The sequence below is a fragment of the Cricetulus griseus genome, chromosome 2, assembly GCF_003668045.3.
Source record: "Cricetulus griseus strain 17A/GY chromosome 2, alternate assembly CriGri-PICRH-1.0, whole genome shotgun sequence".
NCBI lineage: Eukaryota > Metazoa > Chordata > Mammalia > Rodentia > Cricetidae > Cricetulus > Cricetulus griseus.
The window spans coordinates 243,453,449-243,524,036 of NC_048595.1; the positions used below are offsets into that span (position 1 = coordinate 243,453,449).

Consider the following 70,588-nt stretch of genomic DNA (forward strand, 5'->3'; position numbering starts at 1 on the left):
TGAGAGAAAGCCTGCTAAGTGCCAGCTAGGATTAGGTTTCCCTAAGATGTAGCTTCCAGCTACAGTCTGATGCTGAAGAGAACCTCTCTCCACACATATGCTTTCAGACAGATAATCCAAGAGATGGATAGAGGGAGGTTTAACCACTAGAAAACTTCATATTATGTTTTAAATGACAGTTTTCTTTATTTCTATGGATAGTATGCATGGAGCTGGTGCAGTATCATGGCAGGATGGCATCTCGAGGCTTTCCGTGAACTTCAGTATATTTAATCATGTATAATTGTGTGCTCATCTTTAAATCTGGAAACAAAAAAAAATAAGAACATTTGTCTTTCAAAGCAGTATTTGGAGGGATTCAACAGCAAAGTCAAACATGAACTTGTTAAGATTCTGAGGCCAGCTCATCCCCCATCCTCCCCCCAAACTGTGCATTGCTTTGCCCTTTTTTGAAGCACTTTCTGCCTCTGGACCTGCCCACCACAGTGCTGAGGTAAGCTGCTCAAACTGAGTGTGATTTACTTCTAACCAGCCTCCTTGCCAGCCTCCCCTGCCTTAGTAAGTGGCAGCTTTTGCTAGCTCCAGTTTAAAATTAGGAGCAATCTTTCTTCTCTTTCCTCTATCCATGATCTAAACCCTATCTTCAGGTCCTACTGTCCTTCCTCTAAGGAGTTACAATCTGTTCAATTCTCTTCAGTGGAACTAAGACCAGTGGGATTACTGAGAGATTTCTGGATGTCCTGGCCACTGTTCTTGTCTTCTCCTCTTCATTCTCCACACAGTAGCCACAGTAATCTGTGGATACTACACACATGCACACACGCTCAAAGACACATACATATTTTCATGAGAGGAAGCAAGGAGGGATAAAGGGAGGAGTAAAGGAAAGTAGGGAGGGAGACAGGAAACAGGAAAGGGGGGAAGGAGCCTGGAAGGAAGGATTAAATCTGTTTGTCTAAAGATTTTTATTACTCCTTGGATAGAATGGATATGGTCTCTTAAGTGAATTCATCTAAAATAATTTTTCTTACAAATTAGAAGATGGGTTAGGATGGAGGTAAAATAATGTTCCTTGAGTGATTACAACTGAGATTTTTTCTACCAAAGCATATCATTAGGAATGAAGGGTCGAACAATTAACTTTATTACTTATTTCACATAATTCTGTGGACTATTTACGAGAAAGCTGAAATGAAATGATGGGCTGTTGGACATGTGTGTGTCAGAGAGAAACACCGACAGAACAGCACACTCCACAGGTGGCTCTTTAGTGAGGCCTAAGAATTGATATTTCAGACTTTGGCTAGATATTTAACGGCACTTGTGAGACTCAGAGAGAAGTTTGTATGACATTATTTCCTAAGCACCGCCACCTTCCATTTTGAAACTCCATTTTGATTTCTTAGTGAAGGAGTTCCTTTGGAAGGTTATTGAAATGGGAGGTTTAGTTTATATAATCTGCAGGTACAGCTTTATACAGCCTCCCAATTGTTTAGAATCAAGGGTGCTGCTTTCATACAACAAAGTTTATTATACTGTCACTATTATAGCTAATGCCATGAACAGAAACGTGTGACAGGATGGGCTTTTTAGAAGCAGAAACAGGAGAGAAACTGCAGGCACCTGTTGAACATGATGACAGACGGAAACAATTTTTTTTTTCTCAAGATCTCCGTGCAGCTGTGCTCACACCCAGCTTCCCCCAAGCTGAACTAAAGTCTATTCATATCTTTTATTACACCCGCCAGAGCTTTTGCCTCATCCTGTTTAACACAGCATCCGTCAAAGCTCTATTCTATAGCACAGATTTCATTTCAGAGAGGAGGAAAAAGACTGACAATGCGCAAGAAGGAGTTGAACATCTGCTTGACCACATTTCTGAACAAGAGCCCTTAGCCATCCTGTCAGTTGGGGAAGCTAGCTTTTTGGTACATTATCTTACTTTGGAAATGACAGCCAGTGCTCATGGTGCCATGTGAAATAATTATTGTCAACTCCCTGATATCTTCTTCTGGTGGGGACAACTTACTTTATTGTTGTCTTCACTTTGAAACCTCAATTATACACCTCATTTTTTTTAAATGTAAAGCATCCCAGTGGGAAATAATCTGTGAGAAGATGCTTGGGCGGGGGGTGGTGGTGGTGGTGTGTGGGGGGGTGTTATACTTTCTGTGACACAGCCAAGGAATAGCCTTGTTGTTGAGGTTAATTAACTCACTTTTGAGTGTAGTGGGTGATATTTTATTAGGAAAATATAAAGAAGGTCAGTATATGATCAATAGAATAGCCCATAGTCAGAAGCCAGGCTGGGTGTTAGAATCCACAGGGACCCACACAAAGCACCCAGAGGGGCTGTAGCAGCACTTCATGTCTGTTCTGCAGAGTGTTAGAACTGACTGAGCACAGCCAAGCTTGACTTCTGTATGTCAGCTCTCCTGTTTGCATCATTAATGCATCATTCTGTATGTTTTTATTCCTAAATTCTTACAGTTTCTATGAAGTTGTGGCTTCCTCTATCCTCTCTGGCTCCCTGCTGTTGTAGGCTCCACTTTTACTGAATTAAAAACAAAGTGTGTGTGTGTGTGTGTGTGTGTGTGTGTGTGTGTGTGTGTGTGTGTGTGTGTGCGCGCGTGCGCGCACGCGCGCTCGCATGCTTGCACACTCATGTACTGTTGGTCTGTTTGTGTATGAGTTTGTGTAACCTAGGCTAGAAGTCAACATCAGGTGTCTTTTCTTGATTTCTCTCCATCTTTAAAAATATGTTACTCAGAGTCTCTCACTCTGAATTGATTGGGCTCATTGATTTGGCTAGGCTGGCTGGTGAATGAACTTCAGGAATCTGCTTATCTCTGCCCACCCCATCCCACTATGGTGGTGGAGTTAAAGTTAAAGGTGCTTGCCACCACACCTTGCTTTTTGCATGAGTGCTGGGGATCTGAACCTAGGTCCTCCTGCTCACACAGCAGGCACTTACTGACTGAGCTATTTTTCCAGCCACTCATTTCTAACTAGTTTTTTGATTGTTTGTTTGTTTGTTTGTTTTGTTTGTTTTTCGAGACAGAGTTTCTCTGTGTAGCTTTGGGGCCTATCCTGGCACTCGCTCTGGAGACCAGGCTGGCCTTGAACTCACAGAGATCTGCCTGCCTCTGCCTACCGAGTGCTGGGATTAAAGGCTTGTGTCACCAATGCCCGTCTTCTAATTAGTCTTGGTCAGAACTTTTACACATCACTACTTTATGTCATATTAATAATAAATTTGTCTATTGCATATGTTATAAATTTTATACTGGCTTCAGCATTCTACCATGACAATGCCTGTGTACTGTGAGCCACATTCCTACTCCTATTTTAAATCCCAGACTATCACACTGCAGGAAGATGGCTGAGTAATGACCTTTTTCTTGCATGGGCTGTGCATATGTGTATGGATCCACTTGCTATGTACAATAGGGAGTGGTTAGGGTATCATTTGGTTTAATTATCAAGGTGGAAATAAGATAACAGTGGAAATGAACTGGGAAACTTAATATCATAAGTATTATGCAGTATCACTTTGTTAATTTCAATGTCTAGGTCACTTTATCAATATTTGAATTCTCAATTGGCTAATATTTTAGTGTTCCAATTTCATTTTTTTCCTCCCCAGAGGATAACAAAACAATACTATCACTTTGATTAGCCCACTGAACACAATTTGTTCTTTTCTCAAACTGTCAAACTTTTTTTTAAGTTTAACAATCTAACTCTCAGTTCTGATCTTTGCTTTCTTTATCCTTTGTTTTTCCAAGTAAGACTGTTCAAAGGATGTGAAATTCGAGACAAGTTTTTGTCATCTTTTCCCCTTCCCCTTCATCAATAAATTGTACTTGAAGATTTTCCAATGTGCCATTGTTTTTCTGTTCAAGGCTAACTAACGCCTTCAAGGCTGTGCTTGGTGGCTGTCCATACACTTCTTTGTGTCCCACCAAGTTCAATTTTCCCTCTACAACAAAGAGATAAGCCAGAGCATCTGTATCTTATTTCTTATTTAAAATGTCCTCATTGTGTTAAGTAGTTGCCTGGTAATTTCTCTCTCCCTCCCCCTAAATCGTGAACTCAGTCTCCCAAGATACTTTTCATATAAGGGCTAAAAGATCATGACAGTGTTTCAGAATGTCACAGAAAGCTTGGCTCCGCAGTAGATCATGTGGACCCAAGTCCATTCCAGAATCTTCCACACCAGACATTAATGATGTAATTGAGAGTATTTATTTATCGATTGGCTCACCCACCTTTGGATGGCTCCATTTACAATATAAATTGACTATTTTAAATAGAGAAATGTGTAATTGGATTAAGAGGATTAGTTGACCATTTCTTGGCAGTTGCCTTGAGATGATTTTGCGATTTCTAGAAACTCTCACTTGTAACAGGAATGTATGCAGAGAAATAAAGATTCAGAGTGGCAGTGATCTCTTCCTGGAGAGATGGTCAATGAAAACTGCATAGAGGAAAAGAAAACTGCATGAAGGGAAGATAGTGCTTCAATGGGTGAAGTTAGTGGAGGGAGCAGCTCAGTTCCATTCAGAGACTAGAGAGGGAAAAGAAGATTGTGAATAAGGCAAAAAGCTTAGGAAAAGTGAAATATTTAAAGGAAATACACAGGGAGCATATATTAATGTTAAACATAACAACTGTTGCAGTCCAGGTTAGGGTAAGTTTCGGGGAGCAAGGAACCTGGAGTGTGTATTTTAGTGTATTATAGTACATGCACTGAATAAAATGCAATGACATACTGAGAGAAATGCAATGACATTTCAAAGAAAACTTTAACAGAACTGTGTAATCCATAGATTCTAAAATGAGTTGTTGGCATGGCATAGAACAAGGTGGATTATCTGACTTGATAGGAGCAGAGGTGCCTGTCCAGTGAGAGCTTTGAATTTGAGTTGCTGGAGAAGTGTTCCATCATTAAAAACAATCTGGAAAACATACACAAGGGGCTGGGGGTTGGGAGTACAAGATTGGATTCATTGCATTTGAAATGACAGCAAGACTTGCCAGTGAAATGGACTTTGGTCATACTGACTAAAGGTGACAATCTAAAGCCATTAGTTAGGGGATGGGAAGACTCAGTAGGGCCAGAGAACAACAGGGATAGACTGGAGGGACCTCTCTCTCTCTCTCTCTCTGTGTGTCTCTGTCTCTGTCTCTCCTCTCTCTCTCTCTCTCTCTCTCTCTCTCTCTCTCTCTCTCTCTCTCTCTCTCTCTCTCTCTCTCTCTCTCTGTGTGTGTGTGTGTGTGTGTGTGTGCGTGTATTTCTTTGACTTGCTTCCAAGACTTATTCCCAGCCAAGGGCTGGCAGAGAATTTAGTCCGGAATCATTAACTATAAAGGTATCTGTGGATCTTTGAAAGTTGTAAGTACTACTATTTTACTGCATGATCATTGCCAAGTTTGAATGTGAACAATCTCTTTTAGTGAAGGCGTTTATTGAAATATGTCTTTTCTTGGTTAGACCTTTTATAGGAAGATTGGATGGCTGCTTTTCTATTGTTGGCTCAATATTGTTGATATATTATTTTTATATTGCTGCCATGTATTTTCTAATTATTTCTGTCTTACTTTTAAGAAAATCTATACCTACCGCTATGAGAGATATTAATTTGCAATTCCTTATGTCCCTCATATTGATGTTAGCATAATGCTAGAGATTTAAAAGTATGACTTGGAAAGTGTTCTTGTATTTTCTAGGGAACTTTAGTTGGGATTGGCATTAACTTTTCCTTAAAATATTTGATAATTTTTTTAAGAGAAACCATTATGGACTAGAATTTTCTTTAGGAAGGCATTTCATTTGAGACCATTTTGAAAGTCTTTGTTCTCCTGAATGACTTTTATTGGTTTTTGTATTAATTTTTTATCTAAATTATTCCATTTTTTCCACTAAAAAGAACATGGTGTCATAAACTTTGAATGTCTGCTCAATATGATATGACCTTTGACCTTTCCCCTATATTTCATTTACATTCATTTTTTTTAAATCTCACCTGTTTCTTTTAGATTTAGTATATTTTGTGATTTAGCAGAGTTGGTGTTTTCTAGTATAGAAGAAGGTAGGAAAAGAACCCTCAAGTATCATGGCTGAAATTCTCACTAAATAAGAGAAGACATATAGGGTGAGGGTGGGGAAATACTGACAACTTGTAAAAATACCCTTGTTGGGAGCCCTATAGACAGGCAGATCTTCAGTCATTGTTGATCTGGATTAAATATATCAACAATAACACCATTTGGATAGCTAAGATACAAAGAAGTCTTCAAATAAACCTAAAAAGTGGGGAAGTCATCATGGTGGCTAGATTATTTTACATACCAATTTAATTTTAATAACATTCAACCATATTCACTAATGCTGAGACTGTCAGCTTCTTTTAGACAATGTTACTTAGCTCCAGAAGATTCCTCCTGTTTCATCCTGAATTCTGGGCCCACAGCTGAAAGCCACCATGTGCACTCCAGACTTCTAAACAATAATAGCTGCATAGATCTGTAATTCCAACTCTGTTGGAAGCTGAGGCAGGAGGATTACTAATTCAAATTCAATACTGGACTAGAGAATAAATTCAAAGTCAGCCTTGGCAACTTAAAAAATATAAAAAGAGGACTGGGAACATAATTCCATACTACAGTGCTTGCCTAGCATGTGGTACCACAAAATCTATCATGCATATATAGATAGTTCTTATTGGATTATTTATAACAGAAGAATGAAGGGATCTACATTTGTAACTAAGAGAAGCTTCTCCCAATTTCTCATAGCTAAATTCTCTGAGAAGCCAGAGAAAAGTAGCTGGTAGGAATTAGTCTTGGTGAGGAATAGATGAATGGAAACTTGGCAAGCAAGTTGGATATTTCATACAACTATGGTTTGGGAAACATTTGCAAGATCAGGATAATTATTCTATACTTTGAACTGATTACATTTTTGTACTGCATTCATTTTGTTTATGAAATGAACTGTATGACTAATGTAATGAAATATGGGCTGAGTCTGAAGGCACAGTTTCTCCCAATTCCTTCTTTCTGTAGGCATTGGGATCTCACTGAAAGATTCAAATTTATGTGATAGAAACCAGTAGACACATAGGCGTCATCATAGGATATGCCATTTAAATTCCTTTCAATATATAACCTAGTTCTCAGAATAAATGCTCATCCCTCATGTTTAGCACATATAGGTAATATTTTATGTAAAAGCTAATATAATGAGTTTCTACAGGCAGGGAAAATGAAAACAATACACTTTCCAACAGTGGTCATCACAGTGAAGAGGGACACAGACTACCGACTGTGGCTGACAGCATTTGAACGCTGTTGTTCCAATTTCCAACTAGATTATTCTGCACCCATTACTTCAGTGTTGTTTGCAAATGGGAAAATAATTCCATCTCATCTATTTGACATACTAGTGAACGAGTGAGCACATGTACCACACTGCAGCAGCACCTGGGGCATAATCTATTTATAGGTTGCAATTGTTATTACCAGGGTAGAGAAATGTTAGTTAGACTCTGTCAATAATCTGAGAGTTTCTTGTATTAAAAATGACTAGACCTTGGATGTCAAATTTCTACACATTTGGTAATTGTGCTAAAGTATACTAAGAATAAAATTGCCAAATGTCACTCAAGTGTTGCTCACATACATACTTAAAGACTTTTCTTGTGTGTTATGTTGTTTGAGTCCAGCACAGCAACAAATTCTTCAAATACAATTTATTATGGATTACAGTAATTATAATTATATTCTGGTATGTATATTCTAACACAATGTTTTTTTCAAAAAAATACATTAGATATACAATACAAGTACACTATACATAAACCTCTGTATTTTGTGACAAAAACGAACACCTTTATTCTGATCCTTTTCAGTGTAGTAAGTTATATCCTATTTAAAAGTCTACAACAGAAATACATGCTATCCCATTTTGCTAGTATTCTCAGAATGTGGCCTCTGGTATCCTACAAAGCCATTGACTAGGACAGCTGGGAGTCAGATTCCAGTCACCTGGTTCCAAGCTCATGCTGTCCACACTGTTCTTGTCTACCTCTCAGAAATGATCCACAAAACCAGAATTTTTTCAGTTGGTCAATAGCTTATAATTTAACAATTTCTTTGCCTATTTTCTCATTGCATTTCATTGTAATAAGTATGTGCTGTTTAAAGTTTGCATTGGAATTACCTGTGACTCCCCTAGGCGTTCTGGCTTCCTGAATAAAGGGATGCTGTAAGCCATAGAAAAGTGGAAAGTGCTGATCTTGGGGCGGGTTCTGGCTTTACTGCTGTCTATTCTGGGAAACAAGCTTTTGCTTGGTTCTGGTCTCTCCCTTTTCATTTATACCCCAGAAGAAGTCCATGCAGTGACCTCCAATAGTCATCATTTTGGACACTCGGTGAATAGTGTGGATCTTTACTGCTTCCCCCAGAAGGACCAGTTGCTTAAATGCAGACCAGTTTCCTAGATAACCAGCTGTTGGTTTGTAACAATCTAGACCATTAGGAAGCCCCAGGGTTTTAATATAAACAAACCAAGAATGGACTTTGAAACGTCCCCCACGTTTAAACGTCTTAAACTACTTTCATTATGTATTTAGAATGTCCTGATCTTTGTTTCCCCTCCCCAACCCAGGACTATTTCACAAACGCAAATAAAGAATTGGAAAAAGACGCCCAGCAAGATTACCACCTAGACTATGCCATGGAAAACAGCACACATACGGTGATTGAGTTTACCAGAGAACTGCACACATGTGATGCCAATGACAAGATAATCACGGTAAGAAGAGTGAGAGTGAATACTCTTATGGGTGGCATGTGTTTCACGTATGAGGCTATCGACAGAATAAAAGGAAGAGACACTGAAAACAATCAGTATCGACAAAGTCAAACAATCCTTGGGAAATTTTTGAACTTCTCTTTCCAAACTCCCACAATTTTAAAACCATAAATTTCACAGAAGGCATTTTTATGCAAATTTGACATATTTAAGCTCTCTTTTAAGTCAGTTGATTAAAAAAAATACAACTTAGCGTTTTCCCTATAAAATTTGAAAATAGATAATAAAGGTTTGAAGAAAGGAATTACATAACAGATAATCATGATGCTGAATCTGAGGATGTAACTCATCTGATTTGTAACCCATTTGGCTTTGTAAATTTCCGAAATCCAGATGAATAGTCAGTTGATTATAATCACCTATTGGCACGTTATATGAGGCTTCTTATTTTCAGATTTCACACAAAATTATCTTCATGAATATGCAAATTAAATATTTAGAGGAAATATACTCCTGTGGCACTTTCCATAGGTTGTCATTGCCATTTCATTTTAATGTAGACCAATAAAATTTTCTTTTTTTATTCAATCCACTAAAGCTTCAAAAAAGAGAATATAAAAAAATCTGAAGTCACTCTGATTACCCTTCAGCCTAAGGAGTGAAGGAGGAAGAACGCTAGTGAACAGATGAGCTTCACTTTTCATGTAGCACACAGTAAATTATAATTCAGTTGGAATGCTACTATAGTCATTGGACCTACAAAGAAGAAAGCAAAGAGAGCATTTAACACAGTGCTTTTCCAAATTATTTATTCTCAGAGTTCTTATTCCAAGGAGCTGGCAAAACACCCTTATCTGTGGAAGGATTTAGTCATTTTTCTATACTCCTGCAAACCTTTCCCATGCCACAACCCCTCAGGCAGTCTCCCTCTGTGGCTCAATCAGAGCCAGTTCCACTGGCTTCCCCTTGGAAATTCCCAGTATTCCATACTTAGTTCAGATTTGAGTTATACAATAAACAAGCCCAGACATAGAGCTGCCTTCTTCTGTATTTGAACCTCCTATAAATTCATAATTGAGTTAGTGCCTAGAGGAAAATCTGTTGTGGAAAAAAACAGTCTTGGGTAAGTTTAAAAAGTGCTTTTTATTTTAAAATTATTTTTAAGTTAGCATACAAAGTAGTGGATTTCATTACAGCATTTTGATACAAACATGCCATTATACTTTGTTGTATTTGTTCCCTGTGCTTCCGGTTCTTTCTGATTGGTTTCTTTCTTTCTCATGATAGTTTTTTTTCTGCTTTCTTATCTGTGTTTCCCTCTTCTTGAAGATCTCTTTGAGCTTACTCATAATCTCTATTCCAGTTTCATGACATGCAAACACACACATACATAAATGCACACATACATACAATTACAGTCTAGTTTCATGTACAAAAGAAAACATACAGATACTTTCTTAGTCTGGCTTATTTTAACATGGTGATTTTCAATTGCCTCAATTTCTCTTAAGAGTATTAAATTTTCCTTTTACAAACAGCTATGCACTGTTCCATTGTAAATATGTACTATATTTTCATTATCCATTTCTCAATTGATGGATGTCTAAGCTTATTCCATTTTGTAATAATTTGGAATACTAGACTAGAAATGAGCATGAATAGACAAGCAAGTATGTATGTAGTGGGCCATGGAGTCCTTTGGGATGTGTCCAGGACTGGAATAGCTGGTGGGAAAAAGCTCCATTCGACATCTTATGCAACCAAAAGAAGCCTCCATTGCCAGGAATGGATCACATTTAGTTGATTGGTTAGCCAAAGTGGTACCAAGGAACTCCCTAAGATCTCAAAGCTTATTTTGAAATTCTCTAACAGCAAAGGATTTAAAACACTTGTTTGTATTTATTGTTCATTTGCCTTTATCTTGAGAATAGATATTCTGTTGACTAGCCCATTTGTTGACTGTCTGATTTGGAGTTTTGGTAATTAAGGAGTTCCTTATGTACCATAGATAATATTCTCCTTTCTGATGAGTTGTTGGGAAAGACTTTTTTCCCTGGTATAGCCAGGCTTTCTCTTTATACCAGTGATTGTCTGTTTTGATGCAAAGATACTGTCTGTCATCCCATTTCTCAATTCTAGAGATTATTTCCAGTCCTATTTAAAAACAATCCTCACCTATGCCTATATGTTGAAGTATTTTACTTGTATTTTCCCTTAGCAGTTTCAAGTTTCAGGCCTTACAATAAAGTCTTATTTGATCCATTTTATATCAATTTTTGTTCAGGGTAAAATATTAGTTTTAGTTTTCTTCATGGGAAAATCCAGTTTCCTCAGAACTGTTTGTTGAAGACATTGTCTCTTCTGCAAGATGTGCTTTGAGGACATTGTTGGAAAGCTTCCTGGACTTATTTCTAGGTCTTCTACTGTATTCTATTGACCTATATGTCTGCTTCATAGTAATCCTGCTAACCCATGAGTATGGAAGATTTTTCCCATCCTTTAGTGACTTTTTCATTTCTTTCTTCAGTGTCTTAAAGTTTTCATTGTAGAGGTATTTCACCTATTTCTTTAGTTTTATTTCTGGTTTGAAGCCATTGAAAATGGTATTTTCCCTAATTTCCTACTGAACAAGTTCATTATTGATCTGTTGAAAAGCTACTGATTTTTGTAAATGAATTATGTATCCTGTTATATTGCCATATGTGTTTATCAGGTGTAATAATTTACTGGTGAAATCTTTAGGGAATCATTAAGAAATAGAATCATGTTATCAGCAAATAGCAATAAGTCAACTTTATTCAATCTTATTTAAATTACGTTATTTCCTCCCCTTAGTACTCTAAGAATTCATCACCACAGTGAATAAAATTTGAGAGGCACCTTTATCTCATTCTAGACTTTAGAGAACAAGCTCTCCATTTTCTATGTGCTATGCTTATTACTGTTTTGTTATATAAGGTCTTTATTTTGTTGAGATACGTTACTTCTATTCCTGGTTTCTTAAAGACTTTTATCAGGAAGAGTTATTGACCTTTATAGAAGGCCTATTTTGAATTTGTTGACATCATTAGATAATTTCTTAAGTCTATGTGCTGTATTGCATTTACTGACTTGAGTATATTGAGCCAACCTCACAATTCTGAAATGAGGTAAACTTACTTGTGGAGTATGATCTTTTTAATGTGTTCTTGAGTTCGATTTGCTAGTATTTTAATGAGAACTTTTGACTGTATTTTCATATGGAAATTGGTTTGGTATAATTTGTCAATGAATTAATCTAGTCACAAACTTTTCTTTGTTGTGAGACTTTGTATTATTATTTCAGTCTTGTTGGTTGTTATATGTCAGTTTAAGTTATTTATATCCTTTGAGTTTAACTTGGGTAGGTCACATGGTTGTGCGACACTATTCATGGGTAGATATGAACAAACATATACTCATCCTGGTGAGAAAGCAACAACAAATCAGAGTAAAGATAGTAGCAATGTCCCACCTGGTGAATCAATGAGTTTTATTGGCAATACTAACAAGAGGCTGGGTGAGAGGTGACTCAGGCAGCTGACTACTAAGAGCTCACCTCAGCCTGGGCCACAGCTCATGAAAGGTGGGAAACTGGGACACTGTGCAACTTGCAGACCCCTCAACAGGTTGGACTCTTTCTTCTAAGCAGCTCGGTTGGTCTCTTCTCCTTTCAGTTAAATGAGTAGATGGGATGGGTACTGTGCCTCTTCTACACAGCTCAGCTTGTCTGAGTCCTTTCAATAGCTCAGATGGTCAGAAAAATATTCTTAGAGCCTCTGTTTGCCTGAGAGGGTCCCTCAGAAGTCTTTAGTGCTTCCTTACCCTGGGGAAGGAGGAGCCTAGAGTAAATGGTCAGTTTCAGGGACTTCCTGAAACTGTTGAGTAGTTTACTTTCTGGGTTTAAGGAGGTTACTTCCAGAATAGAACGTTTCATCTCACTTTAGAACATCCTATAGTTTAGTGAGTGTCCCTCAAAGACAGAGATTTTACTCTAGAGGAAATTTCTACACAACCCATGTATGTCTAGGAATTTACCATTTCTTCTAAATTTTTCATTGTTTTAGTATCAGTTTTCAAGGGATTCTCTAATGAGTCTTTGGCTTATATTTTGATAACATTTCCTCTCTTAATCTCCAATTTAATAATTTGAATATTCTTGCTCTATATTTTGATTAGTTTGGCTAGTATTTGATCATTTGTTGGGGATTAGAATAAGATTTTTGGATACTCTTAATATCTTTATTCTCATATCTTCATTATTATATGCTGCTTTAAGTAGAGTTTTTTAAATACAACCCAATGGTAAAGAGAGTGCCATTATGAGACATAATGTACCTATGTCTGATTACCAGGACAGCACAGTGAGAGTTATCTGGGCCTACCACCACGAAGATCCTGGAGATTCTGGTCCCAAGTACCATGACTCAAATCGAGGCACAAAGAGTCTGAGATTACTTAACCCTGAGAAAGCCAATGTGTTGTCTACAGCCTCACCATACTTTGATCTGGTAAATCAAGACGTAAGTTTCTTCTTTCTTTCTTTTTTTCCTTTTCTGTTTTAAAACAAAAAGATACATTAAGTGGAAGTGTATAAGGGATTGTTTACTTATGTTATTAAATTTAATGTCATGTCACCCGAATGTGATTTTTTTTTTATTTTCTTCCCCTTCTTCTTAAGACAGGTCCCCATTCCAAACAAAGGAACAACATACTGGTGCCAAATGTTTAAGATTCCTGCATTCCAGGAAAAGCATCATGTAATAAAGGTATGTGACTTTCATGTGGGCCAAATTTCATTGATGTTAATGAAGAAAATTTTTTTTCTTAAAATAAAAATAGCAAAAATATATAGAAATGATTTCTATGTATATGGAAGTTCTTGAGAAAGAAGAAACTATTTTATCTGATCCACACACTGTTTTCAGATATTGAAAGCTTGGATTATGGTTACTCTTTCAATTTTACACATCTAAGGTAAGTAGGCAATATTGCTGTTTTAAAAGTAGGCAATTGCTATTTTAAATAATATGTTTACAAATTGATAAATTCCAAGCAGTAAAAAGTGACGTTGTTGCTTACTTACATTGAGAAAATCTGCCTCATTGAGAATACTAGATGTGATAAAAAGACTTGTGTTTTCTTGAAGATTGGAAAAAAGATAATTAGTGAATTTCTACTGAGCTGATGAAAACAAAAAATTGGAGAAATTCAAAAGATATATAAGCTCAAATTGCCCTTGACACAAAGTTCTCTCTTTCCATTCCCTGGGATTGGGTCTCACAAAACTTTTAAATCTAATTGATGAATGAACACACCTCTGATTCTGACAATTATTGGCAGTTCCAAAGAGTTTGAAAATTAAGTCATATGTTCTCCAAAACCTCACAGGGCTATTATAGAATAAGATAGAGTTAAATATTGCCAAATGAATAGTGTGAACCCTTACAAAGCCTGATGTTGCTACCTTTCTGTTGGCATCCAGACTAAGTATGTAATGAAATAATATGGATACAAGAGATGAGCAAATGGTTAGATTGTGGCATCTAGATGACACGGGTATTTTGAACTGTTGGTTCTTCCTTTCATTAACTTTGTGCTCTCAGGTAAATGACTCTGAATAATAATGTAGCCACAGTTTTCTCTGCTATTAACAGTCTCAATTATAAGAGTATCCCTACCAAGCTCAGAGCATTTAAGCTGAGGTAGGAATGCTCTCACATCCTCTAGAGTAATGAACATACGTTGATTTCTAATATATTTCTAATGATTTCATCCAGTGGCCCAGATCTGCCTTGTTTCCAGGATGCTTCACAGCTGTGTAGGGTACAGGGAATGTATGAGTTAATAGATGGTCCTAAACATTTACAGGATATATTTTGCCAACAGTTGTCTTAGCAACCATACTATACACAGTGAATGCTTTGCTTACCTCTATAAGAAACTATTTTTGACTTCATGCATGTGTAAGTGAAAGATGGATTCAAATGTGTACTTAATGCAGGGCCAAAGTTCTTCACTCATGTCATTGAAATCTTTCTCAGAAAGTAAAATATTCACAAACACTGTGTCATTTACAGTAAACTTACAAGCTTCTGGCTTAAGAAACAGATGTAAAACTAGGTCCCAAAATAAAAGCAAATGCTTCACAAAATAGGACCTTTATTCCTTTTAAACCTTGATAGGTGGTAAAACCCTTAACTGCTTCCACTCACATGCTTCATTCTTGCCATTATTAATTCTAAATTCTGAGTTGAATGAAATAAAGATAATTGTGTCTATCTGTGGAGTGTCAGTATTGCTTGACATTTCACCGAGAATCCTTATATACTTTTTCTGTCACAAACATATCACAATAACACACAGATCAGGGGGCCTTGGAATAGGTACTATGGAATCCATCTATGCCTTTACTACATGTTTTGTCTCAGAAAGAATCAATGGCATGAAAGACTATACAAATATATATGAAACACAATCCTTCAACTAAGACAACAACCCACAGAATCAAGCCCTTCTGGAAACAGAGTCAAAATATTTGTGCTGTACAAGTTGCTTAGAGCCCATTTGTTCAAAAGATGCTTTACTTTTTAATAAATGTTATAACAAAGTTCCATTAATTCTGAAGTAAATTTCATAGGTCTAGAACTTTACTAGAGATATCATCTCATTTCCAGTCTCTGCCCTAGATGAGATGATCTCTAATATTTTAAGGCAATATGTAATCATCCCATCATACAAAGACTCATGATGTGTTTGAAAAGTTTGTTTGAAAAATTAGGTGCTTCTTATTTTTCCTAGTTCCTTGCCCAACAATGATACATGTTAAAAGAGCTCTGCCATGCTGGGGATATGGCTCTGTACTGGCTGAGAAGCCTGATAACCTCAAACATACAGAGTGAAAGGAGAGAACCAACTCACACAAGTTGTTCTTTAAGCTCTATATGGGAGTTATGTATACCTCTGTGGTACCTGCACATACCTTCCAACACACCATAAATAAACAAATAAATATGTCTTGGTTAGGGTTACTATTTCTGTAATGAAGCACCATTACTAAAAGCCAATTGTGAAGGAAAAGGTTTGAGTATACTCCCATGTCTGTTCATCATGGGAGGAAGTCAGGACAACATATATACATCACTCTAGAGGATATGAGCGCTTTCCTACCTCAGCTTAAATACTCCGAGTTTGGTAGGGAGAGTCTTATGATTGAGACTGTTTACAGCAGAGAAACCTGTGGCTACACTGTTCCTCACATTTACCTGAGAGAAATGTTAATGAAAGGAAGAACCAACAGTTCAAACCCATGTGTGGTCTAGATGCCACAATCTGACCATTTGTTCTTATCTTACATCCATGCCACTTAATGAGTGAATCAAAACGGTTTTTTTTTTTATTGATAACCATGACCAAACTGACACCTAGTCTATCAAATGATACATCATTTGCAACATTTATTGACAGATTGTTGATCATCTTGTTAGGTATCTGAGTTGTGGAGGCTTTTCCATCAGCCTTTCTAGGTACACAGGGGTTCCAAATAAAACCTACATTATTGAGCTGGGGAGATAACTCAGTACTGAGTTAGGGTGTGAAGAACTGGGTTTGATCTCCAGCACCCATGTGAAATGCCTGTGGTGTCCGTTCTGGAGAGACCAAGATAGGAGAATCCATGGGGCTTTCTGACTAGACAGATAGCCTAGCTGAATTTGAACTTCAGGTTCAGTGAGCGATCCATTGAAGAAGACATCCAGTGTTGACCTCTGGCCTCTACATGAACACATGCACCACACAACAACAACGAACCCCTAGATTTTCCATTACTTCAGGAAAAATATGTGCTTTAGAGAACGCAATTTAAAAAATGTTGATGTAAAATGAGACACTGCCATCTTGACTAAACACTGGAAGGGAAATGCTATGCTTTATACATGTCTACGAACAAAGCATATTCCCCTCCATTCGATTAGACATACTTCTGCACTTTTCAGACAACATTGCTGCTAAATCTCAATGATGGATTACAGAGAATGCTTCCTAGGAAAACCTGAGCATAACTGCCATTAAATAGGCATGAAGGGTACTTGAAACATGAACTGTAGAGTCATAAAATAGTTACTAGATAGTAAATCCCCTAGCCTAGGCATACAGCATAAACATTTGCCTTCATATTTTAAATTAAATATATATAGCTGATCAGTTTCCCTAGTGTGTTCACTCCCTTCTTAAAACAAAAGGACATTGTTGAATGGAGAACTTCATCATTAAAGCGTGTCAAAAAAATGCCAAATGTGGGAATAGGTAAACCTTCGGAGTAAATATTAGTAATCATGGGAAGTGAGCATGACTGGCATAAAACTACTTGATTTTGTAAGGATCAGAATCAGCTTTTCTCTGAGTGTATCTCATTCCTGATTTTCTCCTGAAATGATGTCTTAATTGATGCTGGCTTTCTTCCTCATGGAATGTTTTTGGTCTTGTTATCAGAATATTTCCCCACGCTTTAACCATTTTTCATGTGTCCACCTCCTGTTTCATTTTCTCATGTGGGAAGCTAGATGTTTGCTGTTGACTTCTGACTCAGTGGTTGTGCTTTCCCCAGATGTACTCTGATCATGTAGGTTGGTTTTTGCTCACCACTGTTTCCCTTTCATCCCTGGCTCTTACCATATTCCCTGGAGGCAAATCTTTGGATCTTTCAATGGCTCTGTTTAACAAGTCGAGACAAATGAACTTTCACAATGAGCCTCATGTAAAAGCACTTTCACTCCTTTTTAAAGCTTTGCAACCCTAACTAGTCCAGTAAAAATTAATGCTGTAAATATAAATTTTCAAATATTCACATTTTGGCAATTTGTGTCACAAAGATTATTGGTGTCAAACAATTATATCCCTAGTATTTAAGTAACCTGATTTTTATATAAACTCTCTCTCTCTCTCTCTCTCTCTCTCTCTCTCTCTCTCTCTCTCTCTCTCTCTCTCTCCACACACACACACACACACACACACACACACCTAAAGAAGAGATAAAAAGACTAGGGGTTTTGCTATGACTAAACCTAAAACTTTGGATGGAAAGATGTTAGTAGGAACACCAGTCCTCCTGATGATGATGTGACTCAAAGTGGCTCATTTTAAAGATTGCTGGTACAGGGTGCTCAGTCTTTTCTCTATATCTGCTATTGTCCCAGATCTCTGTCTATGTCATAGATACGTCTATGCCGCAGATTCATCAGGGGTTGCCACAGATACATCAGGGGTTTGTCTGGCTACCTGGGTGTTCTCTGTAGCCACATAGAGCACAAGTTATTAAGTTCACTCTGAAAGCATGTCTGTTTGTGAATGTGATTTATTGCTCTGCTACTAATTAGCTCTCCAACCCCAGAGAAAACACTTAACCTTGCCTGCTCCTCAAATTCCTTCCCAGTCAGATAAAGAGATTTGACCAGATGATCTCAATTGGCTCTTTCTGGTTCTAAATATCTATGACTTGCTGAAAACAAAAGCTGAAGTCTGTGTTGGAGACCAGATGTCCTGTGGTCTGAATTTCCCATCCTCTGACTTCTCATATCCCCACAGCAGTCCAGAGGGAAAATGCCACCCCCTGAAGTTAAAAGGCCCCGAAGTGGCTCCTCTAACATAGATTTTGATGTATCTAAATCCTCTCCAGGGCATGTCATCAGAAGAATCTGGGAAGTCTAGACACAATCGTGGCAGTTCAGTATGTTGACAGAAAGAGTCATTTAAAAAAAAAAAAAAAGGAGACCAGGAGACTTCATTCTGTCTGGGCTACTAACCATTCACCTTTTAAATCCTTATAGCCACAACACAACTTACTGAGCTCATTGCTATTATTATTCGATGACTATTCCATTTCTATAACCATTTCTTATGAACATATAAATATTTTACATTAAACGAAACAATGAAAGCGCACATGTTCATGGCCTCTATTGTGTAGTGGCTCAAGCAGAGTCTATAATTCAAATCTCGGCTCAGTCAATAGCTGTTGACCCAGGTGAGTTATTTCACTTCTTTAAGTTGGAGGCTACCATTTGTAAACAGGGCTAATAAAAGAACTTGCCTCAGTTGTTAGTTGTCATTATCAAATGAGTGTTTACATGTTTAGCATATATTGGCTTAATAAGGACTAAGCCATGTTACCCATTTACCATGGTATTCAAACCTCTTAAATCTTAGGAGTAGAGGGAGGCAAGACTTTCCTGAAAAGGGCTGGAGCAGAGCGCTGAGATGTATCCTGCACTCTGCTCTTCATTAGCTAAGTGCCCTTGGGCAAAGTAAACTATCAGAGCTTGCCTCTTCAGTCGTGAAGCAGGAAAAGTAATTCTCGGTGAAGATTAAATGAAGACAAGTGAAAACACCTGTTGCATAACCAGCTCGTAATTGCTTGTTTTGTTCCCTCGAAGGGGATTAGAGCGATGGATGACTAAAACTTACTTCTAGTGTTTTCTCATAGGCTGCACAGAGGCCATGGTAGGCAGTAAGTCACTATTTTATTTTGAAAGAAAGATTCCTCCGGAGTTATATTTCATTGCTTGTGTCCATTACTTTAAACCAAATGAAATGTAAGCTGCTTTCCCCTACTCTTGTCTAAGGCAGGACAAAGACCAGCTGGTGACTCTCCTCTGGGACTTTCTTGGACATTCTTAGTGCTCCCATTAGTCTTGCATCTGATGACTTGAAATCTTGAAATAATGACATTTTCAACAGACATTGGATATTTATTTTCCTCAGCTTTCCTCCTACCACTTAATCCTACCCCCAAATACTATATCACTTTCAAGTGGTGCCAAAGGTTGCATGAGAACATGATAAAGCATTAGCACATATAATGGGAGTTAATGACTGTAAAATTGGCAAGATATTTGATCATCACTTTCATTGACATAACACAAAGATATTTATATTGAATTCTAGGTGTGGATGGAACAATCTGATTAGTAGATATGGGTGACATCGAGATATGAATGACTTTACCTTGACACAGGGAAGTATTTAGATAAAACTTTTGCTTATTTTTGCTACTTAGACATATCATCTCATCAAGATTTCATATTTTCTTATAAGATAAACTGACTTTCCACAACTTTCTGGTGTCAGGCAAGGTCAAAGTGACTTATTCAACACCATACAATGCATATGATGTGGAGTCAAGATTTGAACATAGATATCCTTAGTGGAAAACTAACAGACCGTTCTCTGTTACCGGCCCATGCCTTTTGACCCACCACTACCAAGATATTTGTGTTACAATAACAGCAACAAAAACACGTGGGAAATGCCTGATAGCATACATTCAGCCTGAGGTTTTTTTTTTTTTTCAGTAGACTTCTCTGAGCTCAGGCTACCTTAGTTTTTGTTTTTGACAGCTTTACTGAGACATATGGTATATAAGGAACTGTACATGTTTACTGGGCTCTATTTGATGTGTTTGAACACATGTAAATCTCCCTGCTGTTATTTCCAAAGCCAAGGTAAAAGACATTTTCACCATCTCCCAAAGTTTCCTAATGTTCCTTTCCTTTGATTGGAGTAAGAACACTTAGCATGAGTTGTGCCATTTTAAACAAACTTTCAAGTACACAGAACATTAGGGGCAAGGTTGCTTTTGAGTCCCATTGAATGTAAGCGTATTTCTTTGGCTACATAAGGCAACTCCATCCAGAACCTTCAGAGACTTTGGGTTAAAGATCCTGGGAACTGACAGACATTGTGAGGAATCTGAGTATACAGAGGCTTCGAGTTTTAATGCTCTACATTAGAAGAAACAAACAAACACGCAAAAACAAAACAAAACAAAACAAAAAAACCAGAAAACAAAGCCAAACAAACAAACCACCAATGATGGATGAGTAGTTTAGGAAGTAATTTAAGGTTAGAGTTAAGATGTTTAGGCTAAAGCTTATGCATATGGCAATAGAATGGGACAGAATGTAGAATTTGACATAATGCTAGTGAGGAAAGAAGTAGCAATAATTTAAATGAAAAGAAGACAATGAGTCTTCTAATATAGTTGGGCGTATGCTATAGCATAAGGATCCTTGGAAACCAGCCAGCAGCTTTTTGGCTGAATTAAAAATCTTCCTCAGAAAGGAAAATAATGGTAATGGGCCATTTTATTCCCATCCTAACAATGGTCTATATAAAGTGACCTATGAGATGAAATACTAACACTTCCATTTGGCCTTATAAATGCTTGTAGTACTGTAAAACAAGAATAGGACACATTGCGAAGAAAGCTAGAAAAACTGGCATCTCAGAGCTGCCTAAAAACCACTGGCAGCCCAGATTCCAATCCTATCCCAGCCATTGGTCATTTGGAAACTAATACCATGCTGCCTCTAGGAGATTAAATTTATGTTACCCAAAGCACTGGAAATCTGTAAATCTGTGACATTGAGAGGTGGTTCTAGGTGAATATTAGTCCTTGAGAATGCTGTGTCTTCTTCATTCACTGGATAATGTAATTGGGAAAGCTGGCCATTTATAAATACATAAATTTGTAAATGCCTCTTTGCATTCTTTGGTACATTAAGTTTCAATACAAAATTATTTTAAAATTAAAAAGTAATGCAGATAACATTTATGTGTTCCTAAAGCAGATCATACTACAATTTTCAGTGCAAAAGGAAATCACATTGCTATGCAACCAGGATGGCTTGCAATTGATACAACAACAATTATTATAGTTTTATAGTTGGAACTTTTAACAATTAGTAAAAAAAAAAGCTCATCATGCGTGCAATGAAAACTGACTTTTCATAAATGAGATATTTGAAATTCATGATTGTGTAACTCATTAACTGAATTATTTAACAACTTTGTACTTTGCATTCTCAAAGCTGAATTCATACACTATTAAGCTACTTGCTCTTCAAAAAATTCCAAATAAAAGCTTAACAATACAACTATTTTACACCAGGGAAATGATACCAAATTTAAAAGCATAATGGATGCATCTTCCTCTGTTGAGTCACTATTGTCCAGCTTGGTTCATATCCTTAGGGGACAGCTTAAAGATCGTTTGAGTTAGACCTTTATGGGTGGTGCCAACTCCTGTGTGAAGGGGTGATTGTTGATATTGTTTGACAAAATTCTCCATCTAAGTCTGATGCCAACCTCTTGTTTGAGAACCTCTGTTTTGTACTTATTTAAAATTCTCTGATGGCCTTGTTATATTAATATTTTATAGCACATAGTAAAGTGCTTTTCATAGTAACATTAAAACTATACTTTATAGTTATAAATTATTTTACTCAACATATTTTGGAAGGTCGAACAGACATTGATCATCTACTATTAAAATGCGGTAGTCTGCCAGTGAAGCAGAGCCCAGGTGGCTGGAGAAATGGCTTAGTGCTTAAGGGAACTTGCTGCTCTTGGAGGGGGCCCAGGTTTCATTTCCAGTATCCACATGGTGGCTCAGAATGCCATCTAAATCCAGCTAAGGGGATCCAGTGCTTTTGTCTGGCCTCTGTGGGATGGTGCACACATGGGATACAGGATATATGAACTCAGGCAGGCACAGACATACACAAAGTAATATTAAAAACAAATCTTTATAATTCAACAGTTTATGGTATTGGCATCATTTATTCCTTGTGCATTTGTGTATTTATATGCAGACATAGAGAGGTTGAAAACCCAGCCACTTCCTGGAACCACAGCTGCTTTCTATTATAAAACCCAAGCCACTTCAGGCTAGAGGATGCTTTCTTCATGAAGCAAAAAAGACTTATGTTTTAGTGAAACTGATGCACTGACATTATGTCGAGACATTGATATTTACAATGTAATGGTATTCTAGAAACAATGCTAGAGGCCACCTTGCACACTTTTACAAGTGAATTTCTTTAAATAATTTTGTCACCCAAAATCTCACCAAATCTTAGAGAAACTGTTTTACCACTGAAACTGAATTCTCAGTGAATCACTATATCTGTATTTTAAGTATTAAGTAAAAGCAAGAACATGTAGGTTACTTTTTTTGTTTTGTTTTTCAAGACAGGGTTTCTCTGTATAACCATCCTGGAACTGCTCTGTAGATCAGGGTAGCCTTGAACTCAGAACTCAGAGACCCTCCTGCCTCTGCCGCTCAAGTACTGGGACTAACGGTGTGCGCTGCCGCCGCTGCCGCCACTGCCGCCACCTGGCAATAACTTTTAGCATGTTATTGTTACCTATAGTGTCTCAGCCTGAAGAAGTCCTGGAAATCCATGGAGCATTAATTAACAGTATAATGTAGATCCATGCTCTGTATGTCTACTACATATCTTAACTACCCAGAGCCATCCCTTCATCTAACACATTTAAACTGCAAAGGATAAGTGAGTGCCTGTGGAATGTCTACTTTTAGACAGCATTCAGTGCCATGTCTTTTGTGACGTAAAAGTAATGTAACGTAAGAGCCACCTGCATGAAGGGACTCACAGCCCCCATTAAAGAGAAAATGTGCCTATGCAAAAGTTAAGAGAGCCCATGCCTACAACTAACCAGTGGACCTTTGTGCCCAACTCCATGGTAAAAGAAGTAAAAGAAGCAAAGGGAGAGAGCAGTAGAGTTTGGGTACAGTTTCCTATGGAAATACTAAATTAGAGATGATACCAAAGAGACAGATTTCAAGTGTGAAGAAGTGGTGGTGTACTAAGGATGGCTAGAAGCAAGCTCTCTGGAACAGACTTGGCACTAACATAAGGCCATAAGATCCAAGGCTCACTGACAACCCTGCCTACCCTCATATCAAAACCTTCTAAGGAGACAACATCAGTGTCATCATTTTACAGTGGAAAACTAGAACCCAACAGGTTAAGTAACTTGTATATGGCTGATTATCCTCCTCTTGGCATCCTCTCCATTGAGGAAGATTGTCTATTGTAAAAATAACCATGGACAGCACTGTGGGTGCATTTGCTCTAAATGGGACTTTTATATCTGTAGAAAACAGCGTCTATTGCCTAAAACTAAGGCCTTTGCTTTATCTTTAGCATTCTGAAACATGACACATCAATATGGAAGAAGCTCCTTTTGGTTCCCCATGTGGCAAAGAAGTGTTGATGCTATAACCAGCATCTGCTTGTACCAGAGCCAAGGAGCAAGCAGCGGCTGGCTCAGCTTCAGGTCCTTAGTCTAAATATGTCAAATTTAAATTCACAGTGACTTCTTGTCAGGGAAACCACATTTTTTTTTAAATCATTGAATGCCCTAACCATACCAAGACTCCTAGTGTGAAATATTGAAAGGGGATGCATACTGTAGCCATTCATACCTAAATGGAGTTACAGATTTTTGTCTTGAATGATATCATTATGTGGGTTTCACAACTTCATTTAGTATTAAAACTTTGGCAAATGCATCATACTTTCCATAACAAATATCAAGGCTACCTCTTGTTTGCATATACATGCATATAACTATCAGAAGTGAAGCTGTGACTGTTGCTAAGATTAGGGTAATGGCCCCTCAGTTCTCATGGAAATGAAGGGACCTTCCTTGGGGACTACAGCTTGAGTTTATTGGAATAATGTCTGTCCCCATGCCAATGCTGTTCGCACTGTCTTAATACTTTAAATGTACATGATACGTGTTGGCTTCTGTAGAGAAAATTTTATTGACATACAAACCTAAAATGATGTCAAGATTATTTATTTGTTTATTGTCCAACATTTAGGAAAATATATTGCTTGAACCAAACATACTGGTACATTTCTATAACTTCAGCGCTCCGGAGGCTGAGGCAAGGGGATCATGAGTTTGAGAGCAGCCCTTCATATTGTAGCATACTTCTGTCTCAAAAAAAGCAAAAAAAAAAAAAAAAAAAAAAAAAAACAATTTACCACCTAAAAGCCACTTACCTAAGGTCTACATTTGATTCTCTGAAATTTTAAACCCTCCATGTACTTTTTTCATGTCATGTGTGGTATATGTACACATGTGCATGTGTCTTTCCATGTGTGAGTGCATATTTGTGTGTAGGTGTGTGTGTGTGTGTGTGTGTGTGTGTGTGTGTGTGTGTGAATGTCCTTGGTACATGGAAGCTTGAGGTTGACATCAGGAATCTTCTTTGATCATTCTCCCTCCTTGTCCTTTGAGTTTGAGCTCACGCATACAACTATCTATCTAGCCAGCCTTCTCCAGGGATGCACTGTTTCTGCCTTTCTGCATATGCAATGGCTTTGGGTATCTGAACTTCAGTCATCTTGGTTTTACACCAAGTACTTCAACTGCTGAGTCATATTCCCAGTCCCTTTCATCTTTTTCCTATAATCACTTCTACTATGAAGCTGGTTATTATATCCACAGTAGTTGGTTTTTTTTTTAACATTTTTTCTTTGAATTAGAAACAAGATTGTTTTACATGTCAATCCTAGTTCCCTCTCCCTCCCCTCCTCCCCTACTACCCTCCCCCAACTAAAACCCTACCTATCACTTAACGTTTCTGCACCCCAGGGAGTGTTAGTAGTTGATTTTTGACCTATAACTTGGAGGAAAAAATTCATCCCTTTGGAGGGAAGTTCAACACAAGTTCCTCATCACACCAGTGGCTACAACAGCCCATGAGAGAAAAATGCCTCCATGCTTTGCCTTTAACTGTCATGATCTTGATGTTAGTGTGCATATCTGTATGTAAATGCTTTAAAGGTGTCAAGGAGCACACACCTAAGGTTGTTCATTGAATCCCCAGACATTGTTTTACTTAACAGCTATGCATCTTCCAGAAGAGCAAGGCAAGGCTCAGAAATGATAGGCATCTTTTCCGAAGCCACAGAGATGGAGATGAGATACAAAGAATTTAGTCTAACATATACTCCGGCTCTCCTACATACATAGGTAATATGCGCGTAATGAACCCCAAACTGAATCTATTTAATTTTATTTAGTTTAGCTGAGGTTGAAGGGTCTTGACTTTCAGCTCACAAAGATGGTTTAAAATGCTTGCCTTACTCTTGACTTTTAATAATTTCTTGGAATGTTAGTTTCTGTATTGGCAAAACAAATTTGATAACTGTTTACAAGACAACCTTGGAACTTATTCGAAAATCCTTAAAGAGCACTTGGGGCTGATAGATACCTCACTGTCACCTTTCATCCTCTGACAGTCTAAATTAGCTGTCTGCTTTTGTTAACATTTTTATCTCATGGTTGTTAAAAATGAAGTCTAATGAGAAAAAGAAAAAAAATTTTCAACTTGTTAATTAAACTAGGATTTAAATTTAAGTCATAAATTGCTGTTACTTATCTGTGTCTTCCTTTTAACATGTGAAATTCAAAAGAATTTCCAGATTATATACATAAATATTTATAATATTTATAGGCTTTTCTACTGGGTCATCTTTTAATAATCTATAATTAAAGAATTTTCAGAGCTTTTGAAAAAGCTCTAATTACTTGGATGTAATTATCCAATAATTCAAAGCACTTGGAAAATCACTTTGATTTCATTGGCTGTTTTGAGACATTTCAGAGGAGAAAATTGAAATGTGTTTTGTTTATAGCTGACTAGATTCTATAAGGTGTATCAATTCCTTTACATCTTAGAATTCAATATTTTGACCATCCTTACCTTTTATTCTTCCATTCTAAACATCTAAGAGATTACTGCCCATTACACTTTGTTGGGTAAGCTCTCTCCTGGGATAGGTTAGGTTTGTAAGATTTACAACCAAACTAAACTTACAAGGTCAGAGAACTAAGTCTTATTTATAACAATAAATGGAACAGCAGTTCTCAGAGTAATTTTTTCCACTTATATAGCAATTTAAATTTTCCGACAGTTTGCTGATGTGTTCACGTATTTCCAAATACTATTTTCTGATGTGCTAGAAGTTACCATTATGAAATAATTTATATTGTCAGCTTGAGTTAATAATGGGAAATCGCATGTCACACCATGTTCTCCTACACTGGCCTTTGGAGGTCTTGAAAAGAGGTCAAAACAGCCTTGTTCTGATCACTCTGCACTGGGAGGAGGAAGGAGCATGCTCTCAGGTCTTAAGACAGTACTCTGTTTTCCAACAGGAGAATACTCTCCATGTTTCCAATGTAATAATACTTGTTTTTACTTTAATTCCTCAAATATTTTCCTGTTTATGTTTTAATTTCATTAATTTAATATAAAAAACTTATAGCACACCAAAATTAACCAGATCCAAAGACTGTGTACTTGTTAAAACAAGCAAGCAAAAGTGATACCTTTTTTTCTTGTTTCCACTTCTGGGAAGAAGTTGACCAATGATAACATGTATCTGTATTCTTTATAATTTTATGCTCAAAGAAATACTTACAATATTATACAGATTTCTATTGGTTTAATTCCCCTTTTTCTAAAATTACTTTGAAATTTACTTTAACAAATTACTACACATTTTTTTACAGGTTAAAATATAATATAGCATTTACTTTCTAACTTCCTCCTCTATTTTTAATGTCATGTTTTTGAAGCCATCTCCCATTGATGAACATTCAGAGTGAACTGAGGTGTTTTTGTTTGTTTGTTTGTTTTTACAGTTATAATCATAATCTGAAGCATTAATGGTTTCATTTCTGTAGGTTGGACTGCAAGATGCATTGGGTCAAGGACATAGATATTATGCATTTTAATACACTTACCAGGTTAGTTTCTAGTACCTCTCTGACATCACCATCAGGATGTCCGACAATCTTCTCAGCATCCTTTTTGTACTGAGCAGGTTGGTCATTGCCAATTGATGGCTGAAAACATGCATGGTTGTAAGCGATGGTCACAAAATCTTGTTATCCTGTCAGAAGATCAAGTTCTGAGGGCTCCAACTTTATTTTGTCAGATTTGGGCTTTAGAAGTTTAGATGGGCATGGCCAGAGGCATAGAGGAAAAAGTAGTATTGGGAGTGTTAGAAGGGTTTGTAAAAGGTCCATGCATGGTAGGCCATAAAATATCTCTCCCGCCTCTCTTCCCTCTACACATGTATGTGTGTGGTGCATGTAGGTGTGTGGGTATATGCCTCCCTAAGCATACATACAGAGGACAAAGCAAGACATTGGTGGTCTTCCTCTAAAGCCCTAGTCTTTTTGGCTAGGCTGGCCAGGGAGCTATCAGTATCTGCCTGTTGCTCCCTCCAATGCTGAGTTTATAGGTATCCTTATACTTGTCTGGCTTTTTGCATGGGACGTGGGATTCAATTTCAGACCCTCACACTTGCACCAAGCATGTTTAACCACTGAAACATCTCTCCAGTCTCTGGGATGAGTTTTTGTTGAGCAAAACCCAATCACATGTACATGTGAGCACATAGTGTACAAATATGCGACTGTGGCGGTAAGAACTCAGCCAGTGATATCCATTGGTTTTTCACCTGATTTTTGAGAAAGGGTCTTTCACTGAGCCTGGAGCTCAATGACTTGTCCAGACTTGCCAGGTCAGCATGACTGGGAATCCTCTGGCCTGCCTTTCTAGTGCTGGGATTACTGGTGTGGCTTGTGCGGCTCCACCCAGGTTTTCCTTGAGTATCACACTTGGGTCCTCATACTTAGGAGACAAGCACTTCCCCCGCTGGGTCATTTCCCTAGCCAGAACTACTATGTTTGGAATGTACAAGTCAGATCGCTAGAGCTAGGAGTTCAGCCAGAGGCATTAGAATGGGATGGGGGTGAGAGGAAAGGAAGCAGTCTTGAGGACTAGGAGAGATGCCCATGAGAGCTATTGCAGAGGAGGAGACTGAGGTGTCTGTCACTTCATTTGATGTTAGGATTGTCATAAACATCTAAGAAGAAGTGGTGGTTCAAAGGGTAGAGGGGACGGCGAGTTCTTCCACAGAACCATGACTGTAACTCAAGTCGTCAGCTCTTCAGATCTCTTCTTTGTCTGCCAAGAAAAAAGATGGCCCACAATTCAAGTTGTAAACCTTCTCTCTGAGTACCTAAGGAGATTCTGAGTTACAAAGTTTAAATGGACTGTGGCTTTTATCAGCCTGGGAAAATACCCAAATATAGAATAAATCACCTTTTTCATGTTTCATTTGTAAATGGATCCATTTCTCAAAGCAATTTCTATGGCTCACAATCCAAGAATATTTCAATTTTGGCAAAGCTATTGCATTTATTTGAAAGGTGGTGATATGTTTAGAAAAAAAAAGATTAGATCTATTGAGACTAGTGAACTCAAGTTTGTGCTTGAGACTCACATTGATGAGTGTGTTAATCTATTCATTTTATCACCGGAAGCCCCTGGAGGGAACGCAGAAATCTGCTGGATTCAGTGGCCGGAGGGTGAAGAGTGATAAAATCAACATTACAAAGTGTGAATTCATTTGGGGCAGTTGCTATACAAGGAATGCTAAAATTGTTTCTCTGTGCATTACTTTGTTAAATATAATGCACACAGACAACTGCAAAGACTAATAAGATGTTTGCCATGTTCTCAAAACATCGACATCCATAGGTGAAGACATCATTCATATATCTGGAAGACATCAGGAACCTTATAAGCCTTGAGAGGGCAGATTCAGTGTGGGTCTGTTTAGGAAGCCAGACTTCCTATGGTGGGATTACCATCCAGAGAGGAAAGTCAGCCTCAGGCAGTGACACCCATGTTTAACTCAGTCATGACCTAAGACAACTGAAGTTATTTTCTCCTTTTTATGTAATTGTCCTATGGATGGTGACATTTTTTAATGGTTACCTTCTGTTTAAACACACGAAGAACAAGAAAAAAGTTGTAACAACTAAAATCTATCAATTTTTCAACCTTTATAAAATCCCAAAGATCATGTTTCCTTTTCCCTTTTGAGTGCCTGTGTGACAGAGAGTGAGAATGTGTGTGTCGAGTATGTATGTGTGTGTGGGTGAGTGTGATGGTGTATGTGTGAGTGTGTGAGAGAGAGAGTATGTGTGTGTGAGAGAATATGTGTGTGTGTGTGTGTGTGTGTGTGTGTGTGTGTGTGTGATTGTGTGTGTGTGAAGGTGAACATGTGTGGAGGTGTGGAGGTTAGACTTCCACATCAGGTGTTTTCCTCAAGTGCTCTCCATGTAATTTTTTGAGACAGTCTTGCACTGAACCCAGAGTTTGTCATGTTTAGAACAGACTGGCTGGCCAGCAAGCTCCTGGAATCTTCTTACATCCACAGAGGTAGGGTCAGAGACACACGTCGGCATGCAGCTTTTTCCTGCATGCCGGGCATCCAAACCCAGGTCACCATGCTCATGTCGCAAGCCCTTTGACAACTGAGCCATCTCCCCCCTGCTAGACTGTATGTCTCAATGCTAGGAATGATAAATTATAAATTAATAAAAGGACAACATGACCTTTCCAATTAAAAATTTTTCCCCTTTTCAGCCAAAAAGAAATACTCCATAAAATAAGATGACTTTTTTGAAACAGTGCTGTAATACAAATGTGTTTTGGGTCTCACTCTAATCTCTTTCCTGACCTCAGTTCTCGCTCTGCTGTTCCTCAGAAGCCCGTACAGGTAAGAGCTGATGACAGGCAGTATTGCCCTCAAAATGGGACAGAAACCAGTAAGCTCAAGGGGCAGATTCAGACTCAGAACTCAGAACTCAGAACTCAGAAGCTGTGTCAGTGTGTTTCGAATTACTTAACTGGCCCTCAGTTTCTTTGCTTATAAATTGAAAATAATAAATACAAATCTCAATGTTTCATAAAGATGGCATGAAATTAAACGAGATAATATACATAATCTACGTGGAGTGGTGTGAATGGGTATACAAATGCACAAATGACAGTCACCGTTGATACAGTAGCATCTCTGTCTTAACCTTCAGTCCTGGGGCAACTGTATCATGCCAGCTTTGATCTTCAGCACTGGGCACAGGTCCCAAGAGCTCAGTAAATCTCTGTAGAATCCATGTCTGGGATCTAGGCTGACTGGAGTAAGTGATGGTGAGTTGTAACAATGTTTAGCACATCTGTTTCTCTCTAGGACAAATGGACTTAAAAAGGGTGACCTCTATCTGAGGAGTCTGTGTTGAACTGAGAGGCAGGCCAGATGAGCCATGTTGCACTGTTTACAGACATGCCACAGATGAAACCAAAATTCAGGAAAGGAAATTAATATTCAACAAGCCAGGCAGTTATCAGGTCTAAAGCAAGTTTATCATGAATCTTAGAGAAAAAAAGAAAACCAGTGTCCTGCTTTCGTTACTGATAAAACATAATTTACTTTGAAAGCCTTTAAAAGAATAATGAATTCTGGGATTTTGGATGAAATCCAGCACAGAATTCTGCATGAAGCCATGTTCCTAACTTGTATTGAGTGCAACGGGATCCAATCTTTAGATTATGTCTGAAAGAGTAAAAACTGCCATGTATTATTTCCCTGCTATCAGAAGAAAAAAAAAGATACATCATTTATTGAATTCCTTCAGCAAATAAATTCATCATCAAATTATGATGACTAGCCAGGTGGTGGTGGTGCACGCCTTTAGTCCTAGCACTTGGGAGGCAGAGGCAAGCGGATCTCTGTGAGTTCGAGGCCATCCTGGTCTACAAAGTGACTTCTAGGACAACCGGGACTACACACAGAAAAACCCTGCCTCAAAAAAAAAAAAAAAAGATTATGGTGAATAAATGCTAAAATACTATGTGTTATTTAAACCAACCAAAATCATTATAATAAATTATATTTAATATAGTTAATCAAAGTTCCAAGATGAAAAGTGATATATATATATTATATAACATATTACAATGAATATACATTTTTATACATATATATGTATAATACAAGGAAGTTGGACTTAAAACATGAAGGATTTAGTCAATACATTCAACTTGTTTTTGTTTGTAAGTTAGATTGGACTAACTTCAAATTTAGTGCTGTGACATTTTTACCATTAGAGTGAGTCATTTGTTAAGTTCTGTCTAATCATGGTTGGCATTAAGACCCTGAAATCATAAATCTAAAAAAATAATAAAATAGAATAAAGACAGACCCCAACAACATCAAACAAGATAGAGCCTAGCAGATTGATATTTGAAGGAGACCTGGAAGTGAATGACAGCTCAGAAAGCAGAAAATATGCAATGTAAAATCCCCAACAGATCATTATATTCCTGCTAGCATCCTCTAATGGGGGATGAAGCTGTCAAGGAATCAGCACATTGGGCTGAGAAGGTTTTACACCAGGTTTGAATAATAAATATAATTTAATTTTTCAAAGAAATAACAAGTTATGGAGAGAAATATGAGCACTGATACTGGGTTGCTGCTTTTGCATCCACTGTCTACTGTGGAAGATTTCTAATTCAGCATGTCTTCATGACCACCTTACAAGGCAGGAAGTGGAGACTCATAATGTTAAGTACTTGTCACAGGCCATTTAGTAATAAAAAATCAGAATTCTAAACATGTAATGTGAATTATTATCTTCTTCGCAGCAAAACGAATCAAATTGTTAAAGTAAATTGCGAAATGCCCTGAGTTCTATTCTCCAAGCTCTTTACAATACATCACTAACATCTTCTTGTATTTTCCTGGAAATTTCTTTCTCTGTATCTGTATGCAAACCTATCTGTTTTGATATTTTTCTCTCTACATATATACACATTTATTTCCCCTTGGCTTTTGGACTTTAGTTAATCTTTATTATCAATTATCAGGCCTAGAGGTTCCTATGCCATCTCTGGGTGTGTCTGTTGTGACAGACTGCAGAAACAGGGAACCTTTTGCATAGCTACAGCTAGTTAAGGAGAGAAGGCCACGTATGTCAGAAAAGAACGCTTCTCTGGTCAGTGGCCATATATGGCTCAGCATTACCCGTCAGATTGCCAGTGTGCAAAGTGCTGTCTTGGGGAGACTAGCTGGCACCTGAAGTGCTGTTAGGGGGACAAGTGTCCAAACATCTGTCTCAGATTGTTTATGCTGCTATAACAAAATACTTCAGACCTTAGAATTTATAAAGAATAGAAGTTTACTCATAAGTCTGGCCTTTGAGAAGTCCAAAATAAAGGCACTAATGTGAAGACCTGGAAGACTGGCACCTGATGTGTCCAAACATGAACAATAAGGAGGGGATCTCCTGTTTCCCTAGATTTGTTGTACAGATGGGTTGAACCATCACACAAAACTTCCAAGACTTATACCATCAATTCAGCAAATTTTTGTTGAAAACAAAACATTGAGGTTGATAACTGTTGAGGGCTGCTAGCTACTTTCACAGAATGGCCTTGCTCTCTCTCTCTCTCTCTCTCTCTCTCTCTCTCTCTCTCTCTCTCTCTCTTCTGTGTGTGTGTGTGTGTGTGTGTGTGTGTGTGTGTGTGTGTGTCTGTATGTGTGTGTAGAGCATGGGATGGGATAATGGATTGGAGAGTAACATGATAGACACTCTGAAGATGTCTCCCAGCATGATCTCAATATTCAATGTTTTATTTAATAAGGTTTTAAAATTCACTTCAGATATAAAATGGCTATTTGCCACAACATGTTACCTTTCTGAAGAGAACTTGCGTGTTCATCAAATGAAACAGCTTAAATGCTAGAGCCTGTTTGGAAACTCAGGAGCCAGTAGGCAGGAGATTAAGGTCTGTACACTAGAGGCTGTGTTTTATTCTCTCTCTGTCTCTTGAAGCTCTTACAGGGAATTCACTGAAATAACTGATGATAACTTGTCCAGATCCAGTTGTAATAGTAAATAAGAACAACTTTGCACAACAATTATTTCTAGGATTAAGTAAAACTGACAACTTCAGGTGATGTGTGCAGGGCACAGGGTGAATTGGAGACCTGTATTTGTGTTTTGAGAGCCTTTGATTGTCAATGGCAAAAACAAAACAAAATGACAACAAAGTGAACCAGCTTGGAAGGAAAAGACATATATTAGCTTAGGAGGACAGGTGACTAAATCTCAGAAAAGCAGAGAAGGAGCTGGATTTAGAAACCTTAGATATTAAAGCTTCCCGGGGTCTCTCCCTTCTCTATGTGCTGACTTTGTGGTACTCGCTGCACTGGGGCTTCTTCCCACGTGCAGAACACACCACTTGTGGCATCTACAGACCTCATACCGACAGTCTTTTAAGGGGAACAGATTATTTTTTATAGTTGAAAAAAAAAAAAAAAACAAGGACACAGTTGGACTGGGTACCCACCCCAGACCTGGTCAGTTGTGGTATATATAAGATGGTAATTATGAGACTTCCAGACTGCAGGAAGGGGTGAGTGATTTCCCACAATTCTCTCCCTACTTCTGTTTCTTTAGTCTTTGTTCCCCCATGTCTACCCTAGTTTGACCTCTCCATCTTGTCACCTCCTTTAGCTGCCAAATTCATTCTTGTTGGGTCTTAGACGCCACATCAAATCATGCTTTGCTTTGATCGCTGACTTGTTTTTGGAGTGGAATATTTGTGGTGCGAAAACTCTATTCCATACTCACTCCGTTTGATGCATTGTTATGTATCCGTATTCCAGTTAGAGACTGAGTGTCAGGCCAGGGCAGGTGAGGGTAGGGTTTTCTCCGACAGTCTTCATGCGAGCATAGCAATGAGATCATGCGGAGACCTATTCAGATGCTAGTTCTGCCTGGGGCCTCAGGGGTAACCCCGCTTGAAGAGCCAGCTAACCTCTGGATGCCCTTTGTCAGAAAGACAGTTTATGGTCTTTCCCATGAACACTAACTAGGGCCTGGTTGGGGGTGAGGGGTACTACATGAAGCAGAGTGCCAGGAACAAGAATTGGCAGGAGGAAAAGTGATAGGACTTTACAAAACTTCCAGCTCATCCCAGATCCCTCCCATTGCCTCTCCCTTTGTTTTAAACTGTGATTTATTGAAACACAAGTTGTTTTTGGAGAGGTTCATTCCACTCCTCCACTCATGTTCCAACAAGTAAAGACCCACATCTTAGGCGGATAACTTGGGAGAATGAGAAAATGGAAACGGCTCCAAACAGCTCTAGTCACTGGTGCCCTGTGGTTATGCTTAGCCCAGTTGGATAGGACAAGAAAGGTACTTCTCCCCTTTTTACTGCGGCATTAAAACTAAGGCTAAATACACAACGGTTTTAGATAAAGAGAGTATTAATCACAAAGGACACATGTATCCTTGTGCTTTCTGTGTTCCAAACAATTGCAGGGGCAGCCATAACCTCTATATAAATGTACAGACCTGAAAATGGTTAATTTATGGTACAAAATTTAGAACAGGTGATGCATCAGCTCTCTGGGATGCTAGAATAAATAGTTGCAAGCTGGACATCTTGAAACCACAAAGATATTCTATCCTAGCTCAAGGTGGGGCCAGAGCTCGTGTGTTTCCTTCTCTTTTCCCCTTCTCTCTCCCACCTCTTTTATGTTCCAAAGGATTTTGCTTCTTCCAAACTACTTTTCATTTTCTCTCACAGTCAAAACCCAGGTCTGCATCATTTTGTTTCTGTTTTTAGTTCTCTCCTCAAAAAATCTTTTGTTTTAGGTTGTACCCTCAATTTGTAATCCAAGGATGGAGTCATAATCAAATTCTCCTTGAATCACTGGCAGGTTCACTGGAGACACATTGTTGTTTGTTCTCTTTAAGAAAAGAACATATTAACAGGTCAAGGCACAGGAGTAGTAAGATCAGTAGACCCACACGACTTCCAGTCTGAGGCAGCTTCTCTGATGGGAACTTTGTGTGTTGTCCCAAAGAACCTCCTGGCATTAACCAGTGATGCCATTTCTCTCTTACCAGCTGTCTCCAGCTAGACTTTTTGTAGCCTTTCATCCTCCGTCCCACTGGCAGTGGCTTGTAGCGTTGGTGGCTTTCCAACAGACTTCCCGCCACAGCATGTACTCATCAGATGAGACCTTGAAGTCAGAGCAGTCTGCTTTCTCATCTTTCTCTCCTACTCCATAGCTACAGTATTTGTGACTTGTTGCCTAGTTTCTCCAAATCTCGGTTTTCGAATTTGTATGATGGAGATGATTAGCACATAGCTATGTAGTCAATACTAAGTGTGTAGAGCAGATATAGAAACACAGAATGATTCTGTGGTTGGCACATGGAGTTGCTGGAGAAAGGAGAGATATTATTGTTATTCCAAGAAGGCGTTGTAATCTAGAAGCTTAGTATTTGCTTCAATGCTTCCGGCAACAACAAAGATTTGCTCCTAAAAGATTCTTTAAAGTAGTATTTAGAGCTCCCTAAACTCAGCCATCAGCCAGCATCACATACTCTTGATGAAGGTGTCTCAGTGGCACATCTTTCCCTTGTTCTTGTGGCTCCATTCTGAGTTCTGCTTTGCAGAATTCTGTGCAGACGCCAGGCTCTGCTTGAACTTTTCCAAGGCATATAACAAAAAGTCACATTTTAATATCTGGATGTTGAGTCTTTGTTTTGTCTTATCTTTGTGTGTAAACCAAAGCATCTAAATAAGTCTATAGTGTCACAGAACAGTTCAAACTAGCTATGGAAACAACATTTTGAAAGGAGGTCCTAATTAGACTACTGTACAATCACAGCTAATTTTGTAATCATGCTTGAACCATAGCTGTCATTCTCAAGCAAATGAAAAAAATAGTCTGTGCCTTCACGACTCATGACCTTTACAGACAGTCAAAAACAAAGCCATGTGTTACCTTATTCTACAAATGGGGATCAGAAACGTGCAAGTGGGTAATAGCAAACAGAATCAAATTTAAAAGGCTGAATCTCCTAGCAGCTTACTTCAGACTTCTACCCCATACATCCCTGTGCCCCTTTGGAGGCTTGGATCTTCCTACCAAATGGAGAAAACCTACAGAAACAAGAAATGCAATGTCCTAGGAGGAAAAGGCTGAAGATGCTTCATCTAAATCCGCAGGCTGAAGCAGGGAGTGAGCAAGGTTTTCTGAAGGCAATGCCTGGGTGAGAGTTAAAACAGAAGTGTTGCTGAGCTCTGAGAGTGTCAGGACAACTGGAACATCCCAGGGCCCCCTGGAGCTGATGCCCACAGCCACAGCACAGGCTCCTATTTCATCTGGGTGTGGGGATCTCAGGAAGGGTGACCTGATTAACTTGTTCTGGGATGGGTTCTTATGTTCCTGGATGAAATAGACATAAGAATCTTGAAGGACACAAGTACCATGAAGGAGACTAAGAAAGAAGCTGATGGGAAAGAGCGTGTTCACCTGAGCCACCAATGTCAATAGCCTTTTCTATTTTAACTGGCTTCACATTCCCCCTCACAACTCAAGAAACGTCACAGTAGTCCAACATTAATATTTGGGGTTTTTGACTCCCAAATTCCATTCCCCTGAATTGTTAAAATGCAACCTTTATTGTTAAAATAAAATATCCTTTATTGAGCCCTAATTCATGCCCATACCAGGTACATGTAAAAATGATCAAGATATCATCTGTCACTTCCAGTAGGGTAAGAATAATATTTTAAAGTGGAGAAGAAGGAGACAGAGAGTTTGTACCAGAAGCCTTGATATATATTTTCTATGTGAAGGAAAAATAAGAGGGAAGAATAACAAAGTGGGGGCCTGGAAGAGTGTAAGCTGTATTATAGATTGGATAACGGAAATGGACAGGAGTTAAACATGAAAAGAGAAAATTGGCGAAGTCCTGCACCTCTTGGACTATGCAATTGCTTCATCTTTGCTGTTATCCATTCATCTAGCATCACCACCCCTCAGCATCACCTTCAAGGCCATGCCTACCTTGATCTCAGTGCCCTGTATACAACAGAGAGGGATAGTCCTTTGAAGACCAGCCACTGATACTGCCTTCATGCCTACTCTGGGATGCTATAAGGCACTGTCATTTAAGACAACTCCTCTTATTTGTATTTGTATAGGTTGAGCCAGTGATAGAGAAAGGCCATGAGAGCCTGGTCCATCACATCCTGCTCTATCAGTGTAGTAGCAACTTTAACGACAGTGTTCTGGACTACGGCCATGAGTGCTACCACCCAAATATGCCTGATGCCTTCCTGACCTGTGAAACGGTGATTTTTGCCTGGGCCATTGGTGGAGAGGTAATGCTAACGACGATGACCAATCTGTAGTCAGTTATTTGATTGTGCTTCTCCTGCGTGAATGGTTCTGGTAGAAACATATCAGTCTCATACAAAAATACATAAAGATTTACTTATATTCCTACTTTTATAGGAAAGGATTTCTTCCCTTAAATGATTATATTTGACCTGTATTGATGAATGGTGTTGTTCCAAAAGCTGAAATGTCTTGGGGGAATGGGTGGGTTCGGGGACAGAACTCTTAGGGACTTTCGCAGGGTACTGTCTCATGAAGTTTTTCCCCCCCCATATTTAGGGCTTTACTTATCCACCTCATGTTGGATTATCCCTTGGCATGCCACTGGACCCACATTATGTGCTTTTAGAAGTACATTATGATAATCCCGCACATAAGAAAGGTAAATTCTTTCTTTGTTTTTAACTGCCAGTTTTAAAATGTCATGTAACTATTGTCTGTAACATAGTTGAAGTGAAATATGAAGCTTTGAATTAGAAAGTGTTAGCCTGTACATTTGCCATCCAAATTAGGATGCTTTTTGAAGCAGAAACAGGGAGTCATTCAGAATTGCACTAGGATAATAGCCATTAACCAGTAGCATCTAGGTAAAGGAGCATATATGGTCACAAATCCTAAGAATGCATTCTCCTGTTTCCCACCAACAAGTAGGAAAATGAAAGTTCCCCCTTGTGATATAAATTAGTTCCAAAAACATGTGGTGCTTAAAAAACCTGCCTTGTGCTCTCTCTCTCTCTGTCTTTCTCTGTCTCTGTCTCTGTCTGTCTCTGTCTGTCTCTGTCTCTGTCTCTCTCTTTCTTTCTCTCTCTCTCTCTCTTTCTCTCTCTCTCTCTCTCTCTCTCTCTCTCTCTCTCTCTCTCTCTCTGTGTGTGTGTGTGTATGCAGACAAGAGGTTCATTTTCACTGTCTTGCTCAATTGCCCTCCACTTGGTTTTTTGAGATAGGATGTGGAAGTTTGAAAGAGAATGGCATAAAGGCTCAATTGAATATGTGATCCCCAGTTAATGGAATCATTTGGAAGGGCTAAGGAGTTGTTACTCATTGGAGAATGTGTGTCACTGGAGGTGGATTGACTCTGAAGTTTCAGAAACCCATGCCAGCCATTGCCAGTCAACTCTTTCTCTTGTGGTGGTTGTCTTAACATGTAAACTGTCACATACTGTTCTTTAGTGCCATGCCTGCTTGTCACCATGCTCCCTACCATAACAGTTATGGACTAATCCAATTACACTGTAAGAAAGGCCCTCAGTAAAGGCTTTCTTTTACAAGTCACCTTGGTCACAGTGTCTGTTCACAACAATAGAACAATAACTAAGATACCAGGTTCCTCACTAATCTGCATTGCACTGATTTTACCAGCCTGGCTTATCAGCAAGCCCCAGGGATTCTCCTGTCTTTGCCTCCTTCCTCATTACTGGTATTACAGGCATGCTGGGTAGGGAATTCAGGTCCTAATGCTTGCAGATCAGGCACTTTCTCAACTGAGCCATCTTTCTAGCCCTAACCATGTTTCTTTCTAATTATATATATGAAAAGTTACTACCATCCACCACCCTAGAAACTACTGGCAATTTGTTAATAGATGATCTACAACTGTACTCAAGAAATATCTATGATGAAAATCTGTATGGTAGAGGTAAGTATAAGGATATGCAGTTGATTTCTGAATTTATTCATACTGTTTGTCAAAAAGTAAAACAATTAGTTGGTTCAATGTGCTTTCACCAGTGAAAGCAATCTTAATCATTTTAATCCATAAATTTTCAGCAAATACTGAACATGGACTGTGGGTTTGTTCTGTGCTTAAAGATTAATATGAATGAAAAAGATACTCTCTCACTCATAGAATTTATAGTCACAGCTGTGTATACTGGTGCATGCCTGTAATCCCAACACTTGGTGCCTGGGAGAAAAGGATTGCCTGTTTGAAGCCAGCATGGTCTACATAGTGAGATCCTGACTCAAAACAAAACAAAATGACACAAACAAAAGTTGTAGTCTAGTAGGAAAGAGAAACAATTGAAATAACATTATATGTTTGTGGCAGTCAATACAAAAGGGATGTATCTGACAGTACTCAAATATTTAATTTTTGACCCAATTAAGCCAGCAGGATGTGGTGGTAGTCTATTAAAGTTTTCCTTGTATAAACAGATTCTTCATAGACATGCATCAAAGTACCTCTGGGAAAGGTTTCAATTAATTAAAATTAATTATAGGTTTATAGTATCTGGGTCACATATACTCCCTCCCTTCAGTATCATGTCATAGCAATGAATGTGTTAGTTGTCATTTAACCCCACAATGCCCATCACATAACTGTTCCCATACCAACCTTTAGTAACTATTTGATGAGTTTGTTAAAGATGGAAAGGTGTTAATAAATGGACAGAGTTAACCTTTAGTTTTCTCAGTCATTAGATGATTTTTTTTTTTCTTTTTAGTTTTTCAAAACAGGGTTTCTCTGTATAACAGCCCTGCCTGTCCTGGAACTAGATCTGTAGACCTGGCTTTAAACTCAGAGATCTGCCTTCCTCTGCCTCCTAAGTGCTGGGATTAAATGCATGAGCCAACACTGCCCAGCTTTATTTGTTTATTTATCTTGAGTAGACAGTTACTAAATGAACAGTTTATAGCTGTAAGTAAGAGTAGAATGTCACCCCAAAACAATATAAAATAAAACTTCTGTGGTATTCAGTCTTATAGTGAGTGACTTTAAAATTTGCAAGCCTTTAATCCCAGAACTCGGGAGGCAGAGGTAGGCAGATCTCTATGAGTTGGAGGCCAAACTGGCCTACAGAGCAAGTTCCAGGACAGGCTCCAAAGCTACAGAGAAACCCTGTCTCAGAAAACAAAAAACAAAACAAAAACCCCCAAATTTTGCTCTGCTGTTGTGTTAGATAATTGTGAAATATCTCCACCAGATAACTCAAATGTATCCTCCATAACATGCTGTGTGTGTGTGTGTGTGTGTGTGTGTGTGTGTGTGTGTGTGTGTTTATGGTAGTTACAGACAATATGGTGACTTATGTTCTAATTTCTGTTCACAAAGCTAGTTTTTATCTTCCAATCATTTCTGCTTGTATTCATTTTCCTCACGAGATTTTAATTTTCATTAAATCAATCCATAAATGATCCATTTCAAATGAATGAGAAAACTTTTTAAAGTAATCCATTTCACTTTTTGTTATTTGCTCTTGTAACAGGCTTAATAGACAGTTCTGGACTGAGGTTTTTCCATACCACGGATATAAGGAAATATGACGCAGGAGTGATAGAGGCTGGCCTCTGGGTGAGCCTCTTCCATACAATCCCTCCAGGGATGCCTGAGTTCCGTTCTGAGGGTCACTGCACTCTGGAGTGCCTAGAGGAGGTGAGCTGTGTCGCAATCTATGAGTTGCCATCTGCAGATTAGCATATACTCTTAGACATTGTGTGTGAATGTTTCCTTGCATGTTTATTATGCCTTTGATAATGGCATCTTGTAAAGCCACTGGTGTGATTCAAGTAGGATGTTTGACTACTCTTTTAGTGTCAAGGGCTGGAAGAGAAGAATGATGGAGGGCAGAATAACTGAGGTGTTTTCTCCTTTCTCGGCTGCTTTGGTTCCTACTTCCTTTGGGCATTTTATGACTTATCTTCATTTGTGTAGTTTCTTTTCTTTTCTTTTTTATTAGTCATTCAGCTTTTTATTAAACCAGTCAGAGTGACACAGCTTCACACTGTACAAAAAGATTATTCCACAATGTTTCCCCCGTTTGCCCAAATAAAAAGGAAAGGTTTTAAATCTAACATAGTAAAACTATACACAATAAGAATAATTATCAGGTATTGGCTAAATAGAAAGGAAAGGCATTAGCTTTAACAAATGAAACTATATACAATACGAGCAACTGTCGCCGGGCGTTGGTGGCGCACACCTTTAATTCCAGCACTCGGGAGGCAGAGGCAGGTGGATCTCTGTGAGTTCAAGGCCAGCCTGGTCTCCAGAGAGAGAGTGCCAGGATAGGCTCCAAAGTGTGTAGTTTCTTTTTTCTTTACCTGGTATTCCTGTACTTTTCTATTATTCATTTTGCCATTTCTCTTTTCCTCTGCTTTTTAGTTTTCTTCTTTTAATAAGAACAAGTAATGTGAAATACATGGTGCAGAAGGGGAACCGGAAACTATAGGCATTTCACTAGTACCCCCATTAGCAATTTTTCTCTTGAATCAAAGTATTTCAATATAGATCCTATTATTTCTGAAATACAGGATTCTGTGATTATTCACTAGTGAAGTGCAAAGGTTATGTTCTGCTGAGGCATTTAGACCCTGATAAACTACCAGGACAACACCTATCAGCTGGAGAACCAGGGTGAATCATTTAATGACACTGGGGAAGATGCCCTTTTCTATTCGGGAAAGTGGGGACAGGTTCTCTTTTTGGAGTTTGAAATTTCCTATTATTGACCTGCTGCTGTTGTGGTCTTTTCACTGGACCACTGTTTGTCTCCTTGCCTTCCTATGGAAGTGAAGAGAAAACTAAGTTCACTGTGCCCTGGAAACTTTCCCTTCCTTCTCATGGCAAATGATGAGCACGAAGACAACACATCAATAATCCAAATTCAAAGTGTTTGGCAACTCAGGCTTTCCCTTAAATTGCTTCATCTTTTTTTGTCAGTTGTCCCTCAAGTGTGCCCGAACTGTCCGAGCGCGCCTTTGATGGGCTAATTGGGTCCTTCTCGCTGTCCTGCAGGCCCTGGGAGCTGAGAAGCCAAGTGGAATCCATGTGTTTGCAGTTCTTCTCCACGCACACCTGGCAGGCAGAGGCGTCAGGCTGCGTCATTTTCGAAATGGGGAGGAAATGCAGTCATTGGCTTATGATGATGATTTCGACTTCAATTTCCAGGAGTTTCAGTATCTGAAGGAAGAACAAACAATCTTACCAGTAGGCATAAATGCTCTTTTTCCGAGAATGTTGTGTCTTGAGGTTTATCTCCCAAGATGCAGTAGGGATTGTGCTAGCCAAGAGAATTGTTCATCAAGTTCATAGTCTTAAAGCCACCCACTGTGGGTGTTGCCTACATCAGAGGGAATGTGTTTGATCTGCTTCCCAAACTGGAAACTCACTTTTCTTACCATCCCCTGGGGGCAATTCTAGTTCTTGATTAAAGAAAGAAAAATCAAAACAAAACAACCGAAGAGTTCAGATTCCGATCACTGACTAGTGATTCTTTGGGTTGCAATTATCATAATGGTGAAATTGCATATTATGATATGTTATCTTGAAGAGGGGACACATTTTACTAGTTTCATTTTTGTGAAAAAAATACACCTAGGGTAAGTCTTCCATTAGAAGAGCAGGGCTGGAGAAATGGCTCAGTGGTTAAGAGTCTTGCTGTGTAATCGTGAGGACTTGCCTTCAGGTCTCAACAACCTTGCAGAAACTGGATGTAATCCTGCATGCCTCTAACTGTCATGTTTAGGGGACAGAGAGGAGAGGATCAGTGAGCACCCAGCATCTGTAGATGCACACATGATCTTGCATGTGTGCACGCATACACAAGCCCAAGAAAAGGTAGCATACATAGTTAGTTATTCTTTGCTTTATGATCCAACTTGTAGCAGTTCTTCATGTTAGGGTGGAAAAAGAGAATTGCATCTCTTACAATATTGAAACCTCTCAATTTTCATTAATTTTTTTGATGCATTGTCTCCTTTCAAATATTTTCCTATGCCCATTGGCTCAATAGTCAGACAATTTCCTATTCTTAAACAGACTATTAAAAATTAAATGTTCACACAATTTGTGAAATGGCAGTGGCATATGAGTTTTCTCTGGGTGAGTGAGGCTTGAAGTAGAAATTTTTAGATGAAGTGAACTGTCAGGAAAAAAAGACAAAATGTTGGGGAAAAGTGTGAAAAACAGAAGTAACTAATGAAGAGAAGGGGATCTAAAGTTTTTTAATGATCACACTTTAGTCAAAGCTCTGACTCACTATTCCTTTTAGAAAATTTTATATGCCTGGACAGATGTAAGATGTGTTGAGAAAGAGTGACTTGGTATTCTTTCTATACTACACTTTCTCTCATTATGTTGGTCTCATGGCAGGCTAGTCACTTTCTAATCACAGGTGTGCTGTGATTAGGGCCATATGCAAGCTGAGTTACTGATCTTCAGGTGCAGTGAGGAAAACCTGGGGGCTAGTGCCAGGGATGCTGGCCTCCAGCCCATGAAGAGGCGTTCCATACACTCAATAGTATGCTTCTTTTTCTTCTTCTCCTGGGCCCTGAGGATCGAACTCAGGCTGTCACACCAGATAGCATGAACCTTGATCCATTGAACCATCTCACTGGCCCTTTAAATCTGCTTTCAAAGGTTAGATTCTTATACAATTTGTGAAATGGCATCAGCAGAAATATCTACATGGTGGAAAGCTATAAAAATATCTTCATTCTTCATGTCTGCTGTAATGTTCAAAATGCTGGGAAGTACTAAACAATAAGTTACTAATAATTTCTAAGGAAGTAAGAATGTAACTAAAGAGCTTTAAGGATGATCATGGATACATAAGTAATCACAGTTAGGATCTTGACTACTATTTCATTACATAATTCATCTCGACTAAAGAATGAATACTAATTATATCATCACATCTTGTTGTAAGAGCTGTGCAAAGTAAGTGCTATTTTTAATCACTTTACTCAGAGGGACAAATGGTGTCCAGATTGTTCAGTTTCTTACCTAGTTGTCTGTCTAGAATATTGTAGAATCTGGTCTGAACTTAGAGAGTGCTCTTGTTTACTTTCTTGCTGATTGTCTTAACACACTGGAGTTAAGCAAATCAGCATCTTCTGAGTCAAACTGCCTGATGCTTTCCTTCAAGCAGTAACTACAAACTGCTGGTCTAAGATGTATTAGACAAACAAAACAGCATAGAACTCTAACCTGAAGACCCTTGCTTTTGTTTTAGGGAGACAACCTGATTACTGAATGTCGGTACAACACCAAGGACAGATCTGGGATGACTTGGGTAAGAAAATATTATCCTTAAGTTCATTTAAAGAGAAGAAGAAATAATCGTTGATTTTAAGGACAAAAAGCCCATTCCTATCTTGAAACAAAACTCTGAAAGTCTTCAGCATGAAGCATCATAGTGGGGAAGCAAGAGCTTCTTTAGTGTTTTAAAGGACTATGCCGTAATTGATTGATGCTTTGGGAAAGCTACCCTTCCTTATCTTAGTCCTCACCAAATAGACAAGGCATTAACTCACCTCTACATTACTGGGGTCTGCCTGGGTGTTTACTTAGATAAACCCAGACTTCAAAAGGAAGAATAAAGTACATAAACTCAGAGTTTCTGACCCAAAGAGAAATCTGGTGTCAACATATTTACTGGGGACCTCTGCCAAACTCATTTTTTTTTACTTTTTTTTATTTGAATTACAAACAAGATTGAATTACATGACAATCCCAGTTCCCTTCTCCCTCCCTTCCTCTCCTACCACCCCCTAACTAAAACCCTACCTGTCCTTTCTTCTAATCTACACCTGACTCAACCTTTCTGCTCCCTCATGACCTCTGCATCCTTCCTCTTCTTCCCTTCTCATTCTCATAACTCCCTCCCCGTCTTCCCATGCTCTCAATTTGCTCAGGGGATCGTGACCCTTTCCCCTTCTCCAGGGGACAAAGTTTGTCTCTTTTAGGGTCCTCCTTGTTTACTAGTTTCTCTGGCAGTGTGGATTGTAGGCTGGTAATCCCTTACTCTATGTCTGAAATTCACATATGCGTGAGTACATACCATGTTTGTCTTTTTGTGATTGGGTTACCTCACTCAGAATGGTTTCTTCGAGCTCCATCCATTTTCCTGTAAATTTCAAGATTCCATTGTTTTTTTCTGCTGAGTAGTACTCCATTGTGTAAATTGTACCATAATTTCTCTATCCATTCTTCAGTTGAGGCTGCCAAACTCTTAAGAAATGGATATTTCATGCCTTGCATGGTCCCTGCTAGGAACACAAGTAGAGGTCATCTCCCACCAGTGAACTTTTAAAATCTGCACTCTAAAGCTATATTAGAAGGCATGAACAAGGCCAATATACACTTTTGGAAAAACATTGACAGATTGAATTCTGCTTTATATATTAATCTGTTATAGCTGGTTGGGTTTAGATAAAGAATATAAAGTTAAAAAGTTAGAAAATATATCCTGCCAATTATGAGGGTGAAGGAAAAAGATGTGACTTATCTAAAAGAGGCATACAAAAACTTCCTATCATAAGCCTATCATCGGGGGAAGTGTTATGTGATATTTTGTTTGTATTCTGACAATTAAGGCTTGCTTGGAGGCAGAGGGAGGAGGTAGCCAGAAAAATGGCAATAGCCAGGGTTAGAGGGGAACCACCTTACCTAGATCAATGTTAGCTATGGTCAAATCTGTAGCTAATACTAAATCAAATATTAAAAATATTTCTTCACATTTGTAAAATATGTAGGAACATTTTTAGCACCACTTCTATTGGGTGTTACTCTGAAACTTCATTATGTCTTATTGGAAAAAAATAAAATAAAGAACTATAAATATATAAATACCACAAAGGAAAAGATGAAAGAGTAAAACACATCCAAACCTCCCTAAGTAATTGCAGATTGATGTCAAAGAGCAATCATGAGGTTAAATAATTGAAAAGAAGATATTTTATAGAAATAAAATTCAACATTTGATATGGTTAATCTCATAGATAAAAATATAGATATTTGCGTGAGACAGTAAATAGCAGCTAAAGAAATTAAGAGACACACTTATATAAAATATCCCTAGTAAACCCAGTACTGTGTACTACTTAATATACAGCAATAAAAATTTTAAAAATCAATAAAACCAAAAAAGGAAAAAAACTAAGTAAAAGGAAATAGTCTATAAATTTCTGTGATTCCAGTAAAAGAAATTTCGGGAGATTTCATGATTTTGGTGGGTTTAGCATGTTCATTAATAAACATTTGCCTAGTTACAACTAAGATTTTCTCTTTTTTCATTTTTGCAAAAGTGTTTGCTGTTTTAGTTTTTACATGCATCAAAAGTGTACTTGGAGGAACAAAGGGTCAAGAATAGGAAAGACTGCTGAAGGGAATCCGATGCAAAGTGAACTAAAGCAAGTCTTATTTTACAGCTCTGGTTACTAATCCAGGGTAGTTTGGGTCCTCAGTTAGAGTCTCTGCAACCAACTTACAGACCCTATATCTAGAAATGTGGTTGCAGATGGACAGGACATTTGGATAAATGAGGTATTGTGGACCTTTTTATTTTAGGATGCTGGCATGATCAACTGCCTATAATGAGAAAAATAAATTAGTCTGTTTATAACATCCCCCCTCTCTGCTATTTGGATCATTTCTATCAATCATCTTTAAAATTCATTAATTCTTCCCTAGGTCATAGCAGGCATGCTGTTGAACTCATCTTGGGGACTTTCATCCCTTAAACTCACGTTTGTCTGGATTTTCTCTTTCTAGTGCTACTCCCAAATGCCCCCCCCCCCATTCTGCTCTTATTTGCCTCTAACCACTTAACCTTTACAGTCTTTTCTGAATCCAGCATTGGTATCTCCTCACAGTCTGTGATGAGTGAGTTTTTTTTTTTCTTGAGTAAAAACAACAGTCAACTGTTTCTTTAATAACTTTTGGTTGAAAACTGGACAGTGGAAAATGTTGAAGCAACTCTAGATTCTGCAGATAGTTGAAGTTTTCATTAAAGTACAGTGGAATGTTACCTGCTTATATTTAAAAGGTGTTGCCTGTGGACACCATAGCACATAGCTGCTATATCTATATACCTAAAAATTAATATAGAAAATTCAGTTTGGCTGAAAAAAAACTCCAACAGTACATGGGAGGTGGAGGCAAGACGACAAGGAATTAAAAAACAGCTTGGGTTCCAGGAGACTCTCTCTCACCCTCACAGCCCTGAATAATTCCAACAAAGGGGCCTGTGAGGTGCAAATGACACCAGGAACTTGGGAAATGTCTACAGTGACACAAGTTTTATCACATCAATAGAACTCTTATGGACTTCAATAGATTACCTTAGAAAGGCATCCTTTAAAGATAGAGAAATAATATTAATTTGTAATGTTTCAATAATTTTGCAAGTTAAGAGTCCTTTAAGTTAATAATTTTCCAAGCCAGCTACTTGAGAGGCAGAGGCAAAAGGATTCTGGGTTCAAGGCCAACCCTAGCAACTTGGTGTAACCCCCATATTAAAGCTTTTAAAAAAGAGGCTTGGGCTAGAGCTTTGCTCCACCAACTCTGAGGCCTGAATTTGATCCTCAGTGCCATAAGAAAGGATAATAAGCTGTTACTTGCAAATGGTGAAGAGCAAATGTATTTCAGAACTGGGTATCTGTATGGCACTGTTGACTTTGTGCTCTGTGTGTGAGAGCTGAGAAAAACTTGGCAAAATAAAACATCTCCATTTTCAGGGAGGATTAAGCACCAGGAACGAGATGTGTCTCTCATACCTTCTTTATTATCCAAGAATTAACCTGACCCGGTGTGCCAGCATCCCAGACATCATGGAACAGCTGCAGTTCATTGGTGTGAAGGAGATTTACCGTCCTGTCACGTGAGTGCCAGTGGATCATGGGCTTCCAAGAGCAGGTCTCATCTGCACACTGAGATATTAAAGGCTATTTTATGCGCTGTCTTTTTGGTTGCTTGGAACTCAGGGACCGAGTAAGCATCTTGGTTGCTATGTCCAAGTTCCTCCACAACCCTTGGGATCAGTGATGACTAGGCAAACCTAAGGGATTCAGCCATTAGCTGTACTCTTGAGCAAAGTTATTACAAGGAAAGGATACAAAGTGAAATGAACAAAGGAAAAGGCAAAGTCAGAAAGCACCAAGCTCCAAGAAGTCTTTCCAGAATACACATCCACTTTCGATACAGTCACCGAAGGGAAGTCTCCTAGAAAAGCTCCATGGAACAGCTGTGCTGGACTTCTTACTGGGGATGTTCCTTCAGTGCTGTCTGCCTCATGCATGCCCAATTTGCAGACTTGACAATAGAAAGTGAACATTGACTGTAGTGCTGAGCCTTCTGATCGTTTAGAGGAAGTTTTATGTCAGTCTCCAAAATTTCTCACTATGTAAGTTGCTAGCCCATAGCCAAAGGTGAAACTTGTGGTTAGGCTTTAGACAGCCTTCCTGCAATGACTTCAGTTGACTTCAAATTTGTGATCCTCTTGCCTCTACCTCCCAGGTGCTAGGATTCTGGTTGTATGCCTCCATGTGCAGATAAGAAGCAAAGAGAACGATGTGTGTGTGTATGTCATCATTCTGCTCAGGTTGAGAACGAGCAAGATGACACCTTTGGGTGGAGCAGAGTGAAGTAGGGCAGAGACTGTGTCCTCACACCAGAGTGGCATGAGTAGACAGGACCACAGATGCCATTATGAGTAGTACAAAAAGAAGCCACTATGGGACAGAAGCAAAGTTCGTTTGCTTAGGGTGAGAAGACAGTACCACAGGAGGATAAGACGGGGTCAGAGCACTGATCAGGAAATTACTGTGACTGTTCACTGAAAGCCAAGGGCAACTTGGACCCAGGCATGGCCTCAGGCTACGGATATGTTACAGGAGAAGCTGGAAAAGAGTACTTGTTCTCAGGAACATTGGCACAAAGCATAAGGATAGTTGGTGGAACTTTATAGAGGATGTAATGTGCCTCAACAGGAAGATCTTTCTGATAATTAAATCTTTTCAAAATGAGAGAGACCGATGTAATTGGACAAAAATATGCACAGATTTTTAGAATGTTTTTAAGGCCAGGAACTTCCATTCTATAGAGGACAAAACAGAAACAAAGATTAAGAAACTGCTCGACACTATGCGGTATATCATAAATGGGAAAATTCAGTCCAATATCCTTTCCCCAATCTGTTCATGGTAGAACTTTCTAGAAGTTCAAACCTCTCAAAATGAAAGTATGGTGTAATTAGACAAAAGTACATAGGATGGGTAAGCTATTGATAAACATCAAAATAATACATGAAATGTGATTCTAAAAAAAAAAAAAAAAAAAAAACTAGAACAGGGGACAATGAGGAGGCCCAGTGAGAGAAGGCACTTGCTACCATGTATGAGAACCTAAGTTCAAACTCCTGAAAACATAAGGGTATAATTTAAGTATTTGGGTGGTTCGATTTTGGCTCATATGAGTGTGTCTTTGTATGTGTTCATGCATGCACGTTGGTGTACTGCAATGCTGGAGATCAAACTCAGAGCCTAGCACATGGTAGGCAAGTGATATACCCTTGACTTATACCTCTAGCTTCCCACATAGTCACATCATATTGCTCTTTGCTTCAGGTAGGTTTTTTCCTTTAGAATATATTTTACACCACAAAACAGGAAGTTTCCTAACTGTGTGTTTATTAACAAAAGCGTATAAAACAAATGGCTGTATGTTTACAAATGAATGGATGCACCTTGCTGTAAACGAAGGCTTTTCTCTGCCTGCCCAGTCCTGAAGCCTCTTCCAAATAATTACTCAGAGGCTTAATATTACTTATAAATGCTTGGCCAATGTCTCAGGCTTATTATTAGCTAGCTCTTACATTTAAATTAATCCATACTTTTTTAAAAAAAAATCTATGCCTTGTCATGTGATTTGTGGCATATTACTTTAGTTTCTACATGTGTTGTTTCTTCAGCAGCTGGCTGGCATCTCTCAGACTCTGCCCTTCTTCTCCTGTATCTCTGCTTGGGTTTCCTGCCTGGTTCTATCCTGCCTTGCCATAGGCCAAAGCAGCTTTATTTCTCAACCAATGAGAGCAACGCATATTCACAGCGTATACAAAGACATCCCATATCACCTTGTTCCATCCTTTATGCTCACCTTGGACAGAGCATCTCCACAATGGGCTTTGCCATTGTCCCTGATTTCTGTTTTCTCTGGAAATGCTACATTTGGACTTTCACCCCTTGGAATGTCAGGAAGAATTACTTTCCAAAACACAGTTAACTGTGGACTATCATTACCCCCAAAAAGTAGTATTTTGTTTTCTTGTATTATATCTATATTTTTCTAACCTATTTAGAATTTCTCTCAGATATTTTCTTCTTTTTTAAGAAAATGTTTTCTTTTTAGGAGGTAGGGGCTAGGATACAGTGCTTTTCTGTGGCCTCCAACCCATGACAATCCTCCTGCCTCACTCTTTCAAGTTATGGAATTATAGAAGTGAACCTCCAAACCCGGCTTCAACTATTTTCTTTCAACATTGACATTTCTCAGTATTCATCTTCCATACTTTATTAATTATAATTTATTTTGTCTTAATTTATTTCCTTTGCTCTGTAGTCTGCCTCTCGTCTTATTCTATTGCCTTATTACCTTGTACTTAAGTTTTTAATCGCTAAATTATATTTATTAAACCTGTATTATTAAACTCACATAATTAAGATAAGTTGCAAGAGGAAACAATTTCTTTAACTTTCTTCAGTTTCATTTGTTCCTACTTTCTTCTAAGCTCAGCTTTCCTGTATTTCTAAAGATATGTTTTTATTATGTTTAATTAAGTGCACGCAGGAGTGTATGTGCCCATGAGTAAAGGTGACCACAGAACCTCTGGAGCTGGAGCTATAGTCAGGAGTGTGCTGCCAGGCGTGGGAGCTGCGAATTGAACTTGTGTCCTCTGGAAGAGAAATGCATATTCTTAACCACTGAGCAATCTCTATAACCCCCTTTAATTTATATTTTATAAGTATTTTATAAGCTGTACCATGTGATTTTTTTTTTTTAGCCTTGTGGTTTCATGGTTCCCATCTCATTTCTTGCTTATTCTGAGGGCATCTGTCCAAAACCTCATCAAATGTATTTGAACCTAGACTTTCTTCTTGCCACACCACAGCTGGAGGATTAGATGAGTCATTTTATGCACACATATTTTGAGAGGAAAGGGTTGTCGGGTGGGACTGGATACTCCCTGGTTGAATGAATGCATTGTCTCTGCCTTGGATTTATTCCTACTGTTAGAAGCCACCTTCTCTCTGGTGGGCTGAATCACTTTCATGGAGGAACATGTCAACTTATACAGGGATGTCCAGTCTCTTGCTACCCTGGAGACTTGCCTTCTGCCTAGGAGACTTCATCTGGCTGTGTTCCTTCCAGTCATTCACCAGGGGTGTGCATTACTGAGACAGATTGCCCAACATCCTTCTTTAACAATCAGAAGGTTATGACATTGTTTTATATCTTGTTTTTGTTTTCTTCTTGGACTTTAGAGTTTGACTTTTACATTTAGACAGATGATTTGTTTGGAATGGATTTTTCTTGTAGCACAAGGCAAATCCAAAGCAAATTAGTTTTTCAAATAAATATCAAGGACAATTTAGTGAAAAAATTGCCTTTAAATTTTTACACTATTTATTTACTTATTCGTGTGTGTGTGTGTGTGTGTGTGTGTGTGTGTGTGTGTGTGTGTGTGTGTGTGTTTAGGACACCTTGTAGCAGTCAGTTATTCCCTTCCCACCATGTGGTCCCCAAGGATAGAATTCAGGTTGTTGGGCTTGGTGGCATCTACCCAATGAGCCATCTTGCAGGCCTGGAAACTGCCTTTTTTTTACTACAAAATTTGGAATTTTTGCCACAGAGTCATTTGACTATATGCTAACTGTGGCCTGGACTCTGTTCATGGCTGTATACATAGGTTTACTTTAGTACACACTTGCTCTTTGCAGTCCTAGAGGAAGACTTTAAGTACAGAATACAAGTCTGTAAACTCCCACTTGCTGTTACGTTTTCCCAAATAGATCTGATAGTCTAGGCTCATTATATTTTCACATATAAGAGTAACACAATTTGTCAATTTCTTAAAACAAATATCCAAACAGAAACCTAAAAAAAAAACTTATTGGAAATGCTACTGAAAGCTCAGGGCATGCAGAAGGAACCCATTAGCCACCAAATAAAAACCAGACATCCTCAATTAGTAATATAACAGCCCCTGTTTCCATCACTGTACCAGAAGTTTAAAAACAAACAAGCAAGCAAGCAAACACTCAAGACCAAAGGAGATTTATGTGGGTGGTATGGAGTCCCTGTACCATCTAGAAAGAACTGACATGCTAACCATAGGAAATCTACTCCATGAACATAGTATGTTTCACTCACTAAAGCATTTTTTTCTCAGTAGGTTTTAGTGTAGTTTTCCTTATAGATTTTAATGTAGATAGTCTTCACCTTTGTTAATAATATTTATATTTTAATAGCTTTCTTGCTGATTTGTATCCTGCCTCTCTGAAATTTCCAGATCTTGGTGTTTCTCTAGTTTGTCTTTAGATTAAGGTTCGTCTTTACATATTTGTTCATGTGCTTAGTAATTTTCGACTATATGTATATATTTTGTAATGATTAGCACTGTACTACATTTAATAGCCTTGTTAGTGTGACTCTTGAATAGATGTTTAGGTCTGATTCACTCTCAGGTCTCTGAGATGGATCTATGGGATGTCACCGAATGCCTGTGTCATCAACAAAGACTCTCTGCTCTGGCTAGTTGGAACTGAAATGTGTACCAGCTCTGGGAGCTCTCAGAATCATTGTTTTTGTTTTTGTTTTTGTTTTTTTAAATAGTTCCCCAGCTACTTTTTGCCAATCCTTGTGCAATTTCACCCTTGGTTGTCTTATTACTCAAGCACACATTTAGTTACCCCTGCTATAGACTTAAAGGGTGAGAGTGAGGGTTAGGGTTAGGGTTAGGGTTAGGGTGAGGGTGAGGGTGAGGGTGAGGGTTAGGGTTCGCGTCCCCTGTAGGACTCTACTTTGAAACTTGCACTGCTTCCAGACTCCCTCATTCCAACTTTTGTCTCTTTAATTCATTGAGATTGTCATTCTATTGCTCGGAAAAATCTCCTTTTCTGCGCCCAGGCAGAACCCTGGGGTGAACACAGTGTTCAAATATGACAAGCGTTCATTTCCTTTGGGGTCATAGATTTCTGCAGTTTTCCAGTCCCCCAGCCCAGACGCTCTGTACAGCTTTGTCAACGAGTACTGGTGTTTTTTCACGGGAAGCTGGTGCCTGTTACTCCACATAGCCAGGAGTGAATTCCATTAATGAGCACTTCGTTTGTGTTCCTAATTTTTGGCCATGTGTTTATTTGTGTGACGGAGGGAGAATCTGTAAGGCTATTCATCCAGCTGTATGGACCTGGCCCTGCTTCTTGGCAGAAGCTGACCACTTTCTTTCCTTCTCCCCACACCTTTTCCTGTTCTCAAGAATGACTCTCGCAGTAGGACATTTGCAACAGCTGTGGGGTTCCAGGCAGATACGAAGTCTAACAACTACAAGTTGTTTTCTTCCTTCTGTTGTTATGTTATACAGAGCAGGAGAGACATGTCTAAAGTTATCACATTTTTAAATGATTCATTGAATGAACTGAATGTACAAATAAAAATGCTTAATTTTTGCAAAGGAAATTAAAATATACCCTATACCACTGTGAGTAGTAGTAAATTTTGCTGTGTTACAAGAAAAATACATCTTGGTGTTTGATTTACAATTTGTAAATTTGATTTACAAAGGGAAATTATCCATCAGTAGTAAAGCATAAAATTAATACAATTTCTTCAAATCAACTACTGTGATTACTTATAATATTTTATTTCTATGTGTGTCTGCATAGACATACCCGAAATATACTATTTAATTTCTACAACATTATCGATTCTTCCGGCTGAACCCTATTTCAAGTAATAGCAGGGTACTTGGTATTTTAAGTTATTTATTTATTTATTTATTTATTTATGTTAATTGAATTTATTTATTTAATCTCACCACTGTTTCTGGTGAAAAGCAGAGTCCTTTTCAAAACAAATAATAAACACATTTGCTTTTGCAATGTTTCTCTCCTTCTCCCTCCTCAGTTCTCCAGGGAGTAATCTGAGCTGTGTTAGAAAACTTTGAAGGTTTCCGGTTAGAGGTGACGAAAAGGACATTTATTACAAAGAGTCAAGAGAGACAAAGTATGAGGCACAGAAGCTCAGAAAGGCTGGTACTGTCTTTGCAGGTTCCCAGTCCTCCAGCAATTGGCTCCAACATGAGCCCTTCGGTTTGCTCTTGTCTCCCTGGCTGTCCCACCAACACCCATAGTTACAGCTTTCACTTTTTGGAGGAAAAATCTCCATAAATATTAACTTACTGGCTTATTATAGAATCAAAGTTTTTAGAGTCAGCCCTGCAGAATGCTCACAGTGTTCACCTTGGCCAGCAAAGCCTAGGAAGGTCACATTTACCACCACTTGAATCACACAAACCCCTTAGTAAACGTTCAGGCGCCCCCTGCTGGTGTTTCTGGTGATTGCAGACAGATACTTCCCATCCTACCCTGTGCCGCCTCCATTTCATTTACAAAGTGGTGTTTTTTCTTTTTTCAGTATAGATACCTTGTCTCTTCAAAGGTAAATGTTATTTAATATTGAATATAAAACTATCTTACATGTAAAAAAAACTAGCAGCAAATTTTCAATGGTAGAATATGCAAATTTACAAGGCTTCTTTCTGGTCAAAGCTTATGCACAGCGCTAACTGGATTTAGTGAGTTAAAAACAAAAAGGAAAGGAAAAGACATGGAATTGGGAGGGGTGTGTTGGGGGCACAAAGGTGATCATATATTTATAGGACCATATTTTGTTGTAGACGAGTAGATTCTCAATAATAAAGGGAATTTAAAAAATCTGTCTGAAAACATAATGAATCACCTAGCAACAAAATTCGATCAGTGTGTGGAACTGAAAACTATAAATGAAGATTGCCTATGATTTCACCCTACAATGAAAGCAAAGTAACCAGTTGCATCTAAACAAGACGAATCATTCCTTAAGAGCCTCTTCACTTGTTAGCTGGAGAGATCGTCCAGCATTTAAGAGCACTCGTCCTTGCAGAGAAAGCAGGTTTGTTTCTCAGGACTCAAAAGGCAGTTCACCACCATCCATAACTCTCCAATTTCAGGGAATTTGACCCGTTTATGGCAGTAGGCACTAAGCATGAACATGGTACACATACATTTAGGCAGCCAAAACACACATAAATAAATAAATGCAAAAGGAAAAAATCCTTATTTGGAGTACATTCCTGCAACAACTAATAAGTTCATAAATGCTATATGGATTTATTTTCATAGTTAAAATGACTATTATGAAGTCTGTGTTAGAATGTTGAAAATTATAGGAAATACAGCATGTACTATACTGTAATGTGATGTGCTGAATGTAATTGTGATTATTTAATTTCAGGACATGGCCTTTCATTATTAAAAGCCCTAAGCAATATAAAAACCTTTCTTTCATGGATGCAATGAACAAGTTTAAATGGACTAAAAAAGAAGGTCTATCCTTCAATAAGCTTGTCCTCAGCCTACCAGTGAACGTGAGATGTTCCAAGACAGACAATGCAGAGTGGTCGGTAAGCCCATTTTTCTTCCTCTGGGAACCCAGTTGGCCTGAATCCCAAAGAGGAAAAAAAAATCTAAGCTTCAGGTAGCCATCCATAAAACAGTGGTCTAAGTATCCTTTCGTGTTTGATCATGTAACTTGCTTAGTGATCATTTGAGATGATGGACAACCTCTGATTCCTGAGCAATCCCTTTGAAGAGACAAATTTATTCTGAAACTGTAGTTGTGATGAATTGGTATAGATGGGGCAGCTTAGAAATCCTGGGAACCAGCTTGCAGCTCTTTCCAGGTAGTGCTTAGCTCTTTTACCCCTCCCCGTTTTCCAGGGCTAAAGTTCCTGGAGCCTCTGACACTTGGCTTCTTCAGCAAGTACAGTCTATCCCCTAAACTCCACCAGAAGTGGAGGTAAATAAGCATATGTCTTAGTTCCTTTTTTTTATTGCTGTGATAAGACACCACTGCTATAGCAACCTATAGAAGAAAGAGATTATTGGGGGCTTACAGTTTCAGAGGATGAACCGATGGCCATCATGGTGGAGAACCTGGCAGTAGGCAGGCAGGCTTGGTGCTAGAGCAGTAGCTGAGAGCTTAGATTCTTATCCAATTAGGGTGGGGGTAACTGGGAATAGCATGGGCTTTTGAAACCTCAAATCCTATTCCCATTGATACATACTCCAACAAAACCACACCTTCTAATCCTTCCCAAGCAGTTCTACCACCTGGGGACCAAGTGTTCAAATACGTGAGCTGTGCCAGCTGTTCTCATTTAAGCCACTGAAGTGAGCTGGGCCACAGCCTGCTCTTACACAGTTGCTCACAGGAACTGCCTTTGTCTTTTTCAGATTCAAGGGATGACAGCGTTACCTCCTGATATCCAAAGGCCTTATAAAACAGAACCTTTGGTGTGTGGGACATCTGCTTCCTCTCCTCTGCATGGCGTTTTCTCTCTCAGATTGCTGCTGTGCTCTCTGCTTCTTGGGAGTTTGCTGAGCACCCAGGGTTTGTGACTGCTGTACTTGGTGACACTGGAGTCTGGAATCTGAGACTGTCCTTTAAAGTCAGGTTAAAGACTATGTTCACATTGGGCCTGAAGAGATGGGCATGAAGAGCATGGGGACTTTTGTCTCACACACTCCCTCCATTTTCCTTCCCAGTGTACCCAAGCGATGTCACTGGGGTTCTCAAGAGTTTCCCTATAAAAGCTGATGTTCTGTGCCTATGATTAGTAAAATAAAATGGACCTGTCCTAACTGCTTTGAAAGTTCAACAAGTCACACAGAATGAAAAGTATCTTTTTTTTCCCCTATATTACATGTTATTTCAATACCCATTGTTCAACCCGACATCTGTCCAATTCTTTTTCACAAACAGCGTCAAAGGAATTACTCTCCACTCCATTCCTAGGTGTAACTTGCAAGTGTGAGCACGGCCGTACCCTCTGACATTGCCCAGTCGTTGTTTTTTCTATTATCTCTGATCTCAGTGCTTTTCAGTGGTACCTCTTCTGTTCCCATGCTTATCTGAGTCTGTTGGTGCCCAAACCCACATTGAATTATTTCCCTGTCTCTGCAGTACCATCCAGTTGATTTTTTCTTAAGCTCTGTAACTCTCTTAAAAGAAAGAGATTTTCATGAATGTGGATATGGTGGTGGCTGATTGTAGGCTAAGAAAAAAAAATGAAGATGGTTGCAAACCCCTTGCTGTGAAGGGTCTTAGAGGAGATACAATTACAAAGCAGAGCGGACAGTGTGAGCAAGCAGGAAGCCATGGGGTTTGTAAATGCTCACCACTGGGTGTTCCACGCTGGCTCAATTTGAATCATATTTCCTATGATAGATTTATTTTTATATTAGTTAATAAACTGACTTCCAATTTAAAATTTCCACCAACTGAAGATCTTATCATTCTTTGGGTTCTCTGTATTAGCTAGTTAAATCTTCTTTTCTGTCCTATCTTTATCAATATGATCCATGTTTAGATCATATTAATAAACTTAATGGAATCAAAGTTTTTGTATAGTATCTTATGTTATCCTAGAGAGAACCAAGTGATTGTATACTGATGTCAATAAAACCAGCTGAGAAACTGAATTTTTTCACTTTAAGTCCTTTCTGTCTTACAATCCTGAACTATATTGTGTTTTAAATAAATATTATATTTTAGAGTGTTTGCTTCTTGATTCAAATATTCTTTCCATTTTGGAAATATTGATATATTGTGTGGTTAATTTTACTTATTTTTATTTGTGTGAATGTTTTGTATCAGAGTCTAAGTTTTTTTCATTAGGATATTAGCATATGAAAGATGATCATCTCAGATAACTTCTATTTGAAATTTCATGTTTTACTTCAGACTTTCTGGATCTGAGGTATCAAAACCAAATGATTTCCATTGTAAAGAAGCAGTACTGTATTTATTGTGATTGTCCTTGGTAAGGGACATGAGCACATCCAACCATAAAAGAATGAAGAACTTCAGGAGTTGTCATATTAGGAGCCAGTTTATTGGCATTTCTGGCTACACAGCTGGCATTGTTGTTCCTCTAGGGTTTTCTTACGGCTATAAATGGCTTTGAGGAATCACATACATGCTGGAAATAGGAAAGATTAAGTGGTGAGAATTCTGCACAGTGCTCAGCACATCCTAAGTTGTTTGTTCTGATACTAAGCAGACCTTCTTATACAGCTAGCACTTCTTTCTCATGGTCTTTGTGATGCTGCCTGGGACTAAGTCAACACAATATCAGCTGCTTCCTAAGGCTGTCAGGCAAGGAAGCTTAGTGCTCAAGGAAAAATGGAATCCAGACAAATGAGATGACCTCTGCCTTGATCCTCAGCGGCAGGGCATGTAAAGGAGATGTGTATGATGAAATTCAGAATTCACCGTGGTTGAGGGGACCTCGCATAATCACATTTGTCTGAAAGGGTCCAGGTAGGGGTCCCAGAACTGATAAGACCAATGCATTCATCAGAGACAGATATATATTGAGCAGCTTTGACCCGACCCTGATTCTAATGATTACAGAGACCAATAAAAGGGCATTTGGAAGCAGAGATAATCATGTCATACAGTTTGCTTTAATCAAACTCACTGTTGAGCATGGAGGCTATTTCTGGTTTTCCTTATGATGAGCATCATTAACTTTCTTATAAGAAAAAATCTCATGTTTCTGAGTATCTCTCTACAACTGATTCAGTGTAAAAGGGATTAAGGAAATAGTCACATCCATTTCCATGAATTCTGATGACTATTGATAATTGCCTTTAACTTTGCTTCAAGTTTTTCTGACATCTGCCTATTTTTCTTCTATTTGCAGGGAGAATAAAGTTTTTAAGCATGGTGAAAGAGTAACTATGACAGCAGTAGGATGAAGAGTGCAGGGATTTGTTGTATAATTCTAGCAACGATTTTTGTTTGAAAATATTTCAGAATGAGTGCAAAGTAGCGAAGAAAGCAGCTAATGTTGATGTAATCCAAGGCACGCACAGTCCAAGTGGGCCCTCTGCCATATATAGTAACCCTACTTTTGGGCGTGACAGAAGAAGAGGTTGTACAGTTTGTTTAATCAGACTCACAACTGATCACAAAGGCTGAAAAATTGCTACACCCTGATAGATAAGCCTCTCTCCATTGACATATCAATCCAAATCACACTGAATTAGAAAAAGCCCACATTTAATGGATACAATGTTCCTGGATGGCCTTCCAGTCTCCCAGAGAGGAGACCGGAAACAGAGCCTGGGAAACCACGAGTCTATTTTCTGGGGGGCAGTTTAAATACTCTGTGGGAGTGGTCTTGAGCTTCTCTGGGGGAGGGGCCATCATTTGGCAGGCTTTCTGAGATGCTGCAGGGTTGGAGGGAGGTAAATGAGGGGTGGAACTTCCACCATAATATTCCAGACTCTTTGGATGTATGGATGCCAGAGGTAGAGTGAGCTTCCACCAGAACATTCCAGACTCTTAGGTATATGGACACCGCTTCATGTCTGGCTTCTTCCTGATGACAAGGGATGATGTGGGGGAGGGGGAGAGTCAGGAGTTGGGTGGGCTCACAATCAGTGAGAGGTATGAGTGAAGAAGCATTCAGTTAACTGCCATCCTTAGACCTCAGGCGCCTGTTCATCAAGGAAGCAGAGAAGGCAGGTTGCAATGGTGAGTTTCAGGAACTGATGCAGGTTCTGGCATTATGTGGAGGACCATCTGTGAGCTCACCTTGGCCCAGGCAGGAGGGGGTGAACATGCAAGATATGCTCAAAAGTGGGTGGAGTAAAAATGAGTTCTGGAGACATTTTATCAAACCAGATTCCTTGATATAGAAACAGAACTTCTCCCAGGAAATTGTAGGTATCTGTGAGACAGATGGAACAAATTTTCCTCTTGGTGTTATAGTAAAAGGCTATGGCTTTTGGTTAAAAGGCATGAACATTTTTAGAAGACAATTACAGGAAATGTAAAACTCTGAAGTTACATGGGAGACCTGTTAATCCCTGACTATGAAGCCTATAAAAGAGACACACCTGTCTGCTTTTAGTAAGAAACTTAACTAACAAACTAATGAGCTACAGGTACCCTAGTCATCAAATATCATCAGACATGAGAGGGATAAGTAGATGAGCAGAAGTAAGACAGTTTTTTCAGCTAAAGCAGTCCCAGATTTTTCTGAAATAAAAATGAGGGGGTCCCATCCATCCCCATGACAGGAATTGGAGAGGGAACAGTGGGACCCAAGTGAGAGGTCAAAACAGAAAAGGTAGCTCTCATGTCCAAAAGAAAAGTAATGGACTTACCCGCTACCTGCAGTGTTACACTGATACTGGAGAAAAACTACCAAGAAGGGACATAAGTGACTCCACTTGCACTCTATTCATTAAAATGAGCCGTGTGGCCTCATTAAAATGCAGAGACTGGGAATACACTCTCTGGTACCTTGATAATGATGATACCTAGGTGGAAAGACACCTTGGATGCAGTATACGTGTGAGAAAAATTAAATTTTATCTAGTCCGGTGATTCTAAGATTTTTGAGTTCTAGAAATCTATCAACTTCATATTTCACAAAATAGTAGCAAAGAGAAATTGTGGTTATTATTGTTAATTTCGCTAAATGCCAACTTAGATATATGTACTCAATGAGTGTTGCATGTAAAGTAGTAAACAAAATTAGGCATTGTCTGTCCCCTGATGAGAAGCAGTCTCATGATGAAGTTCAGAATTTACCATGAGCAGCTCATTTGTGAAAATAGATAGATTCAGAACAGATGTGAGCCCCTTAAATTGAAGAAACATAGCTTTAGGAACAGCCTACTTCATCATCAGGGACAATTAATTTTTCCAAAGATGATTTCAACCACTAAATTGATTGATTAATTTAGTTTTCATCTTTCCTCCATACCCTACAAAGACCTTGATTGGCAGTCCAAATCCAATGAATCAAATTGATACATTATGAGCAGAAAATGTTCAATCAAATAGACTCATGGAAAGATTTGTTACTGTTCAGGTGAGAGCTATGCTCCATGGAAAATAAGAAGGGTGAAAATTATTGCAAAGTACACACTGATTTTGGAATTTCTGAATATCTAATTATACCTTTGAAGAAACTTGGACTAGTATGAAAGATGTTCCAGACTCACCCGCCACTGTGCCAATAGATAGTAAGACAACGTTTGTCAAAGAACACTGTAGTTGTCCCGACCCACAGGACAGCAACCTAGAGCAAAAGTCCAGGGGCAGGGGGGGGGGGAATGGGGACAAGAGATGCAAGAGAATGACCACGAAACAGGATTCTGATCAAGTGGCAAATTTTATTTTTTCCAGGCTAGTTTATATAGTCAGTAGTATGGGGTATCAGAAAACTATAGAAGGAGGATATTGGCAGGATAAAAAGTTCATGGGTGGTGGGGAGAGGGAGGGTTACCTAGGTGAGTGGTGGGACGAGGGAGAGTTGCTTAGGTAAGTGGGCCTGTGGTTGGAACAAAGGATTGACGTCTGGGTCATGTTGTTCCTTCTGGGTGCTCATGCTTCTAGAAGCCATTTATAATCAAAAGACAGTTCTATAACCGTGTGACTTGCCAAGTTTGGCCTAAAGGTTCATGCCAAGCTGTATGGCTCCCAACAGAACACTCTGGGATACAATTTTTTAAGCATAGCATATCAATATTTCTGTAACAAATGCTTAGAGCTCACTGGTTCTTTGTTACTTTGTTTTTATCAATTATTAAATAACCTGTTGTTTATTAATCTAGAGTGGGGTCAACAAAGTCTGTCACATCATTTGGGGCACGATCCAGGCCCTCCCCCATGTATCTAGACTGAGAGTATCCCTCCATAGGGAATGGGCTCGCAAAGCCCGTTCGTGCACTAGGGATAACTACTGGTTCCACTGCCAGAGGCCCCATAGACTGCCCAGGCCTCCCAACTGACACCCACATTCAGGGGGCCTGGTTTGATCTTATGCTGGTTCCCCAACTGTCAGAGTCGGGTCTGTGAGCTCCCACTTGCTCGGGTCAGCTGTTTCTTTAGGTTTCCCCAGCATGGTCTTGACCCCTTTGCTCAATACTCCTCCCTTTCTACAACTGGATTCCAGGAGTTCTGTTCAGTGCTTAGCTGTGGATCTCTGCTTCTGCTTCCATCAGCTACTGGGTGAAGGCTCTATGATGGCATTTAAGGTAGTCATCAATCTCATTATAGGGGAAGGGCATTTAAGGTAGCCTCTCCACTATTGCTTAGATTGCTAGTTGTGGTCATCCTTGTGGATCCCTGGAGATTTCTCTAGTGCCAGAGTTCTTGTTAAACCCATAATGGCTTCCTCTATTAAGTTATCATTTTCCTTGCTCTCCTTCTCTGTTCTTCTCCCAACTCCACCTTCCTGATCCCTCATATTCTCCTTCCCCCTCCTCTTCTCCCCTCCTCTTTCTCCTACCTCCCACTCCTCTCCCCCTGTGCTCCCAATTTACTCAGGAGATCTTGTCCCTTTCCCCTAGTCGGGAGTCCGTGTATGTCTCTCTTAGGGTCCTCCTTGTTTCCTACCTTCTCTGGGGTTGTGGATTGTAGACTGGTTATCTTTCGCTCTATGTCTAATATCCACTTAGGAGTGAGTAATCCCATGTTTGTCTTTCTGTATGGGTTATCTCAGGATGGTTTCTTCTAGTTCCATCCATTTGCCTGTGAATTTCAAGACGTCATTTTTTCCCACTGAGTTTTCCACTCCATTGTGTAAATAACTATATATTCTATTTCCCCTTCCTTGGGAGATCCTTCCTTTCAGCCCCAGTTCCTTACTTTATATCTAACTTCTGTGGTTTCTCAGATAGTAGCCTGGCTATCAAAGGCTTGAAAGCTAACATCCACATACAAGAGAATTCCATCTGTATTTGTCTTTGTGGATCTGGGTTACCTCACTTGGGATGATTTTATTTTTCTAATTCTATCCAATTTCCTATAAATTTTGTTTCTGTTTGTTTTTAATAGGTGACTAATATGATATCATATAAATGTACATTGTCCTGATTCTTTCTTCCATTGATGGACACCTAAGCTGTTTTTAATTTCTTGGCTATTATGAACAGAGCAGCAATGAACATAGTTGAGCAAGTGTCTCCGTAGTAGAACATAGAGTCTTATGGATATACACCCAAGAGTGATATATAGCTGGATCTTGAGGTAGATTGATTCCTAGCTTCCTGAGGAACTGCCACACTGATTTCCACTGTGGCTGTACAAGTCTGCATACCCAACAGCAACGGGTGAGTGTTCCCCTTACTCTACATCCTTGCTGGCATAAGATGTCCTTGTTTTATTTACTTTGACCATTCTGACTGATGTAAGATGAAATCTCATAGGAGTTTGAATTTGAATTTTCCTGATGACTAAGTTTGTTGAACATTTCTTTGTTTCTCAGCTCTTTATGTTTCATCATTTGAAAAATCTGTTTAGATCTCTACCCAATATTTCGATTTTTTTAGTTCTTTATGTATTTTTGATATTAACCCTCTATAACAGACATGTAATTGGTAAAGATCTTCTCCCATTCTTTAGCCAGGTGTTTTCTCCAAATGATGGTGTTCTTTGCCATACAAAAGCTTTAAATTTCGCAGGGTCCTATTTCTTAGTGGTTCTTGGTGCCTGTGCTATTACTATCTATTAAAAAATCTTTTCCTATGTCATTGAGTTCAAGCCTATTTCCCGCTTTCTATTCTATTAGATTCAGCGTATCTGACCTTATGTTGAGGACTTTTTATCCATTTGGAGTTGAGTTTTGTGGAAGGTGATAGATATGAAGCTATTTGCATTTTTCTACATGAAGCCATCCAGTTTGACCAGCACCGTATGCCGTCTTTTGTCCAGTATGTATTTTAGCTTCTTTGTCATTAACCAAGAATCCATAGGTATGTGGACTTACATTTGGGTCTTCAATAGAATTCTATTAATTAACAAGTCTGTTTTTATTCAATACTATGATGTTTTCATTACAATAGCTCAGTAGTATAACTTAAGATCAGGGATTTTGATGTCTCCAGCAGTTCCTTTATTATTCTGAATTGTTTTAGCCATCCTGGTTTTTTGCTTTGTTTTTTGTTGTTGTTCTTGCTGTGTGTGTGTGTGTGTGTGTGTGTGTGTGTGTGTGTGTGTGTCCCAGTCTCTGTGTCTTCCTTCCTCTGTTTTATTTTATTTGCCTAAAGGTTTATCAACCTTACTGATTTTTCTAAAAGAACCAACTCTTCATTTCATTGATTCTTTATACTGACCTGGCACCTATGGCTTCCCCTCACCCAAGCACATGGCACCACCTTCATTCACAAAGAAAGGCCACATCTCAGAGTCCTGCAAACCAGAAACACCCCAAACTCAGGAATTTTAACAATGACTGAAAACCAAGAGCAAGTCTTTCATGTTAGAAAATTTCCCAGCTGCTTTGGCAGAATTGATATTGCAATACCAAGTAATGGAACCACCTTATTTGTTTGTTTGTTGTTTGTTTGTTTGTTTTTCTTTTGTTTTTGAGACAGGATTTCACCATGAAGTTCTTGCTGTCCTTGTACTCACCATATAGACCAGGCTGGCCTTGAACTCATGGAGATCTGCCTGCTACTGCCTTCCAAGTTCTGGGATTAAAGATGTGCACCATTATGCCCTAGGAGGGAGAGCAGCACCACCTTTTCAACAACCAACTTTTTTTTTTCATGGTTGGACCCATGAATTGTGGTTGATAGATTTTCAGATTTATTAAGAGAGTTTTAAAGAGACACAGGACACAAGGGGCAGTTGTAAATCAACACTGTTAAACGGAGTGGCGTCTGCACACGACCTGGTGAAAAAATTCCACAGTTAAAATGGCAACTGTTTTCAACTATGTTTGGTCATTTCTAGTGGAAACGTTCCCTGGAAGTAACAGATCTTTGTAATTAGTCGAGGAAATAAAACAAAACTAAAACTCTCAAGGTTAAAAAGCATCTTCTTTGAAGTAATATTCTGTTTTCAAAATGAGGGTTCAGAGATAAAAACCTGACTTCTGCCCCTTTTCCCCTTCGAAGCTGTACTCGAGGACGAGGCGCCATCGTGTGGCATTGAGGAAAAATGACTCTGTTAACCAATCGTCACATTTGTGCTCTTGCTGTTAGAACTCGTGAGTTGGCTCAAAATGAGTTCTTCTGTTTCAAAATGAGTTCTTCTGTTTCATCTCCGTCCCAATACAAGAGACAGGTGCAAGCGGTTTCTTTTGCAACGCCTGGAATTTTCTAAAACGATCCAGGAACGGCGCTAAGCTGGTGAGAATTTAGGTTTTTTGGCGTGAACTGTAAACACGGTGCCCTCTTGTGGCAGAACGATTACTTTGCAAACAGAATGACAAATACGTGGAATTCTGACTTTAGTAAGGAAAGACTTGATCAAAGGGTTGTAAGGCTATAAGGCGAATTAAGATATATTGTACATGTTTTTAAAAATTATAAAGAATTTGGGATGCTCAACCACAAATTATAAAATAATATTTGAGAGTGATACACTTTACCTGAAGTAATACAGGTTACATGATGCAAAAGTCACGTGATACCATACTATGAATAGTTTATATATTTTATATATCACCTAGAATATATGTAGTATATAACAAAGAAGGGCATTAATAGTGTTTTATGGGTGGGTGAGTATTTGAGGACCTGTGGAATCCCAAATGACATATGCAAGGGTTAATAATGTCTGCTTGACAGGATCTCAGCTCACTGAAGAGACAAACATCCGAGTATGTTTGTGAGAGATTAGCTAGGTTCGGTGGACTGCAGTGAAAAGGCCCATCCTTAGTGTGTGGCATCTTCTTACTAGGCTAAAGTCCAGGGCAGGGGAGCCAGCCGAACACCAGCCCCCGCCCTCTACTTCCTGACTTGGAACGAAATATGACCAACTGCCTCAATCTCTTGCCTGTCATGATGGCCTGTATCTTCAAACTGTGAGACAAAACAATCCTTTTCCTCCATAGGTTGCTTTTATAAGATATTTTGTCACGGAAATATGAAAAGCAACCAACACACCATAGTAGTGTAATTTAATTTTAAAATCTATCACCTGTCTGTCTGTCTGTCTGTCTGTCTATCTGTTTGTTTATTTATTTCATCAGTTAAACTGGCAGTGTAGCCAAGTCTGAACTTGATCTTCTTGTGTCCAACCACCACTGCTGTGGTTATAGGTGTATAGCACCACACATAGTCTACTGAACTTTTATATTTCCTGTCTTAGGGTTTCTATTGCTGTGAAGAGACTCCATGAACACTACAACTCTGCTACATTTCGTTGGAGCTGGTTTACAGTTTCAGAGGTTTAGTCCATTGTCGTCCTGGTGGGAAGTGTGTCAGGGTGCAGGCAGACATGGTGCTGGAGGAGGAGCTGGGGATTGCACACAGATCTGCAGGCCTCAGAAAGGAAGACTGAGCCGCCATGGGCACAGCTTGAGCATTTGAGGCTTCTAAACCTATGCCCATCAAATAAAGCAACAGCTACTCCAACAAGGTGGCACCTCCTGATAGTGCTACTCCCTGTGTGCCTGTGGGGGCCATTTTATTCAGCCACCACATTTCCTGATATTATTTCATAGGACAAACAAGAAATTTCATCTCATTATAGGCTTTTAAAAGAAACTTCATGTAAACCTGTTCTGACAACTTGACAAGCAAAAGTCATCTGAGAGGAGGGGACCTCAATTAAGAAAATGCCTCCATCAGCTCTAGTTGCAGGCATTTTCTTAATTAGTGATTCACGGGGAGGGCCCATCTCACTACGGATAGTTCCCCCCTGGGCAGGTGGTCCTAGGTTCTATAAGAAAGGAGTCAGTGTAGGCCCTGGGGCAAGCCAGTAAGTAGCCCCAATCGTGGTCTCTGCATCAATTCCTGCTTCCATAGTCCTACCCTGTCCTGACTTCCTGCTATGGAAGTGTAAGCCAGATGAACTCTTCCTCCTCAACTTGCTTTTTGGTCATGGTATTTCTTCACAGCAATAGAAACCCCAACTAAGATAAAACCCATTGGCTTTGAACCTGAGTATGTTTCCTTCAAGTGTCTTTGAGACATTAGTGGAATCACTTCAAACTAATGACATGGTAAGTGGTTCAAATCTGATAAGCAAGCATCAATAAAACCTCCTAAATGTATTATCAGTTCCTGTTTGCAAAGTATGCTGTTAAATATAATTCTTTCCTCTTAACCAGCCCTTAGCAGACATCTGGCTGAAGGAAAATTCATTGGCATCATCATTTGTTAATTAATAAATAGAAACTTCACATCATGTTATCTGTCTGCTACACTTTAGATATGGCCCAGATAATAACATGGGTAGGTGAGTAAGTGAAAACCATGTGAATTGGTTTTTTATGTTTTAAGTATAATTTGGAGACTGTGTTATTAAGATAAAGCCCTCATTTACTAAAAGTTGGTTGAGATAAAGCCCTGACTAAATATGCATTTCTCAGTCTGATTTCCACAAAGTAGATTTGTCTAAAACCACATCTTAATTTCATTTTCCTCAAAAGAAATATAATTTTATGGTCAGTTTTCTTGTGTGTTTTTAATAAACATTCTAAAATAAAGAGAGGATTGATAAAAGTTTAATTTGGCATACATAGAGTTATTTACATAGTATGAACTTCTGAGGTGTGCTCCTGCCTTCAGAATAGTTACAGGAAGTAGAGCAGTGGGACCACAGGCATCCAGATACATAAGGCTGCTTCTTCATGTCATGATCTTCCATGCCTTAATAAAGATCTTAGCATGAAATAGGTTCCATTCATTGCCAACTACTGTAGAGACTGATCATCCTACAGCTTTCTGGGGCTACTTAGAGCTGGGGCGTTAGCACCGATGGCTGGATTCTAAAGGATTCTTTTTTTTTTCTTACATAGAAAATTTATTTCAGTTTTTCCATTTTAAAACTGTGAATTAAAAGACCTAGAATAATTTAAAAATAATTTTTTGGAGGGGGAACTCAATATGTGTTTACAAGATCACTGTTTTATGCCACTCCTTTATTTAATTCAAGTTTTTTAGTCCATCTTCCCAACTGTGCCTTGTAATTGCTGCCCTCTTGTGGCTCAGAGTGACAGTTGTATGGCTTGAACTATAATTCATAATCCAAAACACTTTTCTTTTTTTTCTATGCCCTTAGTAATAGAAGCAGAATGATATTTATTCATGAAGATAAACACTACCATCTAAGATACATCAGGCAAGATCATCTGATGCTTGATGCTGTGTTGTTCTTTTTATAGCAGTATGATAGGGCAGACATTCATTAACCAGAATTTCTTTGAATGCCATTAGCTGAAGACTGTTGGTTTGAGTACCCATATTCTAAGGAGCAATTGAGCTTGTCTTCCTTGTTTTCAATTTTTCTCTCTCCATTTTTTATTTAAATTAGGAACAAGATTGTTTTACATGTCAATCCCAGTTCCCCCTGCCTCCCCTTCTCCCCTGCCGGACCCCCAACTAACACCCTACCTATCCCATACCCTTTCTGCTCCCCAGGGAGGGTGAGACCTTCCATAGGGGGGTCTTCAGAGTCTGTCATAGTCTTTGGGATAGGGCCTACGCCCACTCCCTTGTGTCTAGGCTCAGGGAGTATCCCTCTATGTGGAATGGGCTCCCAAAGTCCATTCCTATGCTAGGGATAAGTACTGATCTACTACAAGAGAACCCATAGATTTCCCAGGTCTCCTCACTGACACCCATGTTCATGCGGTCTGGATCAGTCACATGCTGGTTTCCCATCTATCAGTCTGGGAACCAAGAGCTCCCCCTTGTTCAGGTCAGCTGTTTCTGTGGGTTTCACCAGCATGGTCTTGACCCCTTTGCTCATCACTCCTCCTTTTCTGCAACTGGATTCCAGTTCAATTCAGTGTTTAGCTATGGGTGTCTGCTTCTACTTCCACCACCTGCTGGGTGAAGGCTCTAGGATGGTGTATAAGTAAGTGACCAATCTCATTATCAGGGGAGGGCATTTAAGGTAGCCTCTACTCTGTTGCTTAGATTGTTATTTGGTGTCATCATTGTAGATCTACAGACATTTCCCTGGCACCTGATTTCTCTTTAAACCTATAATGGCTCCCTGTATTATGGTATCTCTTATCTTGCTCTCCTCTATTCTTCCCCCAACTCAAACTTCCTGCTCCCTCATGTCCTCCTCACCTCTCCTCTTCTCCCCTTCTCATTATCCTAGCTCCGTCTTCCCTCCCTTCATGCTCCCAATTTGATCAGGAGATCTTGTCCCTTTCCCCTTCTCCAGGGGACCATGTATGTCTCTCTTAGAGTCCTCCTTGTTGCCTAGCTTCTCTGGCAGTGTGAATTGTGGGCTGGTATTCCTTTGCTCTATGTCTAAAATCCATATATGAGTGAGTACATACCCTGTTTGTCTTTTTGTGACTGGTTTACCTCGCTCAGAATGGTTTCTTCTAGTTCCATCCATTTGCCTGTGAATTTCAAGATTCCATTTTTTCTTGCCCCCCCCAGTAGTACTCCATTGTGTAAATGTACTACATTTTCTCATTTGAGGGGCATCTAGGTTGCTTCCAGGTTCTGGCTATTACAAATAATGCTGCTATGAGCATAGTTAAACAGATGTCCTTTTGTATGAATGTGCTTCTTTTGGATATATGCCTAAGAGTGGAATTGCTGCGGGTTGAGATAGACTCATTCCCATTTTCCTGAGGAATTGCCATACTGATTTCCAAAGTGGCTGTACAAGTTGGCATCCCACCAGCAGTGGAGGAGTGTTCCCTTTTCTCCACATCCTCTCCACCACAAACTGTCATTGGTGTTTTTGATTTTAGCCATTCTGACAGGTGTAAGATGGTATCTTAGAGTTGTTTTGATTTGCATTTCCCTG

General features: G+C 38.9%; 1 protein-coding gene across 1 annotated transcript; it reads left to right on the plus strand.

The window, feature by feature from the left end:
- The first annotated feature begins 1,580 nt into the window (after nt 1-1,580).
- On the plus strand, nt 1,581-58,388 carry Moxd1 (monooxygenase DBH like 1). The gene is made up of 13 exons (XM_035438751.1): nt 1,581-1,903; nt 6,043-6,095; nt 8,640-8,821; nt 13,195-13,362; nt 13,525-13,608; nt 37,602-37,781; nt 38,077-38,179; nt 41,004-41,170; nt 42,533-42,724; nt 44,751-44,810; nt 48,256-48,398; nt 56,066-56,234; nt 57,067-58,388. Exons 1-13 carry the CDS (start codon nt 1,581-1,583, stop codon nt 57,229-57,231), a joined length of 1,989 nt encoding a protein of 662 aa, XP_035294642.1. The 3' UTR covers nt 57,232-58,388.
- The last annotated feature ends 12,200 nt before the right edge of the window (nt 58,389-70,588 follow it).

What these genes read in the sequence shown, in the direction of transcription:
- Moxd1 (XM_035438751.1), top strand. Translation starts at nt 1,581, where the DNA reads ATGGGCTTTTTAGAAGCAGAAACAGGAGAGAAACTGCAGGCACCTGTT. An exon ending in TTGATCTGGTAAATCAAGAC is followed by an intron (nt 13,363 to 13,524) that starts GTAAGTTTCTTC and finishes TTCTTAAGACAG; the next exon opens with GTCCCCATTCCAAACAAAGG. An exon ending in CAGACAATGCAGAGTGGTCG is followed by an intron (nt 56,235 to 57,066) that starts GTAAGCCCATTT and finishes TGTCTTTTTCAG; the next exon opens with ATTCAAGGGATGACAGCGTT.